At 36.2% G+C, this 69,089-nt stretch overlaps 1 protein-coding gene across 6 annotated transcripts; it reads left to right on the top strand.

Annotated features, from left to right (window-relative positions):
* The first annotated feature begins 31,101 nt into the window (after window positions 1–31,101).
* On the top strand, window positions 31,102–68,289 carry LOC131163923 (histone-lysine N-methyltransferase, H3 lysine-9 specific SUVH6-like). 6 transcript variants are annotated; one of them, XR_009139178.1, is made up of 5 exons: window positions 34,483–34,615; window positions 35,193–38,504; window positions 54,103–54,163; window positions 66,007–66,112; window positions 68,007–68,289. XR_009139178.1 is itself a non-coding variant. In XM_058120753.1 (3 exons), the coding sequence occupies exon 3, from the start codon at window positions 35,230–35,232 to the stop codon at window positions 38,440–38,442; it is 3,213 nt and encodes a 1,070-aa protein (XP_057976736.1). In that variant the 5' UTR covers window positions 31,102–31,216; window positions 34,574–34,615; window positions 35,193–35,229; the 3' UTR covers window positions 38,443–38,669. The 6 variants fall into 6 exon arrangements, 2 of the variants coding, with proteins under 2 accessions (XP_057976736.1, XP_057976735.1); XR_009139176.1 differs by lacking the exon at window positions 54,103–54,163; XR_009139179.1 differs by lacking the exon at window positions 54,103–54,163 and having other exon boundaries at window positions 34,485–34,615; window positions 35,209–38,504.
* The last annotated feature ends 800 nt before the right edge of the window (window positions 68,290–69,089 follow it).

Genomic DNA, 69,089 nt, shown 5'->3' with positions numbered 1-69,089 from the left:
GCTACGTAGGTTCATACAAGTCTTTCGATCTCTATATTTACCTATGCTGAATTATCCAAGACCTATCCTATAATCCCCCCTTTCGGTAGCAAATCACAAGACTAAAATCATTTAATTAATGGCCAGTTAATTAAAAGCATTAGGTACAGAATAACTCAAACAAACATTAATGAAAACTATTTCAGATTAGCATCAAAGAGCAAGCATAGTTCGAAACTGGCTACATCGTTTTCCTAGAATTCAAAAATTTAGTTCATTCCGAAAATAAAATCCAACATAACAGATTTCACCATATTTTCTTCAATTTGGAGCGTACGGGAAAGATCAACACTCGCCGCACCGCCGTCATGCATCACGAACACCCCGAACGCCGCCGTTGTTCGCCGCCTTCCGATTCTGAAAAGATAGTATTTTTGCGCGCTTCCAACTCTCCTTTGCTGGCTGTGTGTGTATCTCCGCAGCACCACCCAAAAGAAAATGACAAGAAAGCTCCCCAAAAAATAATTTTTCCTAGAAACTTTATGTGGTTTGGCCTCTCTTCTGTTTTCGCCAAGAAAAATCTTTTCTTTTCTTTTCTATGGTCTGGCCTCTCCCTTCTCTCAAGCCCCAGCGCACGCTGCTCTCTCCCCTCTCTTCTTGCACACGGCACTCTCCCAAGGAAACCCTCCCTTGTTGACTTTTCCATCCTTTCCTTTTGTCCTTTCTTTCTTTGCTTTTCTTTCCTTTCTTTTTTTCTTTCCATTCTTTTGTATTTCCTTTGTATGTACCCAGTGCACACTGCCCTTATGAGATGACCTGGCTGCATGGCTGGGTCACATCTCATTTTTTGATTTTTTGATTTTTTTTTTTTTTCAAAGGTACATGAACTGTCCTCCTCTTTCAAGCCCACTTTCGACCCTCTTAAAGCTCGTAACTCTCACAGCTTAAAACATAAAAGATGTAGAGCTATTTTTCAGCTTTTCCCAGAATTTTGAATCATCTCGATCGAAACTTGTATGAGAAAGTTATGCCAAGATTACGAAGAATTGTTGAAAAAATCCATAAAACGGCATATGCTAACTTCACGTCTGATTTCGGCCTTGATGCTGCTAGTATTTTGCAAAACACAAAACATGAAAATTGTAGATTGTTTTCTTATCTTTCTATGGCATCTTGAATCATCTGAATCAGAGGTTGGATGAGAGAGTTACGCACAGATTGCAAAGTACCGTCGGTTTTTTTTTTTAGCTTCCAACAGTTGCTCTGCAATAAAAAAAAACACCAAAATTTCATACATTACTCAATAAAATCCAAATTTTATAAATAGAACACAATGTTAGAATATTGAGAGTAGTTAGCCATTTAAATACAAAATATCATTTGCAATGCATGAATTAAAGCACCTAATTACGCATTTTAAGCGCGTAATCAGCATGACACCATACGAGGCATTATATGGTAGGAGATGTCGTTCTCCTCTTTTTTGAGATGAAGTAGGCGAAAGGCGAGTTTTAGGTCCAGAGATAATACAACAGGCGTTCGACAAGGTCCGAATGATTAGAGAAAGAATCAGTACAGCACGGAGTTGGCAGAAAAGCTACGCAGACACTCGCCACCGGAGGTTAGAGTTTGATGTGGGAGATCGAGTATTTTTTAAGATAGCTCCTCTAAAAGGAGTTATGAGATTTGGGAAGAAGGGCAAGTTGAGCCCTAGGTAAATTGGCCCTTTTAAGATACTGGAGAGAATAGGGCTAGTTACCTATAGGCTAGCTTTGCTGCCAGCTTTGGCTCGAATTCATGACGTGTTTCATGTTGCTATCTTAAGGAAAAACGTCCTAGACCCATCCCACATCATTAGCTATGTAGAGATAAAGTTTAAGGATTCATTGGCATATGAAGAAGTACCAGTACAGATTTTGGACAGAAAGATCCAGACTCTACACACTAAAGAAATACAGTTAGTTAAAGTTTTGTGGAAGAATCACGCTATAGAGGAAGCTTCTTGGGAACTAGAGGAGTAGATCAGACAGAGATATCCGAAGTTGTTCCAAAAGGTATAGAGGTAATCAGGTAAAGTATAATGGTTAGATAAGTTTCTTTTGTAGGTACATGTATGGATTTAGTGAGTAGATAGTTTCAGTTTTATATGTGTAATCTCCCAGAACCTAGTATGTAACCATGGTGTTCCTCCACCACAAGTGAGGGCAAGTAATAAAATAAGTAGACCATTTTCCTTTAAGGGATGATAAATGTAGTTACAGATAGTAAATTTCGAGGACGAAATTTTATAAGAAGGGGAGAATGTAATAACCTGAAGAATTTTCAGCATCTCGTCGACAAACACAGGGGATTTGTTGACGAGGATAAAAGAGAAGCTCGTCGACGAGGACAGGTTTCGTCAACGAGAAAATACCAAGAGAGGTTTTTGGGACAGTCTGAAATTCGTCGACGAGGGAGGAAGTTCATCGACGAAATTATTAAAGCACTTGTCGACGAGGTGACGTGTCTCGTCGACGAATTCGGCCCTATAAATAGTGAAAACCTGGATTTTTAAGTAGAACTTTGGCGCAAAGGATTCTTTCTCTCTCTAAAAACGTCCCTCCCTCCTTGTCTCTTCGATTCCGGCCCTGTTTCACGCCCGTTCGACTATCTGAAGCTACCACGACGCTCCTGACGAAGTTCTCTGCAAGTCTACTAGAGCTGATCGTTGGTGGAGTCGGTTTGGATTTCGTCCCAATCTCAGGGTAAGACATTTTATTCAGTATTTTTCTTTCCCTCAGTTATAAGAAATACTATACACGAAGAAATACTGATGTTTTGTTCTGGGGGATGTAATTTTCAGGGTGTTGAGTGGAGAACCCTGCGGGTATAGGGCTAGAATTTAGTAGAGGCTTTTTAGAGTTAAGGTAAGGGAAATATGCTATGCTAGGAATTTTTATAATGTTATTAGAGATTTTACACATATGTATATACCAGTTTATTACCCAGTTTACAGAGTATGAGTTTTAAATGTTTGTGTGGCTTGAGTAGATATTTATGTGATGAAGAACTTCTATAGTTTTTACAGTATGTCATACTATACTGATTACATAGATATAGATAGTATATTACAGATATTTATCCAGAGCAGTATATTACAGTTTTACTTATATTAGTATGTTATAGTTTTATACATATCAGTATATCACAGATATTTATTCAGAATAGTGTATTACAGTTTTACTCAGATCAGTATATATTACAGCTTTATACAGAACAGTATACACAGTGTTTAAAGTATGCCATGTTTCCTATTACCATAACATACAGAGTATACAGACAGAGTATATAGACAAAGTCTACAGACAGATATACAGAGATAGCATCAAGATGCTACAGATACAGTATACAGAAATTACAGTATTTACAGTACAGAAAGATAGCGTTATGGTAATTTTGGAAACATGATGAAAACAGTAAAAGAGTATATATGTATACATATAGTATCAGATCCCTGAGGAAAGATTACAGACAGATACAGTTAAAGAATACAGAGCACGGACCGTTGCTAAATACAGATAGAGTGCAACCACATATCTCAGATAGTGTGTGGGTACCGTTGACCGTGCTCGGAGAGTATGCAACTCCCCAATTCACTGGGTTGAGGGGGCCGGTTTGACGAGGTAGCAGCCTTCCGCGCCTAGGAGAGTATGCAGTTTGGCCGGGCTGAGGTAGTGTAGAGTATATTGACTTATTTGGAGGGCCGACCAAATTAAGTCCCGCCTACGGACCGCACAACCCTGTCATGAGGGGTCAAATCATGACATACAGAGTCCCAAGGAAAGAGCACAATTATTTATATGTATATAGTTTTACAAATTTTGTTGTATATAGTATGATATAGCAGTATGAATGGTAGAAAGTTCATATGATATAAATGTTTTAAATTACTATACATGTGTTTTACAGATTTTCCAGATCATGCAGTTTTATATATATTATTGTTATAGTTTTATAACTCGGTCGCCACACACTAGTAATAACATATTTCCTTTTACTGAGCGTCGAATCACCCTATTACTTCAATATTTTTTAGATGAGCTAGTTAGGCGAGTAGATCAGGCTCGCAGATAGAGATCACTTGGTCACCCTAGTTATAGGGTAAGTTTTTGTGTAGGGTTTTGTATTTTTGAGGTCGTTGACACTGGAGAGAGTGAGATGTATTATGTAACTATGGTTGCAAATACTGAATTCTAGTATTGTATTATATATATATATATATATATATATATGTATATGTGGTTATATGATTTATGTTTTCCGCTGCATAGGGGTGCCCATTACATACAGATATCGGAGTAATTTGTTATTATTAAAAAAAATGGTGAGAATTTTGAGGTCATTACTTTACTTGTATGGAGAGCGATGCGAAATCTTCTCCAACCATAAGAGTTTAAAGTACATTTCATTCAGAGGGAACTAAGCATGAGGTAGAGAAGGTAGTTGAAGCTTATTAAAGATTTTGACTGCACTATAAGTTACCACCCAGGAAAAGCAAATGTTGTAGCTGATGCGCTGAGTAGGAAGTTTGTAGGACCAACGCTGACAGCTATGGAGATTCAGTATCCGATCATGATGGATGTGGAAAGATTCGGCATAGAGTTGGTCAAGAGTGATTCTCAGGCATGTATTTCCAGTTTAGTGGTGTAGCCTACTCTGTAGGAAAGGATTAAAGCTGCTCAGGAAGAGGATCCAGAATTAGTTGAGGTAATGGTTAGAGTACAAGGTGGACAGGGAGAGGAATTTTGTATTACAGATGACGGAACTTGGCAATTCCGTTCTAGATTATGTGTTCCTGCTGATGCTAATATCAGAAGGACCATCCTAAAATAGGCTCACAGATCTTTATACACAGTTCATCCCGGTAGCATGAAAATGTATAGGGATCTTCAAGAGTTTTATTGGTGGAGTGGTATGAAGAGGGAGATTGTCAAGTATGTAGCACAGTGTTTGACGTGCCAGCAGGTAAAAGCTGAGCACCAGAGGTCAACAGGCCAGTTGCAGCCATTATCCCAGAGTGGAAATGGGATCACATATCTATGAATTTTTTTTCAGGGCTGCCGTTGGCATTGCATGACCAGAATGCAATCTAGGTGATTGTAGATCGTTTGACCAAGACTGCCCATTTCCTTCCCATCAAAATTTGCTACTCCATTAACAGATTGGTAGAGATTTATATTCAGGAGATAGTTTGTTCTCACGGTGTGCCAATGTTTATAGTGTTAGATCGAGACTCGCATTTTACGTCACAATTTTGGAGGAGCTTGCAAGAGACTCTATGGTCTTTCTTATCTTTCGTCATGACATTCCATCCTCAGTCAGACGGGAAAACTGAGAGGACGATTCAGATATTAGAAGATATGCTTCGAGCATGCGTGCTGGATTTTGGGGGTAGTTGGACCCAGTTTATGCCGCTGGTGGAGTTTACATACAATAACAGTTATCAAGTCAACATTGGCATGGCACCGTTTAAGGCACTTTACGGTAGAAGGTGTCGTTCTCCTCTATACTGGGATGAAATGGGAGAAAGATGAGTTATGAGACCAGAGTTAGTACAGCAAGTGTATGATAAGGTTCGGCTTATTAGAGATAGAATCGGTGTAGCTTAGAGTCAACAGAAGAGTTATGTTGATACCCACTGTAAGAAATTAGATTTTGATAACGGCACTCACATATTTTTGAAAATAGCTCCATTAAAAGGGGTTATGAGATTTGGAAAGAAGGGTAAACTTAGCCATAGGTTCATTGGCTCATTCGAGATTCTAAAGAAAGTGGGGCAGATTGCCTACAGGCTAGCTCTACCATTTGTGTTGTCTAGGATACACAACGTATTTCATGTTTCCACATTGAGGAAATACATCCTGGACCCTTCTCACATAATCAATTATGGTGAATTAGAGCTCAGTGATTCACTAGTTTATGAGGAGGTACCAGTACAGTTTATGAGGAGGTACCAGTACAGATTTTGGACAAAAAAGAACAGGAATTACGTAAAAAGAGGATTCCTCTAGCGAAAGTCTTGTGGAGAAATCACACAATAGAAGAAACTTCTTGGGAACTCGAGGAACAAATAAGGCAAAAATATCCGCAATTGTTCAGTGGGGTTTAGTTATAATCAGAAAAGTGTAAGTGGTTATGAAATGTTTCTTTGGCAAGTTAGTCAGTATAGGTAATAGTTTAGTTAGTAAGTAGTATTTTGGTTTTGGGAGAATTTTATTTTGCTTATGTAATCTCTCATAACTCTGAATGTAATCACGGTATTCCTCTACCATAAGTAAGGGTAAGTAATAAAATAAGTAGACTGTTTTTCTTTAGGGGATGGTGAATTATATGGATAATAAATTTCGAGGACGAAATTTTTATAAGGAGGGGAGAGTGTAGAGACCCGGTGAATTATATTAATTAAATAATAGGAGGAGGAGAGAAAAGAAACTATAATTGGAATTCAATATGGGTCTTGTCGACAAACGCAGCGCATTCATCGACGAACATGCTTGATGGGATCGTCGACGTGGACACGCATCTCATCGATGAGAAGTTACCGAGGGACTATTTTTCATCTCTGAATTTCATCGACAAGGAATAAGCGTTTGTCGACAAACTCCCTTTATGTCCTCGTCGACGAAGTGACATGTCTCGTTGACGAGGGCAGGTGTATAAATAGCCCTAAACTTGGATTTCAACGCAGATTTTTCAAGCAAATTAGATTTTCTCTCTCCTATTCATTCCCTCTGCCTTCTCTCTAGGTTTTTGGCTCGATTATTTGTCGGATCGACGATCTGAAGACTCCACGCTACTCCTGGGAAAGTTCTCTTCAAGTCTGCTAGAGTAGATCATTGGTGGGGCTAAGTTGGACTCCATCCCAAGTTCAAGGTAAGGCTTTTTGTTGAGTATTTGGTATTCCTACAATTGTAGAAAAGGTAGCACTCAAAGAAATACTGAAGTTTTGTTCAGGGCAATGTTGTTTTTAGGGTGTTAAACGGGGAACCCTACAGATGCAAGACTAGTCATTTTAGGGGCTTTCCAGTAGTCAGGTAAGGGAGTAAACTAAAGTAGTAATTTTCCTTGAAATTTATTATTAATTAATAGCATATTAATTTTCAGAAAACATGTATTATGTATGAGTATATTTGGGCAAATATGTATATTTGGGAAAATACTACTGTTATATAGGAATATATTTTTAGTGTAAAATATTAGAAAATGTAATTTAAGAATAGATTTCATGTTTTATTCAATTTGTGTGGCATGAATATTATTTCACATATATTGTATTATGTTAAGTCAGTTTTACAGAAAAAAACATGTTTACAGTTATTTTCAAGAATAACATGATAAAACAGGAAATTATGGTTTCAGAATATATGATAAACAATACATATGCTCAATTCGGTATTTATGATATATTCGACGCAAGGCTGTGATTGATAACCGGTGCAAGGCCGCAGTTATATATGTTATCCGGCTCAAGGCCGTGATTATTTATGTTATGACAGAATTCAGAAAATGCTATCAATTTATTTATGTTAAAACAATATACGATTATGTACTATATGATATCAGAACCCGGATGATAGTTTAGATCAGTTTTCAGGAGCACGATACCGTAGCTATACAGTTCAGTTCAGACTTATGCTAACTACCCCTGCCAGTAGAGGGGGTGGGAGATGGATAGTCGATATGGCTTTTAGTGTAAAGTTGTAGACGTCCACCTGGCAGCCCGGACTAGGTTGTGGCGGGCCCATCATACTTACAGATATTTTTGACTCGGCAATGGTCGGCCAGCCATTGTCGGGTCTCATCTTTGGGCTGCACAACTCGTCCTGGGGGGTAATACATGACATCAACTAGCTATTCATCTCGGGTATATTTCAGTATTACTTTTTATAGCTGATGATTTTATAAACATTGAGATGCAGTATGACTCAGTATAACTACGAAATGTATGATTATTCAATTATGGTACTATCATTGTTTTTAGGCATGTAATATGTACTGCATATTTATTATAGCACGCAAATATTCATGTTGCCACACAACTGTATTTAGTTTATTTGCATCACTGAGAGGTGTCTCACCTCATCTTAAACCATTTCAGGGAACCTAGAAAGATAGGCAGACTGAGCTCCACACCGTTGAGGCAGTTGTTCTACCCTGCTAAAGGGGTGAGTTTTGAACTAAGGTTAGTAGGTTTTTGATGTAAGATCCTAGTTTTATCTTTTGGTGTTTTTGAGGGTTGTATATATACATATACAGTAATATGGTGGAATGTAAGTAGCTCTGGTATTGTATTATATGGTTGGGTGAATGAAATTTATATTTACTACTGCGTAGGTCTCTGTTGTGTATGACAGGTGTGTCCTCGTTACCCACGGGTTCGGGTTGACTTTATTATGTTATAAGTTAATGGTATCAGGGTATTTAATGTAGTAAATTAAGCAGGTCATTATAGATAATTACCGGAGTATAGGTTAAGATAAGATAGGGATAGGATGAGTTTTAGTCTGGAAGCTTGGAGGCAGAAATCTATTGACGAACTTCTATGATTTTATGAATCAGTCACGAGTTTCAAAAAACCATGATAAATCCATCGATAATTTCGTTTCTGGGTTGAGGGACTGGAATTCAGAAAATTTAGGTTGGAATGTTAGGATAAGTGGGTATGTGTGTAAAGTTAATGTTAGGATGAAGATTTTTACCTCAATGGTTTTTTGATAGAATTGGAATATGAATTATTAAATTAGAACTTGTATATTATATCAATTCCATTATTCCATATTTGCATTAATTATGTTAAAGGTGAAATGTCTAAGTTGAGTTATATCCTATTTACATACTGTCAGATAGTGCCATTGTATTATTTGATTTAGGTGCACCCACTCGTTTGTGTCTCGGGGATTTTTTAAACTATGTGGGTTAGAAGCTTAACTGTTAGAGACTGAGTTAATAGTGGGCACACAGACAGGTTCAGTGTTAATATGTAGCAGGGTAATCCTGGATTATTCGGTAGAGATTCAGGGGGGAGTGTTGCCTGCTAGTTTGATAGTCCTTAATATGTATGGTTTTGATATTATTCTGAGCATGGACTGGCTAGCATCCAGTTACGCGAGCATTAACTGTTGCAGGAAGGAGGTGGTATTCAGACCTCCTAGGGAGCTAGAGTTTGTATTTATTTGGTCGTGTGTGCGTTCGATACCATGGATTCTTTCTACTATCCACGCAAAGAGGCTACTTTTGGGGGGATGTTAAGGTTACCTTGCAGTGGTGAAGGAAGTGTCGAAGAAGGAACTCAATGTAATAACTCAGGAAAATAATTTAAAAAATTATATTAATTAATTAAAATTATTAATCAATTAATTAGTTAAACATTATTAAATTAATGTATTAAATAAACAAATAAAAGGAATAGTAAAAAAATTAAATTAAAATTATTTACTAGTAATTAATTACATATATATATATATATATAAAATATGATATTATGTTAATGAATAAAGTTAAAGTAAAAGGAAAAAAAATAAAGGGAATTAAGGAAGCTTACCTCAAGCTTCCTTAATCAAATCTCTCTAAATTACAGAGAGAGTTCCAACGCCTCTTCTCTCAGTCTCTCTACTTCTCTCGTCGCTCCTTCGTTCCTCCTCATCTCTCCTTAATTTCTCGACGAATTTGCGACTGATCGAAAGACAAAAGGTGTCGTTGGATTTCTAACTCTATCACCAACATTTCTATTGGAGCGGATTTGTGGTGGGAGCAGCGTAGGCACCATTCATAGGATAAGGCAATCTTTCCCTAATTTCTCAATTTCTCTTTAAATCTGCCGCTAAATCGACGATCAAGCACCACCATGTGGTCCTAATCGTAATTGTCGTCATTTTGGCATGAGTAAATTTTCAATTTGGGTTTTCTAGACCTCGCTCCAAAGCAAGAGTGAGATTTGGGGAGTTAGGTAAATTGGTTATATTTGAAAGTATAACTATTTATTTGGAATATATGGCCCTAGGAAATATTAAAATAGTATTTGATTTAGGGTTAATTTAATGGAACTAAGATTTTTGATTCAGGGTTCGGGTGAGCGTCACAAGCATTTTTCAGGATCCTGCCAGCGTAATTCAGGAAATCAGGTAAGCGGAAAAAATATATATTTAATCAGAATTTTTATGAATTTAATGGAAAATGAATTGTATTTTATATATATATATATATATATGTATATGTTTCGGTATGAGTTTAAAATGTCAACCATTTAAATTATTTTTTCTGAACTTAGGGCTATTCATTAGATACGTATATGCAAAAATGGACTGATGAAAGTGAAAGTTATTTTCTGGAAAATTATGTAAGAAATGGAAATTATATTTTCAATATTCAAATGCTAAATGCGAGTTGGCTTATTTTACAAGGAATGTGCATAAATTTTATTGCTAAATTGTGTGGCATGAGTAAATGTAAGTTCTGTACAAATATATGTTAAATGTATGACATATAGGCTAAGTAAGTAATGCATTGAGAATAAAATATGATATGAATTATGCTGCTTGTGTATATTAATGCAACCATGTAAATGTAAGACAGCTGAAAAGAGTCGTGTAAGCATATTTTAGTGCATTTCTATGTGGACTAACTGATGACAGTTAAAAGGAACTGTGTTAGCAGATTCTAGCGCATTTTTATGTGGACTAACTGATGACGACTAAAAAGAAGTTATAGTATAAGTGAATGAAATGAAAATAGAATGAAATGACAATGAAATAACAATGGAATGAAATGTGAAATGTGAACGATGTAAAATGGGGAAGAGTCACTTAAAGTGAAATGAAATAAAATGTTAAAGTTATGAACATGAATAGATGTGAATGGTTGAATAATAATAGAAAGAATAATGTATTATGATATTAGAAGTATTTATGCTAATAGAATATGTTACAATTGGGGCAAGGCACACTCTTCACCTGAGGGCTTGCTGAGAAAGGCGAGTGCGCTCTAGTAGTATTAGATGTAGCAGTAGACTGCATAACGCACTAGGGTAGTGGGAACCTACTTGTATGGGCATGTAGATTTCTCTATCCTTGGGGCCTTCACTGGTAAACCTTTTTTTTGAACTGTGTGAGTACGACATCAATTTAACACTAGAGGGCTTACTGAGTAAGGTGAGTGCCCTGATATGTTTTAATAGTGATCTTCGAGTTGCCAAATGTATCAGAGCAGAGAGGTGCTACTTGTATGTAGGGTTGTACATGGTTCGGTGCGGTTCGATTTTGGCCAAAATCGAAAACCCTGAATTTTTTGGTTTTGGGATTTTCAAACCGAAAATATGCTCCAATTGAAAATCGAAAATGTGGCGGTTCGGTTACGGTTTTTTGGTTTTAAACCGATTTTTTTTACAAAAAAAAAAAAACCTTTATTTTTTACTAGGGACGGCCAGACAGGACTACGGGAGCCAAGAGGGAGGTAGAGTCAGATGAGTGAGTCTTGGCCAGAGTGACGACGGACGCACGAAGAAACTGAGTCACAGAGAGCTGAGAAGAGAAGAAGAAAAATGAGGAAGGAGGAGGAGGAAGTGGAGGCGGGAGGCACGCAGCCACGCACGACTGATGGCACACAACAGGCAACATACTGAACAGAGTCACAGATTCACAGGCTCACAGCGAGAGCCAAGAAGAGAAGAAGAAAAATGAGGAAGGAGGAGGAGGAGGCGGAGGCGGGAGGCACGCTAGCCGCTGCGCACGCACGGTGCTCAGTCGCTCACAGTCACAAAGTTCCCTGTAAAGTCAAGAGTGTAGAGTGTAGAGTGTAGAGAGATGACTCATGAGGAACAACCGAATAGAGTAGAGGAACTGAGGCTTGTGGAAGAAGGAAGAGGAGGAGGCGGGAGGGGAAACTTGGGAACTAGGATTTGGGAAGTGGGAACTGGGAAGGGTCAAAGCCCGAAGGCGGCGTGAAATTGATTGAAAAGTTAAAAGGTGAAAAGTGAAAATAAATAATAAAAAGGTTAAAACTTAAAAGTTAAAACCCTATATATATATATATATCTCTTATATAATTTGACTTTTCAATTTTTCGATTTTTTCAGTTTGGTTCTACACAAAAACTGAAACCGACGCCGAAACCGAATATTTTTATTTTTTTAACTGAAATCGAAACCGAAAACTGAAAAACTGAACCGTTTATGATTTCGGTATGATTTTTGATTTTTCAGTAATTTTTGTGCACCCCTACTTGTATAGGCAGGTAATCACCTCAATCTTTAGGTAATCTCGTGGGTTAAATCTTTTGCATGTGATTGATTAGGTTTAAAGAATGATTTCAGAAATTATGTTAATGATTTTCAAATGATAAACATTATATTGTTATATAAACTCATGTTAGCCACCCGCTGTTTTAATATATTGTTTCTTCCCTTACTGAGATGTGTCTCACCCGAATATAAATGTATCTTTTTCAGGACCTCCTCGAGATCAAGCTTAGAGAGCTCGAGGTTTTATAGCATTTTTGGGAAATATAAGAAAAAGGGTATAAATATTTTAATGATGTTTTTGGGAATGTAAATATTTTATGTTTTATGTCTAGTGTTTTAAGGTTGATAAGAAAGGAATGGTTGTGAATACTAGATGTTTTTTGGGACATGTATATGTGTTGAATACAGGTGGACGATTAATATATTATGATTGGTAGACAGGTATAGGAAAATTCTGGTATTATATGATTGAGGATTATATTTATGTTTTCCGCTGTTTATTTATTTATGGATTATCAGGATTTAATCAGGTATAACACACCAGACCAGGTTTTAGGGTTCAGGGCGTTACACTCAAGTTGGAAGATATCCCAGTGATAAGGGAATTCTCTGATGTTTTTTCAGAGGATGTACCGGGGTTGCCTCCTAATCAGGAGGTGGAATTTGTAACTGATCCGACCCCAGGGACAACACCAATCTCCAAAGCCCCATACAGAATGGCTCCAGCTGAATTAAAGGAGTTTAAGGAGCAATTATAGGAGCTTCTAGACAGTGGGTTTATCAGACCGAGTGTATCGCCCTGGGGTGCACCGGTGTTGTTTGTGAAGAAGAAGGATGGGTCGATGAGGATGTGCATCGACTACTAGGAGATTAATAAGGTAACGGTAAAGAACAAGTATCCGTTACCCTGAATTGACAACCTGTTTTATCAGCTTCAAGGTACGCAGATTTTCTCTAAAATTGATCTGCGATCTGGATATCATCAGGTGAAGGTTAGATCAGATGATGCGTTGAAGACTGTTTTTCAGACTCAATACGGCCATTACGAGTTCTTGGTTATGTCGTTCGAGTTGACAAATGCTCCAACAGTATTTATGGATCTTATGAATAAGGTATTCCACAAGTACTTAGATCAGTTTGTTATTGTGTTCATAGATAATATTTTGGTCTATTCGAGGAGCCCTGAGGAGCATGAAGCTCATCTGAGACTAGTACTTCAAGTGTTCAGGGAAAAAAAGTTATTTTCTAAACTTAAGAAATGTGAATTCTGGCTGGAGCAGGTTGCATTTCTAGGTTATGTGGTATCCAAGGAAGGGATTTCAATGGATCCCAGCAAAGTAGAAGCTGTAGTTGATTGGGCAAGGCCGAAGAACGTGTAGGAAGTCAGAAGTTTCCTAGGTCTTGCCGCATACTACCGCCGGTTTTTTGAGGGGTTCTCCAAATTATCAGGGTATTTGGCCCAACTCACGAGAAAGAATGTGAAGTTTGACTGGACCAATGAGTGCGAGCAAAGCTTCCAGGGGTTGAAACAGCATCTAGTCACTGCCCTAGTGTTGACCCTTCCATCAAGTGAGGGTGGATTTGTAATCTACAGCAACACATCAAAGAAGGGACTTGGTTGTGTTCTAATGCAGCAGGGAAAGTCATTGCATATGCGTCTCACCAGTTGAAAGAGTATGAAAAGAACTATCCTATGCACGACTTGGAGCTGGCAGCAGTTATGTTTGCGTTAAAGATCTGGCAACACTACCTTTATGGTGTAAGGTGCGAGATCTTTACTAACCATAAGAGTCTCAAATACTTCCTCACCTAGAAGGAGTTGAATATGAGACAGCACAGATGGCTCGAGTTGGAAAGGATTATGACTGCACCATTAGCTATCACCCAGGAAAGCCAAATGTGGTAATCGATGCATCGAGTCAGAAATCTAGGGGTACGTTAGCCTCAGCAATTATGGCTTCGCACCAAATCAGGATGGACCTAGAGAGGTGGAGTGTAGAATTGGTAGAAGGGGATCATCAAGCGTTCATTTCTAGTCTGGTGGTTCAACTGACTTTACGGGAGATAATTAGAATAACTCAGTTGAAAGACAGAGTTGATGGAGATTGTAGAGAAGATACAGGATAAGCAGCACACATACTTTAATGTTACTGAGGATGGAGTTCTCATATTTCAGACTCGATTATGTGTGTTAGATGACGCAGAGATAAAGAGGACGATTCTGGGGGAAGCTCACCGCTCCCTCTATATTGTTTACCCGGGTAGCACGAAGATGTATAGAGACTTATGAGAATCGTTCTGGTGGAGTAACATGAAGAGGGAAATTTCTAAATTTGTGGGTCAGTGCTTGACATGTCAGCAGTTAAAGACAAAACACCAGAGGCCAGCGGTGTGCTTCGAGGCTTTTTGTTGAGCTGCCAGCTGAGGCAGATTTTGCCGAGCTGCTCTTTGGGGTAATTTTTTTTCGAGCTACTTTATGGAGTAATTTTTTCTGAGTAGATTATGTCAAGCTACCCTCTGAAGAGATTTTTCCTAAGCTGCTGCACCGAGGATGTTTGCCGAGCAGGTTTTTGCCAAGCTGCTCTCTTTGACAACTTTTGTCGAGCTGTTCTCTAGAACAACTTTTTTCTAGCTGCCCTCTAGAGTAACTTTTTTCGAGCCGCTCTCTAGAGCAATTTTTTCGAGCTATTGCTCTATGGGGCAATTTTTTCGAGCTGCTTTCTGGAGCAATTTTGTCGAGCTGCTCTCTTGAGCAATTTTGCCGAGCAGTTGCTCTCTGGAGCAATTTTGTCGAGCTGCTCTCTAAAGCAATTTTTCTGAGCTACTCCCTGGGCACTTTTACCAAGCTGCCTAATGAGTTATGCTCATTGATTGGCTGTTAGGTGCCCCACGCGTCGTGCTCGTCATCCGGGCCTTTCAAGCCTAATGAGTCGTGCTAATTTGTTGGGCTATCAGTGGCCTCACAAGTCGTCCTCGTCAGTTGGGCCTATTTTTCCTAATGAGTCGTGCTCATTTTTTGGGCTGTTGGTGGCCTCACGAGTCGTGCTCTTCAATTGAGCCTATTTTTCCTAATAAGTCGTGCTCATTAATGGGGTGTCAGTCTGATGCTTTTCAAAAGTGATGTTGTGGTATTTTCGTCTTCCTTCCTGCAAGAGTGTAATGAATGCATGTTAAATCGACCATACCTCGGGAAGTTACGAATTCTTGGTATTATCACCACGTCAGTGTATGTACGAGGATTTTTCATATCTTTCCCTCAAGACACGCAACCCTTTCCTGCACCCAAACCTTCTCGAGATTCCAACTCCCTTGGGGATCTGTGTAGGTTTTTCTCTATAAAGGTGTGGGCTCCTTTATTCGCTTCACATCTCACCCAAAGGGTTCCTTTTTTTTGCTAGGTACGCTCTCCATTGGCTTCTTTCCTTGGTTGTTTTTCTCCGCTTGTGTTGTTGAATTATATGTTTATTTTGTTCTTCATTGTTCTTGTTAGAACTTTGCTCGTTTGATCTGTTTTTGCATAGTGTCCTTCTTGTTTTCATGCAAAGTCCATATGTTTGATCTTTTTTGGCACCTCGTCTTCTTTATTTTTGTGGGAGGCTCACCTGTTTGATCTTTTTGCATAAGTTTTTCGTGTCGTTTATTCTGCATTCCGATTTTGTAATGGATTCTTCCTCGCACCCAACTAGGGCTCCGGCCATAGTAAGAAGCATCCAATGTGACCTGTCTTCCTCTGACTTACAAAATGTTCGGTATTTTTTTGCTATTCCCCCGAGCATTACTATTAGGCTACCCAACAGCTCGGAGTCAGCCCTTGATTCGAGCCCCACCGAGCTCTGCTTATACACAGACTACCTGGACCTAGGTCTTAGACTTCCCTTTCCCCCTTTTGTTTCTGACGTACTACGTTTTTACCGCATAGCCCCCTCACAGCTTGTCTCAAATTCCTATCTCTCTTTTGTGTGTTTTGCCATTCTCCTGCTCAAGCAATGTTATGAGCCTACGGTGCCTCTCTTCCGGAGTTTCTTCCAGATGAGGACGCGCTCTGTAGAGAAGGAATTGCACTATTTCAACTCTCTGTTCGATTATAAACTCTTCACTCCGGGTAGTTCTTCCATACACAATTGGAAGTCCCAGTACTTTTTTGTATCTGGGGAGTTGAATTATACGAGCTCTCGCGTTTGGTCTGCTCCTCTTGGTGGTGACGCTCTCTTCCCTTTTATTTATTTATTGCGTATGCAGGGACTATGTGTAGGGTGCCCCATTGCTTACTTATTTCTTTTCTCTCCCTTTTTTTTTATAGCTCGGGTGCGTCATATTCTTCCGAGCCTCTCTCCCAGTGAGCAGGTCATCTTGAAAGAGCTGCAAGCCTTGTGTTAGCAGGGGATAGTCCCTCACAAGGAGCTGCTTAAGGAGCGAGTGCTTGTGCAGTGGGGGATTAGCCCCGTTTCTCCAAGTCTTATCTTGCTTTTGATTTTTGTATATAGATATATCCATATATCACCACTGCTCTTGGGTATTCTTATCCCTTCTCCTTCCTTTGCAGATATGGATTTTAACAAATATGAATCTCTCATGGGAGAAACCAAAAAGCAAAGGGTGAGCAGGAGTAAGTAGAAGAGAAGGGAGCTCGAAGGGGAATCATCTTAGAGGGAAGCGTCCGCTGTAGGCGGCAGTGAGGCTCCTGTTGCGGAGAACATTGCGGTAGGGCAGCCCTAGATCCCTATGGTTTACAATGAGGCAATTTTCCATGAGCTGACCCGTTCTACTTCTGCGCTGCGTAGGGCGATCCATGTGGAATATTTTGTGCAAGCCCAGTGTTCTCTACTCGACGTCCTTTTGGAGAAGATTCGGCATACCTCCTACTAGGTATTTGTTTAATTCATACTTTTTCACTACGCTCTTTTTTTATCCTTGGAGTTTAGTTAATCTGTTCTCCCCTTTGTTTCTTTTCAGCTGGCGACGATGGCCTTGGCCCAAGAAGAAAAGGTTGCTGAGATGTACTGGCAAACCTTGGATGTACCTGCCGCTGCGGCTACTACTCTTGGATGTTGAGATCTATGAGCATGCCCTTCAGGTAGAAATTGAATGGATCCATAGAGAGGAGGTACCTGCCGTTGTGGCTGCTGCTGCTGCTAATGTCGCTCGAGCTGCCGTAAGGGAGTATAAGGACTCTACGCGGTTTGTCATGGATACCGCCAAAACATACCGAGTAGGGTTCAGGAGGTTCTGAGAACAGGTCAGGACTATACACCCTAACCTTCCCCTGGACGGTGTGAGTTCACACGGCTATGGCAATAAGAGTCCCAAATCCGCGGAAGAGATGGACGAGGAGGAAGATGGGGAGGAAGAGGAGGTTGGAGAGGGGAGCAAAGCCAGCTGATATGCTGAATATGTGTTATCTGTAGTTTTATTTCAAATGATGCAATGCTTTTTGGTGTTTATTGGTAGTACAGATGTTGTTTTGGGACCTTATTGATGCTTTGTTAAAACGACAAAATCAAGAGTAATATTTTTTTAACATATCAGAGTTCCACGTATTTTTTATCTCCTTTCCCTCTACGTTTTCTATTTTATATGTCCCCGATTTTTTCTCTGTTGTAACTCGGTATGGGCCCTCCTAGTTCAGCTTTAGCTTGTGTGACCCTGACTCCTGTGGGCCGCTTTGCATCTTCGTGAGGACCAAGTCTCCAGACTGGAAGTTCTGCACTCTTACGCGAGTGTTGTAGTACTTCGCCACCCTTTGTTGGTATGCTGCGATTTTTAGACTGACCTGATCTTGTCTCTTCTCCAGCAAGCCTATTTTCGCCCTGAGCTTTTCATTGTTGTCTTGCTCATTAAAGTATTGCCTTTGCCAATAGGGGATCCCTACTTCTGCGGGGATGACCACTTCTACACCAAAAGCGAGCATAAATGGGGTTTCCCCTATCGCTGCTCATTGGGTAGTGTGGTATGCCTAGATGATGGAGGGGAGTTCCTCTGTCCACTTGCCTAGCATAGCTTCGAGCCGCGTCCTCAAGCTGTACAATATCGTTTGGTTCATGTTTTTTACTTGGACGTTATTCTGGGGATGTGCCACTGATGCAAAAAGTAGTTTAATGGATAGGTCTGAATAGAATTTTTTGAAGCGCTCATTGTCGACATGTCTCCTATGGTCGGTGATTATGGCCCACGGAATTCCGAATCGACAAACCATTGATGTCCAGATGAATCGTGTAATGTTTCGCTCGATTATGTGGGCTGGGGCTTCGACCTCTACCCACTTAGTGAAGTAGTCAATTGCCACCAACGGGAATTTCCTTTGACCGGTCGCCAGAGGTAGAGGTCCCAAGATATCTATTCCCCACTGGGCGAAGGGATAAGGACTGGTCAAAGGGGAGAGGAGGTTAGATGGTACATGTGGTATTGTTGTGCACCGCTGGCACCTATCACATCGTTTGACGAGCTCGACCATGTCCTTCCTCATTGTGGGCCAATAAAATCCTTGTTGCAAGGCTTTGTGAGCTAGGGCCCTGTTGGCTAGGTGATTTCCACATACTCCTTCATAGATTTCCCTTAATATGTACTCCCGTTCCTTATTGCTCAAACAACGAAGGTATGGTAACGTTAAAGATCGTCTATATAGCTCCTGGTTTATCAGTGTATATCTTGCTACCTTCCTTCTCACCTTTAGAGACTCCTTGTTGTCCTCTAATAAGGATTCGTCACGGAGGTATTGCAATAGAGGCACCCTCTAGTCCCCCTCGTTGATTTCAGAATCCACCAAGTTAACACTACCCTCCTCATATAAGGGTTTTTCAATCTGCTTTAGGTAAATAGCATCCATCCATTCCGAGCTGGTGGTTAAGGCCAATTTTGTGAGTGCGTCAGCCTTGGTATTCTCGACTCTTGGCACGTGTTCTATATCGAATTGAATGAATGCCTTTGCGTATTCTTGAGCCTTGGCCAGATACTTCTTCATTTTCTGACCCCCAGCCTTAAATTCTCCTTTCACCTGCTCTACCACCAACTGGGAATCACTTGATACCTTGATCTGCACTATCCCTAGTGCTTCTGCCAAGCGTAGACCTGCTAATAAAGTTTCATACTCAGCGTCATTGTTCATTGCCGAGAACTCCAAATTTAGTGTGTAAAGAGTCTCGGTACCATCTGGGGTCGTGAGGATAAATCCTACTCCTTCTCTGGCTGCGTTAGATGACCCGTCAACGTGTAGCACCCATACGTCTGACTTTCTTGCTACTTTGGGGGGTCTTTCAACTGCGAAGTCGGCAAGCACCTGGGCCTTGACAGCAGGCATTGGCAGGTACTGTATGTTGAACTCACCTAATTCAATGGACCACTTCGTCATCCTTCCCGAACTCTCTGGCCGTTAAAGAATCTGCCTCATTGGTAGGTTGGTCAGCACAATTATCTTGTGGGCTTGAAAGTAGGGCTTTAATTTTCGTGTGACACAGATGGTGGAGAAAACTGCCTTTTTAGCCGTACTGTAATTCTTTTCAACTCCATTCAGCACCTTGCTAGTGTAGTATATTGGTTGATGCTTCCTGCCTTCTTCCCGGACTAAGATCGAGATGACCACATTTGTCGTCGAAACTATATATAAGTAAAGGTCTTCTCCCATCTTCGCCTTCGTTAACAGAGGTGGGGAGTTGAGATACTGCTTAAGCTGCTCAAAGGCTTTGTTATGCTCCTTCCCCCATTCAAACCCTCCTTTCTTTTTTAGAACCTTGAAGAAGGGTAGGCCTTTGTCTCCTAAGTAGGAGACAAACCTGCTGAGGGAGGCTATCCTTCGTGTCAAGACTTGGATCTCCTTCTTCATCCGCAAGGCCTCCATTTTTAGTAGTGCCCTTATTTTGTCCGAGTTGGCTTCTATACCTCTGTGTCACCATAAACCCAAGAAACTTTCCTGCTAAAACACCAAACACACACTTTGATGGGTTTAGTTTCATTTGGTACCTGCGCAACATTTCAAATGTATCCCTTAGATCTTTGTAGTGTCTTCCTGCTTTTAAACTTTTTACCAACATGTCGTCTACGTATGCCTCCATCATTTTTCCGAGCTGATCTTTAAATATCTTGTTCACCAATCTCTGATACGTGGCCCCTACATTTTTTAATCCGAAGGGCATTACTCGGTAACTGTATAGCCCCTCTCGGTGATAAAGGATGTTTTATCTTCATCAGCTTGATGTATCGGGATTTGATTGTATCCCGAGTAGGCATCCATAAAACTAAGAAGTTCGTGCCCGGAGGTCAAATCCACCAACTGATCGATTCAAGGGAGAGGGAAGCTATCCTTCAGACATGCCTTATTTAGGTCTGTGATGTAACAACCTGCTTATCTTATCATATAATAAAACATAAATAATAATAAAGTCAACCCGAACCCGTAGGTAACGGGGACACATCTGACATTCACAGCGGAAACCTAAGCAGCAGTAAATATAAATCAACATTCATACAACCATAAAATATATAATACCAGAGTCAACTACATCCCTAAGTACTGTGTTTATATACAATCTCCAAAAAAACAAAAAAGTATCTTTAGGATCCCATATCCAAAAACTCTTGATCCTAGTCCAATCTTACTCTCCTAGCGAGGTAACTCAACAGACTCAACGGCGGCCTCGATTCGCCGCTCTTTCTAGGTTTCTTGAAAATCATTTAAGTTCGGGGGTGAGACACTTCTCAGTAAGGGAAAATAAACTAAATACAGTTATGTGGCAACATGAATATTTGATGCAATTATACATATACAATACATGTCATATACCTTAAAACATTCATTATAACACACTAAATAATCTTATACTTTCATATTTTCTAATAAATCATACAATTTATAAAATGTCTGTTATAGCTGATAATACTGAAAATTCACCCAGGATGTATAGTTAGCTGATGTCATGTATTACCTCTCATGACGGATTGTGCAGCCTAAAGGCGGGACTCGACAATGACTGGCCGACCACTGCCAAGTCAAAAATATTTGTAAATACAATGGGCCCGCCACACCCTAGTCTGGACTACCAGGTGGACGTCTATAACTCTACACTAAAAACCACATCGACCATCTATCTCCCACCCCCCTTGTGGGGCGATTAGCACAAATTTGAACATAGATATCTAATTTATATAACTACAGTACCGTGCTCCTAAAACTGAACTAAACTAACATCCGAGTTTTGATAACATATAATACATGATAATATAGCATTTAACATAAATAGATTGATAGCATTTTCTATAATTTCATAAATACGGCTTTGCATCGAACATTTCATAAATACGGCCTTGCACCGAACATTTCATAAATACGACCTTGCGCCAAACATTTCATAAATACGGCCTTGTGCCGAAATCATACGTAAAACACGGCCTTACTCTGACTATCAATCACGGTCTTGTGCCGAATATCTCATACATATGATTCTGAGTAAATAAATCAATTATTATGTATTTCAAAATCATAATGTACTGTATTATTTCATAATTCTTGAAAACATGCTTTACTCGTAAAATTTTCCATAACATAATACTTATCATGTAAAACCATATTCATGTCACACAATGCTGAGTAAAATCATATATTTTATTCTAAAATCATATTTCCTATATAACAGTAGTATTGTCCCAAATATGCATTTTCTCAATAATATTCAAATATAATACATGCTTTCTTGAAAATTAATTTGCTGATAAATAATAATAATTTACATGGAAAATAACTGCTTTAGTTTATTCCCTTACTTGACACTGAGAAGAAACCCCCTAAAAATCCACTCGTCCTGTACCCGCAGGGTTCCCCGTTCAACACCCTGAATTCAACAACTCTCAGAACTAAACTTCAGTATTTTTCTGTGAATAACATTTCCTATAACTATGGGAAGATAAAATTTTACAATAAAAATCTTACCTTAAATCAGGGATGAATTTTAACTCAGTCCCACCAACGATATGCTTCGATAGACTTTGAGAGAACTTCCCCAAGAGCGTCGTGGTGGCCTCAGATCGTCGATCCGGTGAACGATGGAGCCGAAATCGAAGAGAGAGGAGAGAGAAACCGTAGGGAGGAGAGAGAGAGAGAGAGAGAGAGAGAGAGAGAGAGAGAGAGAGAGAGAGAGAGAGAGAGAGAGAGAGGGATTTCTGCCAATTTTTCTACGTAAAAACTGAGTTTTAGGCTATTTATACTAGGGGCTTTGTCGACGAGCCACGTCACCTCATCGACGAGGTCAAGAGGCAATTCGTTGACGAACTCTTCCCTTCGTTGATGAAATTCAGAGTTGCCTAAAACCCCTTCTCGGTATCTTCTCGTCGACGAAGCCTGCTGTCACCCTTTTTTCTAATTTCATTTTCCTCTCTCTTAATTATTATTTAGATACCATTATTCTTCGAGTCATTACATGTGAAGTCTATGCAGGTGTGCCATTTTCTGTTCGGCTTCCTTACTGGAACCACGTTGCTTAGCCACTCCGAGAAGTTCACCTCCTTAACGAAGTTGACTTGCACCAGCTTCTTCACCTCCTCATCAATTACCATGATTCGCTCCATTGCAAAACTCCTTTTCTTCTATTTCACAGGTCGGTGGTTGGGGTCAACTGCAACCTGTGTTCTATGATTACAGGGTCAATGGCCAGCATGTCTTCAGCCGACCAAGCGAACACATCCGCGGATTCACTCAGTAGTTCGCTTAGATATGCTTTCAAGGTGTTAGGTAGGCGACTCCCGATTTGCACGCATCTCTCCTGGTGGCCATTTAAAGGTACGTGCGTGATGTCTTCATCCACTGTGCTGATTTGAGGGTATTCCCCCTTACCTCTAGGTCTTGCATAGTTAAGGTCTCTCTTGCTTCCATCTTCCCTTTTAGGGCCATTACGTAGCAGTTTCGAGCTGCTGCTTGATCCCCTTTGACTAACCTTGTCCCGTGCAGAGTAAGAAATTTTATCTTGATGTGGTACATTGATGTTACAGCCTGAACTGTATTAAGCAAAGGGAAGCCCAATATGATATTGTATACTGAAGGTTGATCGACCACCAAGAACTCTGTCAGCGAAGTAATTTGCTACGGGGTCGTCCCCATTGTCACTGGTAGTGCGATTGCCATGGGATGAACTACGTTTCCACCAAACCTGACCAAGGGGGTTGAGATTGGTTTGAGTCATTCCTTACCAATCTTCATTCCTTTAAGTACTGACCAGAACATAACATTTGTCGAGCTCTCGTTATCTATCAATACGTGTCTAACTTTGTAATTTGCCACCAGTAGGGAGAGTACTAATGCATCATCATGTGGTTGTTGTACTTCTTCTTCGTTTCCGATGTCAAAGATGATATCATCTTTTTTGTTCCTTTTGCTGCTTGGTTCCCCTTTTTCCATTGTGAGTACCTGTTTAGCATATCTTTTGCGAGCACCTCCATTGTCTCCTCCACTAGAGGATCCTCTAAAGATCACGTGATTTCCCTTATGACCTGTTCTTCCTTCTCGTTCCCATCGGGTATCCTCTGCTCATGAGGTTCCCCTTGTCGATCTTCTTTATTTATGAATCTTAACAGGTATCCCCTTTTGATCAAGGCCTTAATCTCATTCTTCAGCTGAATACATTCCTCTGTGTCATGCCCATGATCCCTATGGAATTGACAAAACTTGAACATGTTTCATTTGTGTGAAGGGGTTCGCATAGGTTCGGGCCATGAGACATAGTCCTTCTTCCTTATCTGCATTAGTACTTCAGAACGTAGTGTGTTTAGGGGTGTATAGGTGGAGAACTTACTGAACTGCCCCCTCATCTTAGGGCTGCTAAGCAGCGCACTGGTCTCTTGTCTCTTTGTGGATTTAGAGGGTTCTCCTGTATCTTGACTATTATCTTTCCTTTTCAGCTCGATGCGATAACCCCTGGTGTCCATCATTTCTTCCAGGTTGATATACTTCTATGCGCGGACCATCAATTCTCTCATGTCCACCGGTGGCTTCTTCCCCAGAGAATACAGGAAGCTTTCGGGCTGAAGGGTCATGGTTAAAGCTGCCAAAGCCACTCCTATGTCTAGGTTGCGAATCTCTAGGGTTGCCATGTTAAAACGATGCATGAACTTCTTTAACATCTCCCTCTCTTCTTGAACCATGCTCATGAGATGGGCCATTGTTTTGACGATTCTCCGACTATTAAGGAAGTGGCCGATCAACAACTGTTCCATCTCCGAGAAGGAACCAATCGATCCAGCTTGCAGGGTTCGGTATGAATCCCTAGCACCTCCCTTAAGGGTTGCTGCAAAAGTTCGGCACATGATGGTGTTAGGAGCACTTGCAACTGCATCAACACCCTAAAGGTGTCCAGATGATCAATTGGATTGAACAGACCCTCGTACCTTTCAAAAGTGGGCATCTTAAATCTACTCAGCAATGGAACCTCCATCACTTCTTTGTTGAATGGCGGCTCCGAGGATCTTAGAGATGCTTCCCCGTAGAAGGGGTTGGTCTTGCCTTCTTTCATCATTTTCTCTATTTGATCTATTTTCTTAATCCTTTCTTCTAGTTCCATGGATCTTTGTTGGTTGACATCTACACTATTCGCATCTTCTACCATCTTGTTGAGGTAGACTTTACCCTCACTCTCCTTTGGCTTGTCAGCTTTCTTGGTTGCGTCGGAGCTCTCCTGTTGTTAATGGGGGACATGCCCTTCCTGACTCTTCTGTTGTAAGAGTAGGTTGAACATATCCTCTATTTTCTTTTGAAAAGTAAGGAACTCTTCCATGCTGACCCTCGATTGTCGTGCGGGTGTGGAGTGAATGGACTAGGGTGACTCTTTTCCTGTGGCAAGACTGGAACTAGAACTGCGTGACTCAGCATTACTTGAATGTCGGAGGTCGAGAGCAAGATGATCCCTCTTAAAAGCAAGTTTCCACAAACGGCGCCAACTATTGCGGGATAAAATTAGTGGGGCTGCTCTTTTGACTTTCGTTGACCTGAAAAGGGGAAAAAGAAAGGCTTTAAGGACCCAGGGTGTACTCCAGGAGATCGCTCTGATGCCTAAGTAAGGGAAATGCTCTAGAGAGGGTAAATGAAACAGTAAGAATGGGTGTCGAATGACTTACCTTGGCCTCTTCCTCGCGTCCCTTCTTATAGGAACTAGAGTTGACCTTTAGCTTGGATTGCCTTTATGACGCAGAGGCATGAATCGCTCCCGAGTCATAAAGTTCCTGCGAGTATGTAACGCCCTCAAAATTCATATCATTTTTTTAATATATATCCATACCTAAGCAGCGGAAGCACAAATCATACAGCCATTCACACATATACTAAACAACACCAAAATCTAGTATATACAGACTATAGCCAAACAAAAAAACCCCTCCAGCATCATTTACTCAAAATACACCACTCTGACAAAAACTCACCCAATAACCAGGGTGATCAAACTACTTTCTATTTGCAAGCCTGATCTGGTCGCCTAAAAAAATCTGTAAAGCATAGTTATAAATAGTACTGAACTGTAAGGCAATAAAACATCTGTAAAGCATATTTTCCTTTCACAATTTAAGATATACTGTATTGTCTGTATTTTCTACTTTTCATACTGATAATATCATACTATACTCAGCATGTATTGTAAAACTGTATACATTTACATATCTATACTTTATCCCTGGGACTCTGTATGTCATGATTTGACCCCTCATGATAGGGTTGTGCGGCCCATAGGTGGGACTTCATCTGGTCGGTCCTCCAAATAAGTCAATATACTCTACACTACCTCAGCCCAGCCAAACTGCATCCTCTCCTAGGCACGGGACTGGCTGCTACCTCGTCTAGCTGCCCCCCCTCTACCCAGGGTACTGGGGAGCTGCATCTTCTCCGAGCACGGGTAGACGGTACCCACACACTATCTGAGATATGTGGTTGCACTCTATCTGTATATAGCAACGGTACCGTGCTCTGTAAACTGTATCTGTACTGTATCTGTCTGTAATCTTTCCACAGGAATCTAATACTATATACACATATACATATATACTCTTTTACTGTTTTCGCCATGTTTCCAAAGTTACCATAATGCTATCTTTCTGTACTGTAAATACTATAATCTCTGTATACTATATCGGTAGCAATCGGTAACATCTTGATGCTACCCTTGTATATCTGTCTATACACTCTATCTATATACTCTATATGTTATGGTAATAGGAAACATGACATATTATAACTTTGTATATACTATTCTGTATAAAGTTGTGATATAAATATTGATCTGAACAAAACTGTACACATGTATACGTGTCTATATATATATATATATATCTGTTTCATAAAACTATTCATATAAAAGCTGTATATGAAGGTACATTTATATATATATATATATATATATATATATATATATATATATATATATATCAGCATATCCAGTATAGTATGATTCATTATGAAAGTTGTATACATTTCTTCATTACATAAAAAAACTACTCAGGCCACACAAGTATTTAAACTCATATTCTATAAATACTATATAATAAACTGGTATAAATACGTATCTATGAAGTCTCTGATAGCATTATGAAAATTCTTAGCATAGCATATTTCCCTTACCTTAGCTTTGAAAAGCCCCTATAAAATTCTAGCTCTATACCCGCAGGGTTCCTAACTCAACATCCTGAAAACACAATCCCCCAGAACAAAACATCAGTATTTTCTTACCTACAACATTTCTCATAACTGAGGGAAAGACAAATATTGAATAAAATGTCTTACCCTGAGATTGGGACGAAATCGAACCCAACTTTTCTAGCAACCAACTCCGACAGACTTGCAGAGAATCTCGCCAGGAGCGTTGTGGTAGCCTTAGATCTTCGATCCAGCGAGAAACAGGCCCGAAGATGAAGAGAGAAGCGAGAGAGAGTCGTAGAGAGAGAGAGAGAGAGAGGCACGGATAAATGATAAAAATATGAGTTTTCCACTTTTATACTGCGGCCTTCATCGAAGAGACACGTCATCTCGTCTACGAATCTTTCAATAAATTCGTCGACAAGTCCCTGTATTCGTCGATGAAATTCAGGTTGCCTCATAACCCCTCTCGGTATTTTCTCGTCGATGAGGCCCTGTATTCGTCGACGAGTTTCCTTATGTACTTGTCAATGAAGCCTTGTATTCGTCGACGAGTTCTAGAAATTCCTTGAAATTATTATTATTATCCTCAATTATTATTATCTCCAAAATGCGATGTCGTCAAGGAATGCTCCATGTTCGTCGACGAAGTCTACTGCCTCCTTTTGTTCCTGTTTCCATTTTTCCTCTCTTTAATATTTAAATATCAGTATTTTTTGGGTCGTCACAGAGTATCACTCTGCCCGTTTATGGCACTGGCGTGGATCTCTCATCCTCTTTATTGGGTTGGAGTTGATTGCTCTCGACTTGGGGAGTGATGACTAGACGTTGACTTCCTTTAACTTATATATTTTGGCCACATTAGATTTGAACAAAGCACGATATAAAATTATTTGACTTTCTTTAAATTGCACATAAATTCAAATTCAAGCATGGAAACCAATGTTCTCAAACACTCCTTGCGTGTAGGGGTGTACAAAAATTACTGAAAGATAAAAAATCATACCGAAATCACAAGTGGTTTGGTTTTTTAGTATTCAATATTCAGTTTCGGTTTCGAAAATGTAAATTTTTGGTTTCAATTTCTGTTAGAGAACTCATCCTCAAAACTTAGGTATCAAGGAGAGAGAGCTAAGTGGATCTTTGGATGCAAACTAATACTCCCTTTCGAGCCCATAAGAGAAATGAGGCGAGGAGAGCCCATGGGAGAAAATGAAGTAAGGAGAAGTCCAACCCACAGAGAAGCTAAGCAGCCCAAAACATGGCTCTGATACCATGTTAAAATTGAATAAGGGGATTTTTCTATATTCATAATTCAACAATACAAGGGTATATTTATACATTATTCAAGGATCCCAAATTATTCCTAAATATCTACTCTATAATAAATACACAATAAATGAAAAATGGAAAGTGTATATGTATCTCTAATAGTTTCCAAAATATAACCAAACCGAAAAATCGAAAAAACTGATTCAAATTTAAATTATATTTATAAAAAATAATATAATTACTTAATTAGTATGTTAGTACATGATTGGTCCATTTAATATTTAGAAATCAAGCAGCCCAATAGATTTTCAACAACTCTTGTGAAAAACAATTGTTGAATATTTAGAAAATCAGTTAAAAATCAAAAAAATCGCAACCGAACCGCCGGATGTTCGGTTCTTCAAGGGATAACAAATTCGGTTTGGTTTCGATTTTAGTTTGGAAAGACTAAAAACTGCAAGGTTCAGTTCGATTTCGTAATAAACCGATTACACCCCTACTTGTATGTATTTGATTTCTAATTCATGAATTTGCAACTTACATTGTAGGAATTTTTTAGGGTTTCTTAAACTAAGGGATTAGGGATGACTACAAAATTATTTTATATTGCCTTTTTGCAAGACTAACACTCTTTTGCTTGTTATTTTACCCATTGAATCTCCTTCATGATTTTTCTACGCCATGTGGGCTAAGCCCATTTTTTGATGAACTAATGATGCCTTTGAAGCAAACAATTGGTAAGGAGGTTTGTGATTTTTATAAGAGTTTATAAAGTTAGTTGATTTAAAATTAGTTTTAAAATTCCTTTTGTAAACTTAATTTAATTTTAAATGTCTTAATATCTTCTTATTTAAATAAACTTAATTGGTTAAATGTATCACAATTCTATAATTACTCAACATATACGATATTAACTTATAAACCTAAAATTATATTTATTAACTAACAAAATTTAGTTGCATTTCCTAAAAATTATTGTCTCTATGATATGGCCGCACCTTCTAAAAGTACTTATATAACTTTACGGTCCATTATTGGGATTTTCCTACCAAAAAAAAAAATGACTAGACAAATAACCCATTTGGTACATGAGCTAGCAATTAGCAAAAAACAAATCTATTCAAAAGAAAATGATTTGGAAGGATGCTACATGACACCAAATAAGGTATGGGACAAGCGCACGACTAAGGAGTAGACACATTTTTTCAACTTTATTTTCAATAAGATCTTTAAATAAGAACTTGAGTTAGGATGAATATTGTTAATAGTCATTTTTGACTAGACTATCAAAATCGAGCGACTAGATCCCTCATCAGAGATTGGCCCTAATGGCCCAGATCGTTTCGGGCACTTCTACTCCTCGTTGACTAATTTTGACCGTCTCAGGTGATCCAGAGTAGTTTGAAAGGGCTAGAGTGATCTGTACAAATTTTGAGTTTTTGACACAAAAAAACAAGAAAATGGCCCGACCTATTTCAGATGCTCCTGCCCCTCATTGACCAATTTTGATTGTTTCGGGTAATTTAGAGCAGTCTAAAATGGTTAGGAGAAAGGACATATTTTAAATTTTCAGTATGAAAACATGATATGGAGCAGTATAAGGGGGTGGAGTGACTCAAGCGAATTTTGGATTTTTTATACAAAAATCAAGAAAATGACCCAACCTATTTCTGGTGCTTTTACTCCTCATTGACCAATTTTGACCATTATGGATGATCTAAAGCAGTCTGAAAGGATTAGGAGCAATTAGGGCGAATTTGGGTGTGACAAAAATTGAGAAAATGGCTCAGCCTATTTCGGGCTCTTCCGCTCCTTGTTGACTAATTTTGACCATTTCGAGTAATCCAAAACAATCTGAAAGGCTTATAAGTGAACCGAAATTTTTTTGAATTTTTGACATAAAAATTTAGAAAATGGTTAGACCCATTTCGGGCGCTTCCGCTCCTTGTTGACCAATTTTGACCATCCTGGTAATCGAAAGCAATTGAAAGGGCTAAGAGTGTCCCAGACAATTTTTGAGTTTTTGGCATGAAAATCGAGGGAAAAATCATTTTTCTTATTTTATTTATTTAATTATTTATTTTGGGGCTTTGTTTGTAATTTTGAATTTTTGTTTTATTCCATTTTATCAAAATAGGAGAAAAAATAGAAAAATAATAATTTATATTGAAAAAAGGAAGGGTTTGGCGTGTGCACGCATGTGGACACTTGTCAGGCGTAAGGCACTACTAATGTTTTTTTTTTTAAAAAAAAATAGAAGGTGTGTGCGTCCACGCTCCCCCCCCCCCTACGCCATTTTATTTGAACGACGTCATTTTTAAACCCAAAATATTTTTTAAAAAAAGAAAAAAAAATTCAAAACGACATCATTTTGCCTGAGGGGTTGTTTTCCTCCCAAGCTTGTTTTGGTTGGATTTTGGCAAGATTTTCTCCATTTTTTTCGACAAAAAAATCCTTAAAAAAATCATTTTAAATCTCTCAACCCCCTACTTCCTATTTGGATCCCCAACTAACCTCCATTATACTAAATCCCTAAAAATCCTCTAAAAAAATAAAAAATAATAAAATTTCTTAACCCCCCACTCCTCCATTTTCTCCCCTCTTTTCTCTCCCATTCTCCCTTATCTTCCATTCCCTTTAAAGGCCCCTTAGGGGCTAGGGATTGGGGGGAATACTCCAGATTTTGGAAGTCTCTCTCTTCTTGTAGAAGATCAAGTGATTTCAACTGAAATTACTGTCGAAGATCAAGAGATATGATTATGAAGATTTCAAATTTGAATTTGAATTTGAATTTGAATATTAAAAAATCAATTATTAATGTGTCTATATATACTGCATGTAAGCTATAAACAAATCAAGGAGAAATACAAATTTTTTTCAAACACTCTCTCTCTCTCTCTCTCTCTCTCTCTCTCTCTCTCTCTCTCTTCTTATCTCCCTAACTCTCTCCTTATTCTTATTTCCCGTTTATCAAATCCTTCTCTCACTATCACCTCTCCCTCTTCCTCATTAACTCTTTCACTGCATCCCTCTTCGCACTCTCGCTTCAGGTTTCTTCTCCCCTCCATAGGTTATCTCGACGAACTGGCATCTTGGTAAGTATATTTTTTATCTACTCGTGTATATTTGAGTTTTTTTTTTCATAAAAAAGTGTCTCCTTTTTTTGTTATGTATATCATGTATATAAAGTAGTTCCTTTTTTTAAATTTTTTTTTAATATTTTAAAGAAGTTATGTATCTCTTGCATAAATTTTACATCATATTGTAAGATCATTATGCGTGACTTAACATAAAATCATGTTTCCTTTTTTTGCTATTATGCATATAAGATGGTTCATTTTCTTCTATAAAAATCTTGTCATTGGGTGTGTTTTGAAAAGTGATGTATCTTTTGCATGAATTTTGTATCGTAAAAAATTTATGTTTCCTTTTTTTGCTATTATGCATATAAGATGGTTCATTTTCTTCTATAAAAATATTGTCTTTGGGTGTGTTTTGAAAAGTGATGTATCTTTTGCATGAATTTTCTTTCAAAATGGAGATACTGCGAGAATTTATTGCAAAGGAAATGAGGAGATTTGTCTTGCCCCTCTCTCTTGAAGGCTATGTTTGGAACTTGGAAAATATTAAGAAAAGGAAAGAAAATTATGAAGGAATTTGTATTTTCATGTTTGATTATTAAGGAAAGTAAAAAAGAAAATATAAAAATAGAAAAAATCTTTGAATAAAATTTTGATTCATTAATATATTTTTTGTTCATATTTTCAAATATATTAAAATAAATTTTTATTTTTAATAATATTTAATATAAAAAGAAAATAAAGTAGAAAATGAATTTCCTCTTAGTTTTCATTTTCCCAAATAAATCATTCATCTAAACCGATCGTAAAAGAGAAGACAACAAGGACTCAAGTCATCCCACACATCAATATTATACATAATCATTTTCCCTTTTTTGACTGTTTTTTTTTTAAGAACAGTTTCTATTGTTTTGGGGAAGTAATTGGACCCCGTGGGATTAATTTCCCCACGTGGGTCAAAATTGAAAATTTTGATACCTTTTTAAAAGAATTTCCTATTATTTCAAGGAAGTAATGAGACCCTCGTAAGATAATTTCCTCACATGAGTCCTACGAAATTTCCCAATTTCATTTCACTTGATTTAAAAATTGAAAATTTTGGTATTTTTATTTTGGGAACATAATGGGACCCCGTGGCACTAATTTCCTCGCATCAGTCCCATGAAATCCTCCAAATTCACTCCCAAGCCCTTTTTGAAATAAAAAAATGAGTATTTTTTCTAAATTTTTGTCCTTGAGAAAGTATTGGGCCCCCCGTGAAATCCTATTTTAAAATTATTGTCATTTTTTGCCTCATTCATGTAAACAAATCCCTATTTTGTTCTCCAAGATTAGGTTTCATCCATAAATGCAATTTTTCAACCCTCAAAGCCTTTTGGATTCTCCTAATTAGGTTTTATCGAATTGTTTCAAAAAATGAAATTATCCCTTTTCTTTTAAAAAATACCAAATGCCATTTTCATAGACCTGTTTTAGGGAAGACCACCCTAATATCAAAATTTCGAATTTCCCTCATCTTTTAAAATTTATTCTTTCTCTTCTCAAAATATTAACCCTTTTGAGGAGAATCCAAACTCAACTTTTTTTGAACTACGTCGGCTTGATCCTCGACCTCAAGTATGTAGGCAACTTATCCCGAAAGAGGTAGGTTCAATCCAAAATTTTCCTTTCCTTTTTTTTTTTTAACTATTTTTTAAGACGAATCGTTGAGCCTCTATAGGATTTGGTCCTCCATATAGGTTTTACGAAATGTTAACTTTTTTAGAGACACACACATACATAAATGCGGTAAATTTTATTCGAATGGGTGCCAATCCTGAAAGGCCAATCATCATTGAAATTGTTAGTCAATTACTTTTCCTACGCACAAATGTACTTCTGAACTCAAAAAAAATTAGTTCTTGTGGACTTTGTTTTTAGAGTTTTTCTCTATTTTTTCTACATAAAAAATATAAAGTGGTGACTTGGTATCTTATGACTCGTTTTTTTTTTTGAATTTTTTTCTCATTTGAGGACCCCTTTTCCCTCTTGTCTCCATCCCAGATGGAATTCGGCATCGACAAATATAAAAATTGGCTATATTTAGTACATGGAATTCGTGCATTAAATTTTGATTTATATGAATTTGTTTGAAATTCAGTATAATGCTACATACATTTTTTTTAAATCCACAAAAATTTAAATGAAGCACAAAACTCGAAGATCTCTATGTGGGATAAGAATCAATCTAGTCATAATTTTAACTTTAAGTTACATTTGGTTTGCAAAATAGATATTTTTTGTAATAAGATTAAATACAATGAAAATTTTGAAAATAAAAGTAATAGTAATTCCTTATAGCTTGTTTGGTTCGACAAACTAGTTATTTTTTGAAGGGCTAGTTTGGATTAAAGATTTTAGTTAAGAAAAGAAAAGAAAATGAAAATAAGAAGAAAATTAATTTTTTACTATATTTTCTCTTTATATCAAATGTTACTAAAAATAAAAAAATCAATATAATTAAAAATTAACAAAAACCAAATATAAAGGACGTGTAAAATAAAAAAAAATTTCATTAATTTAATATATATTTTATTTTCTTTCTCACTTTTCTTAATAGGCAAATATGAAAAAGTGGAATCTTTCATATATTTTTCTCCTTTCTTCAATATTTTTCTAATCCGAAATGGACCAAAAATAATATAGAATATAATTTAAATTTAAAAATTAAAAAAATAATTATTTCTTATATATTTCTAGTTATTTCATTCAACATGTAATACGAAAGGAATAGACATCCTCATATTAAAATTTGAGAATAGTTATTATTTGTCGAGTCCTTATTGTAAACTCATAAAATATTTCACATTATTATTTACTTTATAATAACAACATAATCTACTAAAACTAATGTATTCTTATGGAATAGTCATTCCGCAAATCAAATATAACTTTATATATTTTTTATTATTTGATCTAATATATTATAAAAAAGAAATATATATTCTCATTATGAAATTTAAAAATAACTATTTCTTATATATTATTTTTTATTTAATTATAAAATAAAATTGTTTATTACGTGTTTTATTGTGATACAATAATTTCTTATACAACTGATTTGTTTATTGGAATAAGCATTTTGCTAATCAAACATTAACTTCAGGGAACAAATGCAATTCACTAAACTTCAGAGACTTTCGGTGTAATTATTATAAAGATAATACAAAAGTACGAGGGCTATGTTGCAAAAAACGAACACAATTCTAGCACTATATATACACGGTATAAACAATTTCTTCGCACTCCACTAACGGTTGAAGAGGGTGCCCACGCCTTCAGCCTGCAAATTCTGTTGATTTATCATCTAACATCGTCTTCGGTTGTATGCAGAGCTCTTGAACCCTAAAATCTCAGCAATCATTGGCATCTTTGGTATTTTTTTTTTTTTTTTTTTCATTTTTTTTTTTCCTTCCGTATTAACGATGTAAGTCTCTCTCGAGCTCATTTTTTATTTAGGGTTTCTTAACAAATTTGCGTACTGAATTTTTTTCTTCTTGGAGCTTGTGGATCCTTTTAGTAGCTTCTCATTTAATTTTTTTGACGGTTTGTTTTCTTAAATATTGGTTTGTAGTTCATTTTTTGGGAATCGTAGTTTGTAACTTGCATTTAAACAAGTGTTTGGATTTACGAACGATCTTATTCATAGTTTTATTGGTCAATGCTGAACGTACGTTTTCTCTCTGCTCATTTTCATCCGTTTCGTTGTTAAGAAAATATTGGAAAGGAAAAGCTGCCTAGTTCTTGAAAATATTATTTTCCTTTATTTTCTATGTTGGGTTTCTCAGCAACTAAACAGAGTGTTGGGTTCTTTCTTGTTCTGTTCTTGGACGATGTAGTTAAGTAAATTTCGCTATCTTCATTTTTTTGCCATTTTATCAGCAGTAAGATGAAGTTTTCAGGTATCATTTTTTATTTAACTATATCATATGATCAATTTTATTTTTGGTAGTTTTGACGAGTATCAGGTGCTTTACTTTTCTACTTGAATGGTGGACGTGCAAGATATGGGGTATTCAGAAAAACTTCCATTGGAAAATGGTGACATTTCTTGTCAAGTTGTTCTTCCAAAGTTTAAGAGGCGGAAGGTTTCTGCAGTTCGCGATTTTCCCCCAGGATGTGGCCCAAATGCCCCAAAAATCAATATAAAGCCGACAGAAGCTACAGTACCTTCTGTTGTCGAGGAGAATTCGGTGGGTGTGGAAAAGAAATGTGATGCTTTGGAGGTTGGGACTGCAAAAATATCGGAAAATGAGGTTGATTTTCAATCTACTGAATCCTCAAAAGGCTTAGCTCCAATGGATACGCCTGTATTGTTGAATGATTTGGAGTCTAAGGAAGGAAAGGCTGTGGTCCAGTCTGAAATTACTGGAGGTGGGGAATTGGTGAATGTGGAGTGCCTGGGAATAGAGTTTCCGGTGGCTTCAAATAATGTGGTGATTGAACCCTCAAAGGAATTGGAGTATAATACCGTTGAATTGTCAAATAGTCGACAGCCAGCAGAATGTTTTGGCTTAGTAAAAAATGCAGATGCATTGGAAAGGAAAAATGTGTTGAAAGGTGAGGGTCTAGATGAAAACATGCTCTCAGGAAGTCTGAAACAAGTATCATCACCTACATGGCCTGCTGCTGGTGCCATTGTTGAGAATAATGTAACAAAAAAATATCCTCCTCGAAGGAGAATTTCAGCCACCCGAGACTTCCCTCCATTGTGTGGAAGGCATGTTGCTGAACTTGCCAAGGACAAATGCTTGAAAGCTACTGCTTATTCTGAGAACAAGATTTTGGGTGAGGATAAATCTAGTATGGAACATAAGTTGATGGAAGAAATGGTAAAGACTGATGTTAAACGAAATGGAGAAAATGTTGAGGATGGAGTTTCTGTCAGGAACAAAATGGGAGGAATTGTCTCTAAAGAGACTGAGAACAAGGATCTTGCTGAACCTGGAACGGGTACTGCTAGAGAAATGGACATGCAAGTTCAACCCAAAACATCTCCCAAGATTAGGGCAGTACAGGATGATACAAAAATGAAGAGTGTCAAACGTCCTCAAGAGAGTAATTTGCGCCAACAAGACCATGAGTACCTGGCAGTTGATAAGATTAGAAACACAAATGTTGGAAGTTTTGAGGAGAAAGCTAAGAGGGAACCTGTGACTGTATCAAAAGAAAAAAGTTCTAAAAGAAGGTTTTCTGCAACAACTGGTGGTGTGAATCAACCGCAATTAGAAGATCCTAGTGGTTTGGAAACTGCATCAGGCATGGTGATTGTGCTAGGGTTAATGGCTGCCCCATATTGTCCCTGGAGACAGGGGAAGGGAGCAAATAAACCTAATTTAGCAGGTGGTACAAGTGGAAGCAAAGGAAAGAAGAATGATTTTGCCAGCAAAGCAAAAGGCTCATCTAGTTCTGCAACGAAGAAGAATGGATCAGAGAAGTTAGGAGGAAAATCTTTGAAGAAAGCAACTCCAACAGGAAAGGGTTTTCACAAAGTTATGAATCAGTCAGTAGTCAGGGATGCAGAAGATTCTAGTGAGGATGATGAAGGACATGGAGATTATCGTATAGTTCAAAGATCACAGCATATGAATGTGAGCATGCTACCATTTTTTGGTTTGATTACAAGTGGTGATCATGATGCTACAGTAACCCGAAGCAAGGTGAGAGAGACTTTACGTTTGTTTCAAGCTATCTGCCGAAAACTCTTGCAGGAAGAAGAAGCAAGGTCCAAGGAAGAAAGAAATATGAAGAGGATTGACCTACTAGCAGCTAGGATTCTTAAGGATAAAGGGAAATATGTTAACACAGGCAAACAAATAATTGGTATTGTTGCTGGAGTAGAAGTTGGCGATGAGTTCCAGTACAGGGTGGAACTTACTATTATTGGTCTTCATCGCCAAATGCAAAGTGGTATTGATTACTTGAAGAAAGATGGCAAAATAATTGCCTCAAGTATCGTAGCTTCTGGTGGTTATGCTGATGATTTAGATAATCCTGATCTTTTAATATACTCAGGTTCAGGGGGGAATGTGACTAGTGGGGATAAACAACCTGAAGATCAAAAGCTTGAGCGGGGAAACTTAGCATTGAAGAATAGCATAGATGCAAAAAATCCTGTAAGGGTTATACGTGGATTTAAAGAGTCAAAGGCTTCTGACTCCTCAGATGCAAGAGCAAAGATAGTGTCGACATACACTTATGATGGTTTGTATCTGGTGGAAAAGTTTTGGCAAGAAATGGGGCAGCACGGGAAGTTGGTCTTCAAGTTTCAGTTGAGAAGAATTTCAGATCAGCCAGAGCTTGCTTGGAGAGAAGTGAAGAAGTCTAAAAAATTTAAAGTAAGGGAGGGCATTTGTGCGAATGATATTTCAGAAGGGAAGGAGTTAATGACCATTTGTGCCGTGAACACATTAGATGATGAGAAACCCCCACCATTTACATACATAACAAGTATGAAATATCCATCTTGGTACTGTCCTCCTCTTCTTGGGGGCTGTGATTGTATTGATGGATGTTCTGATTCTGAGAGATGTTCTTGTGCAGTCAAGAATGGAGGAGAGATCCCATACAACCACAATGGGGCTATTGTTGAAGCAAAGCCCCTTGTCTATGAATGTGGTTCTTCATGCAAGTGCCCTCCTTCTTGCCATAACAGAGTCAGTCAGAATGGTATTAAATTTCAACTTGAAATCTTTAAAACTGAATCAAGAGGGTGGGGTGTCAGATCGCTGAATTCCATTCCTTCTGGCAGTTTTATATGCGAGTATGCTGGAGAGCTCCTTGAAGAAAAGGAAGCCGAGCAAAGAACTGGTAATGATGAGTATCTTTTTGATATTGGTCATAACTACAATGATCATACCTTATGGGGTGGACTTGCAAGTCTCATGCCTGATGCACAATCAAGTTCCTGTGAAGGTGTGGAGGATGGTGGTTTCACCATTGATGCAGCAGAGTTTGGAAGCGTTGCGAGATTCATCAACCATAGTTGTTCCCCTAATCTTTATGCTCAAAATGTCCTTTATGATCGTGGGGACAAGAGAATGCCTCACATAATGCTGTTTGCTGCTGAGAACATTCCTCCTTTACAAGAGCTTACATACCATTACAATTATGCTATAGATCAAGTTCGCGATTCTGATGGCAACATCAAGAAGAAAACATGCTATTGTGGTTCCCTAGAGTGCACTGGTAGGATGTATTAAGGCAGATTGTTGCAGAAAAATATTGGCTTTCTTATGAATTGGAGATTCCTTGTTTCTCTGCTGTAAGTTTCTCGTTAATCCTTGTCGTTTTCTGGTTGGTCCTACCGCTTAATTTCTTTATTAAAATGTTGAATTTCCTTTGTCTAAGACTCCCTAATTGTCATGATTCTCTATGGGGTCCCCCTCTCTAATATACAAGGAACTTTGAACTCAGTTGTTCATTCAAATATTTTTCTGTGGATGGAATGAGCATTGCCTACGCAACAAGTTGGCTACCTTGGGTAGGGCTTTCATGTCTGTCTGAACAACATTTTGTTGATGCTATAGATTATTTTTTGCTTTCATCTTCTTTGAGAATTTTTGGTGCTTGTTAGAATTTGTCTGCTTCAAGAATTTATGGTGATTATCAATCATAATCTTATGGAAGTCCAAAATGATATAGTTGAGAGTGGGGGTTCTGAATAAGCTCTCGAATAGTGGGCCAACCTTTGCCTGGAAGGGGGCATCGTAGCAAGCTTTATTAGTGAAGGTATAGGACTATAAATGCACTTGAATTGTTATTCCCTTGTCTCTTATATTTTTGGTTCTTTGGAGTCTGGAAAAAAAATAGAAAAAAAAAGTGACCCTTGAGCATAGTTATGGGGAAGTGCTAACATCTTAGCAAACCTTGAATTGGTATGAATATTTTGAAACATGGTACATAATTGTTGTGGGACACTATATTCAGCGATCTAAGGGACTGTTCGGTATCGTTATTATTATTATTTTCTAATTCCTTTTTTACATAGTGAAAAAATAGATTATAAAAGCATGTTTATTTAGGGGTAGTTTGGTATCACTATAAAAAAATTAGAGAAATGAAACCAAAAACTAGAAATAGAAATTAAAGACTAGAAACTAGCAATCTATTTGGTTAATATTTATAAAATTAATATAAATTTAAAACTTAATAAAAAAATGCTCATTTTCATCTTTAAATCAAATAATATTATAAAAATATAATTAAAATAATAAAAATATAAATAATACACATTAAAAAATTACAATAATAAAAATAAAAATTATTATAATTATTTTACTTTCAAAATATACTTTGCAATAAAAATTTTATTCGATTGTCAATTGAAAAATAGTAAAATTTTTTGAAATTGACTATATTATTATTTTTTGAAATTTATGTATATTTTTATTTTAATTATATTTTAAATGCACACGATCATTTAATTTTGATTTTAATTTAAAAGTGTATAAAATAAATAATTTAATGAAAAAACTATTTCTGGATATTAAAATTTCTGACAACAAATTGCCAAAACAATTGAAAATCATAAAATTTGGTTTTTAATTTCTTGGCAAACAGCTAAAAACCGGCAATAGAAATAGAAAACTGACAATATAAACAAACACATTTTTTTGATTTATTTCTTCTCCGTGGAGATATAGAAACAGAAAACAGAAAATAGCAACAACACCAAACAGACCTTTATGTGTTGCCACTTTTTTGTTTCTGTTATCAGTTTTCAAATGTTTGTGAAAAAACTCAAAATCAAATTTTATTGTTTTTTAGCTGTTTTACCAACCTATTGCCAAAAAAATTTATTATCTAGAAATATATATATTTATATTTTAAAATCATTCATTTTATATACACTTTTTTACTTAAAATTAAAATATGAATTTAAATAAAATTATAATAAAAATATCCATAAATTTAAAAAATATATAAAAATAATATCTAATTACAAAATATTTCTTCTATTTTTCAATTGTTGTGTACAATAAGATTGTTATTGTAAAAGTGAATTTTGAAAATATAATAATTAAGAAAAATAATGATAATGGTTTTATTTTTATTATAGTATTTTTAATTTGTATTATTTTGCACTTACTATTTAAGTTTCATTTTTTAAAAACAAATTATTTGATTTGAAGACGAAAATGAGTATTTTTATAAAGTAAAGTTTTAATTTTATTTTGCTTTACAAATATTAATCAAACATTTTGCTTGTATTTTGTTTTTAGTTTTTGTTTCTAGTTTTAAATTTTCATTATCGATTTTATTTTTCATAATTTTTTATAGTGATGCCAAACAGCCCCTAAAGTTTTACTTCAATATTTTTCCAAGTGATATTTTTTTTATTTGCAAAAGTGAAGCATTTTCCTTTTATAATTTTGTTTTCTTTCACTATTAATCTACTTTTTTTTATTTTTTTTGGATAGGAAAAAAATTTATTGAGAAATGAGAGAACAATTTACAATGATAAGGGGATAAAAATCCTCCTAACAAAACTAAATGGGATTACAATAGAGCCATCCTCCAATCCCTCTAAAAATATGACAACATTCCCTTAAAAAACTGAAAGAGTGAGTCCAAAAAGAAGCTTGGAAAAAAACTTTATCCCAAAGTAGGCTAAGCGGGGTTTTTTTGTCATAAAAAATCCTAGCATTCCTTTTTGGTTCATAGAGTTCGGTAGAGGGCAAAGATAGCGCAACTCCATATGGAAACTCCTTTCTTCATCCTCCCGAAACCTCTAAGGCTCACCATCACGAAAGTATCAACAATTTGAGGAAGCGCCATCAGCTCATTGAAAGCTAAAAATAAAAAGCTGCTTATGTGCCCAAGAATGGCAAAACAAGTGGCCAATGGTTTAGTTCGACTTGAACACATGAAACAAGTATTTGGACTATTTAGCCTATAAAGGGTTACAATCCTCAAAAATGCTTGGAGTTTGAAAGGAACCTAAACTTTCCAAATGAACTTATTCAAGGGGAAAGAGTAAACACTTTGGGATTTCATGAGCTGAAAGAGAAAGATTTTGTAGAAAAAGAGCTAGAGACATCCCCATCCAAATCCTCGAGACCTCTCTTGTTATGGAGAAAAAGAACCCAACACTCTCAACAAAGAAGTCTCATTGAGATTTCTAAAGAAATGGAATTTCCAAGAGAGAGTGTCCCCTTTGAAAGACTAAAAAGCACTAGTTAGAGAATGTAGATTGGAAAGTCTAAAGAGATGAGGAACCAAAGACTCCAACAAAACCTCTCCCAATGTCTTTCCCAAATCGAATGATGTTACCATTACCAACTTGGAAACAAGTGAGAGGTTAGAATTTGGGTTACTTGAAAAATGAATTTTGGAGGCTAGCATGAGAATCATTGTCACTAACTTTGGTATCTCATACATTCTAATGCAAACCATATTTGCTTCTAATTGCCATGTGCCAAAGTCAATCGACCTTCAAGGGGAATCTACAAAGTCATTTTCCAACTAAAGAAATGTTTTTAGACCTCATATTCCTAAGGCCCAAGCCCCTTTCACCTCTAGGTCTTCTAACTCTATCCTAGCTGAAAAGATGGTCTCTCTTATCCTCCGCAACTCTAGACCAAATATCTCATAATCCTTTCCAAAGCCTCTGCCACCCTTGTTGGAATTTTAAAGAGAGTCAAATAATAAATTGGAATGTTGGGTCATGTGCCCTCCTCAAGATGAGGAAGCCCTATTCCAACCCTCAACATATTGTCCACTCTCTCCACCTTTGGGTCTCCAAAAGAGAATGAATTTGAGTTGCCAACAAGAGAAAGACCATGTATGTCATAGGCCACTCCAGAATGGACCCACAGTTGTGTCAACTAAACCCTCAATCTTGTACTTATCAGGGTTATTAAGGGTTGATATACATTGTTGGCCCACAACCTAACAACTTGAGCTTTTAAAGTGGTATTCTAAATTTCTAACATGGTATCAGAGCTAGTTACCAAAAGGTCCTAGGTTCTAATCTTGTTGCCTGCGTTTAATGTAAATTTGTTAAAAAATTATCTTGTTCCCAATGTGGATGTTGTTCATTGGGTGTTATTATCTCTCTAGGTTCACTCTTTTTGGGTTTTTGGGGTCTTCTACTGTCCAACATTCAAAGGGATTGGAAAGCAACTTTGATGTAATTTGTTATTTTTTTCCTTTTTCGCTTTTGTTGGGGGATTTCTTATTTTTATTTCATTGTAATTATGTTTTCTTTTTAATAGTTTTGTTTTATTATCTAAAAATTGTGTGTTATCTCCCCCACGTGCAATTGGGCTTGACGCGTGGGGGAGTATTAAGGCTTGATATACATCATTGGCCTACAATCTAACAACTTAAGCTTTTAGTTAAAGTGGTATTCTAATGAAGGTTAATGCCCACTACCCTACTCTTAGTCACGTAAATCTACTTTACCCAAGAAAACCTCTTCTAGATATTATTAATCTACTTCGCCCAAGAAAATATCTTCTTGATATAGAACCCCCTCCACATCCTATCCTAAATATACAAGTGCCACCTCACATTTTTCACCGTATAGGTATACTCCTAAATCACATTTTAGAGCACATGGTGTACTATGAGCCAATTCTTTTCCCAAGTTCTGCTTCTGCATTGCTCTTGTATTGTTTTTTTTTTTTTTTTTACATTTTTCTTTGTTTGATCTTCCATAATCTTCTTCAACATCTTTTTGTTGGTTCGAGAGAGGGGATCCAAGATTCTCTTGGTTTTGTACATCTGATCCAAAATCTCCTTGGCTTGTGGGTTCTTTCCACAACTTAGAACATTCCATGTTCTTGGTATTGTTGCCTTGGGGCAAATTTGTCACTGTTTTGGGCCAAACTAGTGCTTACACGCTTATTATCTCTCCTTGGTCTCAAATTGCTCCTTGTTTTAATTGTGGCACATTGCAGCACTGTAGTTGTGACCCAAGTTTCAATTTGTTTGCTAATGTTTCGGTAGTGGCATTGCACCCTTATAGTTTTAAAGTGGTTTTGATTCCCTGCAATCACGTAATGGCTTTAACAGAAACATTGTTGAAATTGGCCACCTGGCATCATTGCATGATGCATTACATAATTGAAAAAAGATTTAGAAGCTGCTCACATGCCATCACGTGGTTTCAATATTCAGTTTAAGGGCCATTTATTTGATTTGAAGAGCCTCTGCATAGAGGTTATGTCTTGAGTTCATTAAATAAGTGAATCGGTCACATATCATAGCATTTGGTGTTTGCTCATAATTTTCTAAAACTGGGCCAAATATGTCTGATTCAGCCAAAATCAAAGGTCTCTTTCCATTTTTATCCTCTATAAAAAATTAGAATAACAAAGATTGCAACACCCAACCTAATAAGTTCTTTTTTATTAGTAAAAAAAATACTCCCCACAACCTTCAAAGGAATAAAATATTAAAATAACTATGCATGCTTATCTATTTGCCGCAACAATTATTATGGCGCATGTGGAGTATTGATAAATAATTTCTGTCCCACGATGGTTCTCTCATGCACAAAAACCTTTTCATATCTCTCATTTCAATATCGTGCTCTGTCATGGTGCTGGTAGATTTTGATGGTGGAGGCTTTTCAGTCCAGATCAGAGGGAAATCCTTCAATCTGAGATTGGATACAGTGGGGAAGGTGGTAGCTCTATTCGTTCTTGAGAAGAATTGGCAGTGCAACCGATGAGTAAGACTTTCATCAGCTTCTTCAACATGGTCTCGCATGGATTTTTTTCTACTTGTTGTGGAAGGTCAAGCAAGAGCTTTTGAAGATCTTGGGTGGGTTTTGCTGACTACTGGATGGTGATTCATGCAATGAGGGCAAGTAATTTCTTGGAATTAAGGCATGGGTGGAGGGTCAAAAGGTACCCTATCTTTGTTCCTGAAGGGTCCAAAGGCAATTGGTGGCTTTGATTTCGGGAAGAATTTAGTGCTCTGGTAAGCTTTCTTCATCCTAAGACTACCGGTTTAGGTAGCATTAAGATCTTTGAGAAGCGTTTATGGAATCAGGTAGTTTCAGGAAAGAGAGTTGATGCTGGTGCTCGAGCGACTTCTGAAAATATACCAGAGGTGGTGTGTGTTCATTGTTTTTTGGGGGGGTGGGGGGGGAGCTGTGAGAGGAAGTCCTTTGGCCTGCTTTGTTCGATTAGTCAAAGTTATTAAGGGCAAGGATTCCGACTTGGGGGGGATGGAGGAGTGATTTCAGAGGCAGCAAGAGTTCCCTGCTTGGATGAAGGATTGAAGAAGATTAGATGCATTAGGCCTGGATCTTTGACAATAAATTTAGACCTGGGTCGTCTGCCTGACAGCAATATAGGCCTCGTAAAATAGCTGATGGGCCTTTAGGTTAAGGAGGTCCAATATCAGAGTTATGATCCTACTTTAGGCGCTTAATTGGAAAGAAAACAATCCAGTTAACTGTTAAGCTTCAGCTGGACCAATTGAATGGCCAAGCCCAAAAGTATATTCCTGCTGGATTTAATGGTGAAGTCTGGTTCCCAATCTGAATGACGCCCATAGTATTTCTTCTAAATCCTGATATGTGGCAGGAGTTCATCAACCTATGGACCTGAAGCAAGCTGTGACTGCATTAGCATTTCACATGACCTCAAACCAGACCCATAGTGGTCAAGAGGAGAGGGGCAGCTGTTCTGATAACAGAAAAGAGGAGGAGGTGGTAATAGAAAGGTTGGTTTCTAAAGATTCAAAATGTTCTAAAAGGAGCCTCAAGGCAAGGCACGCCTAAAATGCCTTGTGGCTTAATCTAAAATACCAAATCCTAAAAAGGCAACACATTACGCCCTAAGGCTTATGCATTTGCGCAAAAGGGTACACCTTGCCTTAAGCCAAGGCATACCTAAAGCGCCTTGAGGCTCAATCTAAAAAACTATCCCAAAGAGTCTAACACATTATATGCTAAGGCTTATGCATATGCTAAGGCTTATATGAGGTATATTTAGCTGGTTTCTTTTGATATATGTTTATTTTTTTTTCTTTTGTTTGGTTTGATGCAGGGGATGTTTTATTCGTTAGTAGGTCCTTGTTTTGATTTGTTTGGATTTGTAGTCCTGTTTTGGTTGTATGTTGGTGTTGTTTTTGGAAGGTTTTAAAGTTTTTTCTATATATTATCTCCCATTGATCGTCTTGTAATCACGGTATTCCTCCGCCAAAAGTGAGGGTATATTAATAAATAAATAGAGGTGCCGCCCTTCTTTAAAAATAAAAAAAATGCTTATGCATATGCTCAAAAGGCACGCCTTTTGCACCTTTTCAGTTGAAGAGCCTATGCATTTTGGGTGTGATTCTCAAGCTAGATTTGACTATAAAATTTTAGTTCCATGTTTATATAAAAGGAATGTCATAATATGAATTGATTTCCAAAACTCTTGAACCTCAACCTTTCCAAAATAATTGAGAGTTGTATCTTAGATTGTGAATAAAATTTTAGCACTGTAATGTTATAGCTATATCTATTTATGAGTTACGTAATGAATTCAAGCTAGCAATTTTTTAGTGGCCAACAAGTAGTTTTCAAATTATATTTGATTTTTTACAATATATTTGTGATTTTATTAATTTTTTCTTTATTTTTAAAATATATGTAATTTATTTACATATTTTTATCTAGAAAAAAATTTCTCAAAAGGCTTATGACTAAGTGGCTTGCCTCTTAAGGGTCAAAGCGTCTCGCCTTATGCCTTCACCTTTTAAAACAACAATTCAAATAATAGTCTTGAGGATGATAGTTTTCCTGTTCAGAAGTATGCTAGTGGGCAGGGTTCAAGAAAGAAAGTGGGAAAGATTCATTGAAGAATTTTAATTCTTTTGAGAATGAAATTCAGGATTTTGTTGCGGGTTCAAAGGAATTTCAGATGGGAAGAGAGCTAATTCAGATAATCTGAGAGATCTAAAGTTTTATGTTCCCTTTAAGTGCAAAAGGGTTTTGATATATAGGGAACATCTTGAAGAGATTTGAGATTCATATTGTGAAATAACAAAGAGGTTCAAAAGGTGGGTAAGTGTAGTGGAGGATCCAATTGTTGAGATGACTAGTATGCAAGGATATTAAAAGATGGGGGAATATTTTGGATGATGATAGTGCAGACAGTAGTGACTTTGGTTGTAAGAGGGGCTTGCTTTTGGAACAAATTCCGGATCAACTTGGTTATTCTTCCGACTCTTCTTTTGACTGTCTTGGGGATTTATCATATGTGCCGCCTCCTCCTCTAGAAGAAGTAGATGTTGTTAATATTTTTTACAATTATCTTTCTAACAAAGAGAGAAAGGAAAAGGATGGAATTCTGCCTATCAAGCTCAAGATATTTTTGGTAAAGACCTTCAAATTCAGAGTTTCTTGGATAACTTTGGCCTTAATTTTTCTAATCATGGAGGAAATGATGTTAGGCTTGATGGTGGTGGTAAATCTAAGGTGAAGAGGTCGGAGGGAATGAGCTAATTTGAAGTTCTTGATGAACTATGATGGGAAGGGTTTAAAGAGGGGATTCCTTTGCTGATTTTAGTTCTAGCTTTTTTAGTTGTGTTTTTTTGTTAAAAAAAATTTAAAATTTTTTTCTTTTTGTTTCTTTTTTTTATTTTTATTTTTAAAATTTGGGGATTTAGTGTTCTCGTTGATTGTTTATTCTCTCTTAATATATCTTCTATTTTTTTAACCCAAAAAAAAAAAAAAAAAACCTACACCCAAATTAAACTCCATCTCCCTACACTGCCATTGAGTCATTGACGTTGCCAATGTAACATGTTCTGTGAATAGCCTCTCCTCAAAGCCCTTGCAGCCCACACTGCTATTGACGCCACTTGCACCATTGGCTGCCTTGCCACTCCTACTGCCCTCGTAGTAGTCAAAGGTGTGCCAGAGGTGCTCCTAGGCGCGGGGTGCACTGAGGCGATGAAGCTTGTACCTCTCAGGGGTCGAGGTGAGGTGAGAGGTGACCTTTACCTTTAAGAGGTGCAGTGAGGTGCGAGGCATGCCTCACTCATGTTCACATTATATTTCTTTCTTTTTCTTTTCTTTATTTTTGTTGTTTTTATGGAATTTCTGCCACTTTTGCCTGAATATATTTACTCAGCTGCTCTCAGACTTCTTTCTTCTTTTGACCTGCTGTCCTGCTCTCAGTCAAAGCTGCGAACGCTCTTTTCTTATTTTTATTTTTTCTTTTGCTGCTTTTTTTTTTTTAAAAAAATATCTTTTTCCTTTCCTGGAATTTCTTCTCTGCTGCTCCACAGTCTTCTTCTTCTTCTGAACTGCTCTGCTGCTCTGTGTCACCTTTTTTGTGTTTTTTTCCCCCCATTTTTGTTTGCAGTTTTATCTGGAAACTGAGCTATTTTTTGCCTGGAAACATCTATTTTTTCTGGACATTTCTTCTTCTGTGGCCTGGAATTTCTGGTATTTCAGTCAGAGCTGCACTGCTGCTGCTTTTGCTTTTGCTCTTTTTAAAAAAAAAAAAAATTTCTTATTTATGCTTTCTATTTTATGGGACTTACGGCATGAACATCACATATTATCGGAATTTTGTGCTATAGTATTCATTTTTGTGTTTGCAATAAAGAATCCATTATGTAGTGCATTTTACAGGTAGTTTTAATAAATGTGCACCTCACCTTCGTGAGAAACGTGCCTTCACCTCACGCCTTGCGCCTAGGCTCGAGGTACCCTTTGTGCCTTGGCGCACCTTGCACCTTTGAGTACTATGATTGCCTTTGTTTATCTTTATATTGTGTTCTATATATTTTTGCTTCATCATTAATTAATTCATCACACATGCTTCATTCTATCCCTTGCATACACACACTCCACTTCGTTTTCTTCTTTGGAAATCATGTCCATTTCTAGAATCTTCGTAGGAACTTGATTTGGTTTAATGGTTAAAATTAAAACAATAATTTCTATGTTCATATAACGATAAATTATATTATTTTATTTTTAATTATTAAATTAAAAGGGCGTTCCTTGGTTACAAGACTCCCTGATTTGCCAGGGTAAGGGGGGAAAATTGTCAGTGTATGCAACCTTGCCCCTACTTTTATGTAGGAGATTGTTTTCTTGTAAATATAACACATTTAAATTTTTAAAATTTTTTTTTTTAATAACAAAAGCAAATGATTTCATTATAGAAGCAAGAATGTACAAAAAAGGGATTAAGAAATTCTCCTAAACAATTTTCTTTTTTTTTTAAAAGCAAACAATAGAGAAAAAGGGAAGAAACTTTAATTAAACCAACTAAGATGGCCAATCTCATAGGATGTTAGAGAATCTCACTCCTTTAAGGCAACAAAACCAACAGACGAGAGCAAAGCTTGCTAATGAATTTTATCCCATTGCGAAGGAATATTCAACTTCTTTCATTAAATGTATGCGCATTATGTTCCAACCATAAATCCCTAATTGGCCGGCACATGGGGACTCTTCTAGGAATGGTATTTCACATACATGTAGATTGGAGGGTTTTGTGACTTCCTATATTTTGGTTTTTGTGAAATATGGAAGATTTCTGATGGTTTTGAGAAGGGCAATGAGAGCTAGGTTTTTTCCCAATGATTGCCAAGTTTTCTGGCGGTCCCTACATTTGTCTCTATGCTATAGAGGTGGAGTTAATCCTCCTATGATAGCAGACTTGCATAGGACAATTAGGTTTAGGGTTTGCTTTTGGTATAGCTCTTGCTCAAATACCATGTTAAGATATTAGGTAAAACGAAAGACCTAATCACAACAATAGGTCTCTCCATCTATTTATAATATACATCCAAGTACATATTAGTGACCTTACTACACTCGCTAACTTATTAATATTATACTTGCACAGACTACTATTGACCAAAATACCCATTGGTAATAACTCACTCTTGTATAGTGCATTAGACAATCAAAAGAAGTTGGGTTTGGGTTTGACATAGGTGGAATGGGTCATATTAACATCTGTTTAGGCTTATGCTATTATGAGCTGGGCTTTGTTTCTCTTTACAGGAAAGAAATAAGGTTAAAAGAAGATAAAATAAAGAGGATGAGGGCTTACACAGGCTTGGAAATTGGAAGTTGTTACATTCTATTACAAATGCTAGCAAAAGATGGCAAAGCAAAGAATTTCAGAGGTGGAGATGCATAGCAGGTAGCTTAAAGTGCTGCGACCATTGTTCTTGAAGCTTCGATTTTGAAGACCTTGGTGCTTTGGTTGCAGTCTGATTGAACAAAAAGTAGTTTGGTGGATGATTCGAATTCAACATGAAAGATCTACTAGTTGTGCTTCTCAATTGAGGATGAAGATAGTCGTGATGCATCAACAAGAGGTTTTTTTTTTTTTTTAATTGCTTTGTTTCTTTTGTTTTTTCCCACAATGCTGCAAATCAAATGGGTTCTATGTATGCAATGGATTGCTTAGTGATTAGTGTTTTAGTGTACTCATAAGAAGGTATCAAGCTTTGGTTGCGTCAATTGGTGAAGCTTCGAGAGTCAGCTAGCTTTTTGGGCGAGGTATTGGTCTATGAATGATGGGTGGGAAGAATTTTTTGTTGCTGGTGCTGCATAGTGACTGAGAATATATGTTTTAATCGCCTAGGCAAGTAATGGTAGTAGAGCTGGGATGCTGGAAGGCTAAGGGTTAATGGTGACTCTAAATAATGGTTGTGTTGAAGTTGCAATGGGTGATCAAGATGAGGCTTTGACCAAATTGATGTAGGAGCAATTGGCACAAGAGAAGGTTGCAGAAAAATTAGAGAATACAATAGGAAAATAAACAATAAATTAAAGAGTAGGAACAAAGACGAAATTCAATTGGGGCTTAATGTTCAATATTCCAATTTGCACTTGAAGGTTACACATTAAGCCTTTTATAGGCTCTCTCTAATACTAATTAATATTAAATTCTAATTAGTAAAACATAGTATCAAGTCACTGAAATTAGAGATAAACCTTGAATAATCGGGAAGACATTATATTATGTTTATGCCTATGGTGGATATGAAGTTCTCCTTGAGTGTGATCTCCATTAGAAGTAGTGGAGGGTGTTTGTAAAAGAAAATAGAAGGGTGTAATTTTTAAACTAGATTTTGAAAAATCTTATGATATGGTTAATTGTTACTTTGTGGATAAGATCTTTGCTAGGAAGGGGATTGGTTGAAGGTGGCGGTATTGGATGTTTGGCTTCTCTCATGCTTTTTTTTTTTTTTCCTTACAAATATTACTGAAGAACTCCTCATGTGATGCACTTAATGTCCTAATTTTTTCACGTATAGTCGGTCCCAAGTTTGGATAAAGGAGGAGGGTTATGTTAGGTAGCTGACAGCCAGCGTAAAATTTGTTAGATCACTATAATATGAATTCTTACCAAATATTTGTTGGGGTTTCCCCTACGAGCGATGCGTTGCACTTGTACCGCTCGGGTGTAGCGAAAAGTGGGCAAGAGTGAGCTAGGTTGTCGCCCTGAAGCGACACGCCATGTTGGCGCATTGCGTTGGTGTCAAATATGCGAGGATTCCTTCATCATTTTGGACGTGGGCAGATAAAGACCACGTTCAGGAAATTATGATTAGATTAGTTACTTGGAATATAGGGACACTTACGGGTAAAAACAAGGAAATTGTGGACATGATGATCAGAAAAAGAATTAATATAATTTGCCTTCAAGAAACTAAGTGGGTGAGGGAGAAAGAGAAATTGATAAATTAGGATTTAAGCTTTGGTACAACTGGAAAAGAAAAACGTAAGAATGGAGTGAGAATTATTATTGACAAAGACTTAAAAAAAATAGTGTTGTTGATGTAAATAGAGTAGGAGATAGAAATATAAAAATTAAGATAGTATTAGGACAAGAAATGATAAATATTAATAGTGCTTATGTTTTTCAAGTCGGCTTAGTAGAAAATCTTAGGAGACAATTTTGGGAAGATGTAGATAGTATTATACAAGGCATACCTGAGATTGAGAAAACATTTATAGGAGGAGATCTGAATGGACACGTTGGAAGGGGTAATAAAAATTATGAGAGGATGCATAAAAGATATGGATATGGAGACAAAAATGAGCTTAGAGAAATGATCTTAGACTTCGCTATATCATATGATTTTAGTATAATGAATACTTGCTTTAAGAAAAGAGAAGAACACTTAATAGCCTTTGAAAGTGGACAAAATAGAAGTCAAATAGATTTTATTTTATTTTTAACTAGGAGAGTAGATCGTTATCATGTAAGGATTGTAAAGTTATTCTAGGTGAAAGCCTAACCGCACAATATAGAGTGTTAGAGTTAGATTTATGTATTAAAAAATGGAAGAAAAATGATAAAATAAACCAGTGTAAGGGAACTAAGTGGTGAAACCTAGAAGGAGAAAATATAATAAAATTTAAAGATAAAATGATTAAATATAAGGATTAGACTATATAGGATGAGATAAATACAAGTACTCTTTGGAGTAGGTTAGTTAGGTCTAATAAAAAGATAGTAAAATATGTACAAAAAGTTGTAAAGATAAAAAGAATTTGGTATAAAACATGGCAAAAATGTGAAAACATTGATAACTTTGGAAAGTGTAAGAAGGCAAGAAAAGATGCAAAAAATGTCGTTAGTGAAGTTAAATATAGATCATTTAATAGTTTGTATGATAGATTAGATGCAAAAGAAGGGGAAAAAGATATATTTAAACTTGTTAAAGCTAGAAAATGGAAGAGTAAGGATTTAGAAAATGTAAAATGTATAATAAGTGAAGATAATATTGTATTGATTAAGGACGAAGTTATAAAAGAAAGATGGCAAAGTTACTTTAGTAAGTTGTTTAGTGAAAACCAAATAGAAGGCTTAATCTTAGAATTGTCAAATGAGGAAAAGACTAAAAATATGAGATTTATTCGTAAAATTAGAGTTAACGGAGTTAAGTTTGCACTAAAAAAGATTAAAAATGGGAAAGCTATTGGACCAGATAACATTCCAATTGAAGTTTGGAAATGCTTAGGTGATAACAAAATTATATGGTTAACTAATTTATTTAATACAATTATAAAAACTAAGAAAATATCAGATGAATAAAGGAAAAACACTTTAATACCTATATACAAAATTAAAGGAGATATTCAAAATTGTAATAAATATCGTGAAATTAAACTTATGAGTCATACGATGAAATTATGCGAAAGGGTAGTTGAACAAAGATTAAGGTTAGAAACGAAGGTCTCGGATAATCAATTTGATTTTATGTCTGAGAGATTTACCACAGAAGCTCTATATATTTTAAGAAGAATAATGAAATAGTATAGGAAAAAGAAGAGAGACTTATATATGATATTTATTGACCTAGAGAAAGCACATAATCAGATACTTAGGGAAGTTCTATGGTGAGTTTTAGAAGAAGAAAAAAAGGTATATGTAGTAGGTATATTCAAGTCATTAAGGATATATACAATTGAGTAATGACTAGTGTAAGGATTATAGATGGAGAAACTATAGAATTTTCAATCATCATAGGTGTACATCAATGATCAGGTTTGAGCCCTTATCTTTTTGTTTTAATAATGGATCAACTGACTAAGAGTATTTAAAAGGAGGTTCCATGGTGTATGTTGTTTGTAGATGATATTGTATTAATTGATGAAACTAGGGATGAAGTAGGGGCTGAGTTAGAATTATGGAGATAAACTTTGAAATTTAGAGGTTTTAGGATAAGTAGAAATAAGATAAATTATATGAAATGTAATTTTAGTAATGGTAGAAAGAACATTGGAGACGAAATTAAAATTGATGATGAAGAAATAAATAGCACTTATAGATTTCGATACCTTGGATATATTATGCAAACTGAAGAAGAAATTGAAGATGATTTAATGCATAGAGTTAAAGCAGGTGGGTAAAATAGAGAAGTGCTTCAAGTGTGCTCTATGATCGTAGAATGCCCTTAAAATTAAAAGGGAAGTTATATAGGACAGCTATAAGACTAGCTATGCTATATGGATCAGAATGTTGAGCAACGAAGAAATGGAATATTCAAAAAGTAAAAGTTGTCGAAATGAGAATGCTTAGATGGATGAATAGTATAACATTGAAAGATAAATTAAGAAATGAACATATTTGCGGTAAGGTAGGTGTAACTCCTATATCCGAAGATAAGATAAGGAAGGGACTATATTAGCCTAGAAAAAAAAATATTATTAAAAAAAATAATTAATTAATTAAACATTATTAAATTAATGTATTAAATAAACAAGTAAAAAGAAATGGTATGAAAAAAAAACATGGAAATGTAAATAATAATAATAATAATAATAATAATCAAATAAAAAATAAAATTAATTAATTAATTTTAAAAATAAAAATTTAATTAATTAATTATTATTATTAATTTAATAATATATATATGATAAAAGTAACTTCCTGAAGCTTTCATGCCTCGGGAAGAAGGAAAGTTGCAAGCGCCCAGCTCACCCACCACCTCGCCTCTCCGTCTTTGTCTCCACCTATCTCTCTTCTCAATTTCATCGGCCTAACGAGCGCTGATCGAGAAACAAAAGGTGCTGTTGAATTCTTAACTCCGCCACTGACATTTCCACTAGAGTGGATTTGTCGTGGAAGCGGTGTAGGCACCATTCCTGGGTAAGGCAATTTTTTCCTAATTTCTCAATTTTTCGTTAAATCGATGATCAGACACTACCACGGGGTCTTAGTCGTGATCGTCGTCATTTTGACATCATTAAATTTCTAAGTAGGGTTTTCTAGGCTTTACTCCAAAGTAAAAGTGAGATTTAAAAATTTTGGCAAATTAGTTATACTTGAGGGTATAACTGTTTATTTGATATTTAAGGGTTTAGGAAATATTAAAATAGTATTTTATTTAGGGTTAATTTAATGGAATTAAGATTTTTGATTCAGGGTTCAGGTGAGCACCACAGGTATTTTTCGGGGTCTCTGTTGGCGTAGTTCAAGAAATCAGGTAAAGAAAAATTATATATTAAATCAAATTTTATGAAATTAAAGGTAATAATTTATGTTATATTAAATGTATGTTTTGGTGTGAATTATTAGAATGTCAATCATGTAAAATTATGATTTCTGAGCCTAAGACCACTTATTTAGTTATGTATTTGTGGAAATGAACTGAAAAAAATGGAAGGAATTTTTCTAGATAATTATGTAAGAAATGGAAATTGTATTTTCAGTAATTAAATGCTAAATGTGGGTTAACTTATTTTATAGGAATATGTATGAATTTTACTGTGAAATTGTGTGGCATGAGATTCTGTGTAAATATATGTTAAATGTATAAAATACATGTTAAGTAAGTAAAGTATTGAGAATAAAATATGTTATGGACTATGTTGCTTGTGTATGTTAAATGCAACCGTGTAAATGTAAGACAGTTGAAAGACAGCCATGTTAACAGATTCTAGTACACTTCTGTGTAGATTAACTGATGATGGTTAAAGACCAGCTGTAATACGAAGGAAATGAAATGAAAATGTTATACAATGACAATGGAATGAAAATGATAAATATGAACGATGTAATGTAGAAGATCACGTAAAGTGAAATGCAATGCAATGTTTAAGTTATGAAAATGAACAGAAAAGTATGATTAATTAATGACAAAGAGAATAATGCATTATGATATCATAAGTACCTATGTACGTAGAACACGTTATGATTGGGCGAGGCGTACTATTCGCCTAAGGGCTTGCTGAGAAAGGCGAGTGCATTAATAGTTTTAGATATGGCAATAGCTGCATAATGTATTAAGGCAGATGAAACCTACTTGTATGAGCGGATAGATTTCCCTATCTTTAGGGCTTTTGCCAGTAAGTTATTGTTGAATTGTGTGAGTACGAGATTTATCTAATACTCGAGGATTTACTGAGTAAGGTGAGTGTCTTGGTATGTTTCAATTGTGACCTTCGGATTGCTTAAGTATCTTAGTAGAGGGTGCTACTTGTATGGGCGGATAATCACTCATATTTTCGGGTAATCTCGTGGGTTAAATCTTTTGCATGTGTTTGGTTAGGATCAGAGAATGATTTCAGAAATTGTGTTAACGATTTTCAAATGTTAAATATTATGTTGTTATATAAACTCATATTAGTCACACACTGTTTTTAATATATTATTTTTTTCCCTTACTTAGATGTGTCTCACTCGAATATAAGCGTATCTTTTTCAGGATTTCCTCGAGATCAAGTTTAGGGAGCTCGAGGTATTATGTTTTATGTCTTTATGTTTTAAGTCTGCTAAGAAAGGAATGATTGTGATTACTAAAATATTTTGGAAATATGTGTATATATGGAAATGCAGGTGATGGATGATTATTATGGATTATAGTTAGAATTAGTAAACTCTGGTATTATGTTATATGGAAATTATGTTTATGTTTTCCGTTGTGTACATGATATTAGAATGTAGATTATCAGATAAATGAATAAATTAGTAGCACTCCGGGCCTACGTAGAGGGTCGGGGCATTACAGAGGGTATCAGAGCAAAGGGGTAGTTATCCTCGATCCTCGAAAACTCTCGCTTATGAATGATTGTGGCGAAGTAAGACTCTCCGCCCGGGGTCTTGCTGAATTGAGGGACGGCGATGTATAACGCTTCAATTTCAATGAGTGTTCTGATAGGTACCCATTGTTGCCACGGGCGTTAAGGAAAGTGACAATGCTCGAAAAGGGGGTCGTTACAGATGGTATCAGAGCAAAGGGGTAGTTACCCCCGATTCTCGAGAACTCTCGCCTATGAATGATTGTGGTGAAGTAAGACTCCGCCCGGGGGCTTGCTGAATTGAGAGACGGCAATACGTAACGCCTCAATCTCAGTGAGTGCTCTGATAGGTACTCGTTGTTGCCACGAGCGCAAAGCCCATAAGGAAAGTGACAACGCTCGAAAGGGGGGTCGTTACAGATGGTATCAGAGTAATGTCCAGGCGGAAGTGTGATTAATTTCACATCGCTTGGATATGAAAATGTTTATTAGGTTAGGGATGATTTATACTAGAGTATAGGATTGAGTTGCGATAAGGATAGAGATGGGTAGATTAAGATACCGTTAGGAATTTTGAATTGTGTTTTGTAAGCTTGAGGGCAAAAAATCTCTTGATGATCTTCTGTATTTTTCTGAAGAAGTAGTTAGTTTCAGAAAATCATGGTAAATCCATCGATGGTAATGTTTCCAAGTAAAAAATTAGAACTTGGGATTTGAACTCAAAAGTTAGGTTGATTGATTTAGGGAGAAAAATCTTTGAAGGAGAATAATTTAAGTGATGTGATTAAATGATTTATGGTCAAGTTGAGTGTTTAATATTTAAATTGGAGTATATGAAAATGTGTGGGACGAGGTTGGTTCGTTGATTTCAGAAGTTATGGTATCGAGGGAAACAGCAAGTACCTCTAGGTAGAGGTGGATCAGCACGAGTACTCGTTGATCCCGACTGAGCCATATAATGTCAGGGGCACAGGTATATGTTTATAATTAAGATAATAATGATTTAATTTGGTTATGGATGGTGGATTAGTAAAAATTTCGAGAACAAAATTTCTTGAGGGAGGGAAGAATGTAATAACTCGAAAAAAAAATTATTATTAAAAAAATAAATAATTAATTAAAATTATCAATCAATTAATTAATTAAACATTATTAAATTAATGTATTAGATAAACAAGTAAAAAGAAATGGTATGAAAAAAAAAACATGGAAATGTAAAAATAATAATAATAATAATAAAATTAATTAATTTAAAAAATAAAAATTAAATTAATTAATTAAATAATTATTATTAATATAATAATATAATATAATATATATAAAATAAAAGTAACTTCCTCCAGCTTGAAAGCTTCAAGAAGAAGGAAAGTTGCAAACACCCAGATCACCCGCCACATCGCCTCTCCATCTCTCTCTTTCTCCTCAATTTCGTAGGACTAACGAGTGCCGATCGAGAAACGGAAGGTCCCGTTGGATTCCTAGCTCCGTCACCGATATTTCTACTAGAACGGATTTGTCGTGGGAGTGGCGTAAGCACCATTCCTGGGATAAGGTAACTTTTCCCTAATTTTTTAATTTCTCGTTAAATCTTCTGTTAAATCGACGATCAAGTACTACCACGGGGTCCTAGTCATGATTGTCGTCATTTTAACTTGAGTAAATTTCTAATTGGGGTTTTCTATGCCCCACTCCAAAGCGAGAGTGGGATTTGGAAAATTTGGTGAATTGATTATACTTGAGGGTATAACTGTTTATTTGGTATTTAAGAACCTAGAAAATATTAAAATAGTATTTTATTTATGATTAATTTAATGAAATTAAGATTTTTGATTCAGGACCCAAGTGAGTGCCGCAGGTATTTTTCGGGGTCCCTGTTGGCGTAATTCAAGAAGCTAGGTAATGGAAAATTATATATTAAATCAGATTTTATGAAATTAAAGATAATAATTTATGTTATATTATATGTATGTTTTGGTGTGAATTATTAGAATGTCAATCATGTAAAACTATGATTTCTGAGTCTAGAACCACTTATTTAGTTATGTATTTGTGGAAATGAACTGAAGAAAGTGGAATGAATTTTCTAGATAATTATGTAAGAAATGAAAATTGTATTTTTAGTAATTAAATGCTAAATGTGGGTTGGTCTATTTTATAGGAATATGTATGAATTTTAGTGTTAAATTGTGTGGTATGAGATTCTGTGCAAATATATGTTAAATGTATGAGATGCAGGTTAAGTAAGTAAAGTATTGAGAATAAAATATGTTATGGATTATGTTGTTTGTGTATACTAAATGCAACCATGTAAATGTAAGACAGTTGAAAAACAATCATGTTAGCATATTCTAGCATACTTCTGTGTTGACTAATTAATGACAGCTGAAATGAGTTATAGACTAACTAATGATAACTAAAAACCAGTTGTAGTACAAAGAAAATAAAATGAAAATGTTATGCAATGACAATGGAATGAAAATTACAAATATGAACAATGTAATGTAGAAAATCACGTAAAGCGAAATGCAATGCAATGTTTAAGTTATGAACATGAATAGAAAAATATAATTGATTAATGACAAAGAGAATAATATATTATGATATCAGAAGTACCTATGTACGTAGAACACGTTATAATTGGGCGAGGCGTACTCTTTGCCTGAGGGTTTGTTGAGAAAGGCGAGTGTACTAGTAGTTTCAGATGTGGTAGTAGCTGCATAACGTACTAGAGCAGAGGGAACCTACTTGTATGGGCGGATAGATTTTCCTATCCTTAGGGCCTTTGCCGGTAAACTATTATTGAATTGTGTGAGTACGATATCAATATAATATTTGAGAGTTTACTGAGTAAGGCGAGTGCCCTGGTATGCTTCAATTGTGACCTTCGGGTTTCCTAAATATCAGAGCATAGGGGTGCTACTTGTATAGGCGGGTAATCACCCATATTCTCGGGTAATCTCGTGGGTTAAATCTTTTGCATATGTTTGGTTAGGATCAGAGAATGATTTCAAAAATTGCGTTAACGATTTTCAAATGTTAAATATTATGTTGTTATATGAACTCATGTTAGTCACACACTATTTTTAATATATTATTTTTTTCCCTTACTGAGATGTGTCTCACTTGAATATAAACGTATCCTTTTCAGAATTTCCTCGAGATCGAGCTTAGGGAGCTCGAGGTTTTATGTATTATGTCTTTATGTTTTAAGTATGCCGAGAAAGGAATGATTGTGAATACCGAAATGTTTTGGAAATATGTGTATATATGAAAATGCAGGTAATGAATGATTTATTATGAATTATAGCTAGAATTAGTAAACTCTGATATTATGTTATATGGAGGTTATGTTTATGTTTTCCGTTGTGTACATAATATTAGAATGTAGATTATTAGATAAATGAATGAATTAGTAGTACTCTGGGCCCACGTAGAGGGTCGGGAAGTTATAGGGATGACTCAGATGGTATGAAAACTTGCAACGTAGGCCACATAGTGCGCCTGTGAGAAAAAGTGAGTTAGTTATTGTGGGGGGCAGTAGATGGGGTAGGGATAGATCTAAAATAACTTAGGAGGAGATAGTGAGTAAGAATTTAATATCCTTAAATCTGTAAAAAAAAAAAAAAATTGTCTATGATTGCATAAATTGGCGAAAAAAGATTCATATAGCCCTAGTGGGACTTGAGGATTGGTTTGTTTTTTTTTTTTTTTTTGTTAATTATTACTGAAAAACCCAACTCTTGACTTAGGGCTTTGAGGAGTGTTAGTCAAGGATGTCCACTCTTGTTTGTTCTGATTGTTGGTGATATGAATAAATAGTCATGGGGTTATGGATGGTTTATGAGAGGGATTGAGCCTTTAAAGTGTGTAATGAGGGTGTAGAGTGTAGTTGTGTTTCACCTTTAATTTGCAGATGGTACTATTATTTTCTTAATTGACCATAAAGAGTCATTTTTAAATGCTCTTATAATCCTTCAAAACTTTTAAGAGATTTCTAGTTTAAAAAATTTATATGGGGAACAGTGGGACCTTGCTATTACTCTTACTTCAATTAAATCTTTGGAATTGGAGTCTTTAGGTGGTTGTGGATTTTAGTGCGACATTGACTTATTAGGGATTCTTTTGCTGGCATTCTTAGGCCTATAGGTTTTTGGGATCTGGTGATGAGGGTGTCAATCATTTGGATGGTAGGAAAGATGCTTTATATCCATGATCGCTTTTTATTATTTGTCTATCTGTACAAGTCTCATTGGTAAGCTAGTAAAATTCAAAAAGTTCTCGGTAGTAAAGGTATTATTTGGTTGGTTGGGACTTGGGAGATTATATGTAGGTTTATGATGGAAGGAGGTCTAGGTCTTGGTATTTTTGGATTGCAAAAGAAGATGAATTTATTTGAAAAAAAAAAAATGTACAAGGAGAACAAGAAATAATCTACAACAGAAGAAAGAAAAAAGGGAAAATAAAATATTAAAAGTCCAAACAATTAGACTAACAATGCCAACCAATCCTATTAGAACTTTCTTTTGCATAAGGTAATTATAAGTAAAACTTGACATGCAAGTAAATGGGTGGGATACAAATTTGGTAACTTGATGTTCTTTTGAGAGTCTTTGGAGGTGTATTTTGCAGATTTGCAACCCTTCATTCCTTGTATTGAATTCATTTGGGGTAATAGTTCTTAGATTTGCTTTTGGGAAGATATTTGGTTGGATAGTATGCTTTTCTTAATCTTTTTCCCTTGTCTTTATTATATGACCTCAATCCATAATTATGTCATTTCTTCCATTTTGATCTTTGGTGGTTATAGTCCTTTTGGGATTTCCTTCTTTGTTCATCGTTTAGTGATAAGTAGGTGAGGACCCATCTTCTTTGTTTGTGTTGTTGGTGAGTCTTCTCTATTTCTCTCTCTCCTTTTCTTTTCTTCTTCTTTTATTTATTTTTATTTTTAAAATTTTTTAATGCATTGTTCTCTCATTGGGAGAGTTTGGAATAAGTTGTCTAGTTTACTAGAAGAGAACTAGGACTCTAGAGTCCATGGAATATATGTTGGTTATTTCCTTTACACATTTTGATAGGAGTGTAACCGCCTTTGCATTGTGGAGACGTGTAGTTTTGATGTGTAGTTTTTTTGGTGTTGTGGGATATTTGGTTAGGATGGAGTGCATGCATATTTATATTTATAAGGGAAAAGACTACATGTTCTTTGCCAGGGGATTGGATTTATTATTTGGCCTCACATTGGTCTTTTGCATTTATTATTTGGCCTCACGTTGGTCTTTCGCAGTTGGTTCCTTTAAAGGAGTGCTTCTATTCATATATATAGTAGGATTGGCAGGCATTGTTGTTTTGATTGTGTTATTCTTTTTGTTTAATCTTTGCTTCGTAGGGTGACCTCTTGTTCTCCGTTTTGTACATTCTTTTTCCTTCAATGGATTACCTCCTTTGTTATCTAAAAAATAAATTGGTAGTTGTGTGCCAGATTCAAGATTTTAGCAATTTGAAAATATTTAATATCTCAATTCTCTTGCTCTTGTGTAAGTACAACCCTTTTCCCACTCTCCTTCTCTAGCAGCAGTAGCAGCGAGATAAAATTGAAAAGTGTTTTAGGTGTGTTGTGTGATAATAAAATATCCTTAAAATTAAAAGAAAATTTTTATAGGGCAGTTATACGATCAACTATGTTGTATGAATCAAAATGTTGGATAACTAAGAAATAACATATCTAAAAAGTAAAAGTTTCTTAAGTGAGAATGGGTGGGTGAGTGGTATAATGTTAGATAAATTAATGAATGAACATATTTATAATAAGTTAGACATAGCTCCTGTAAAATAAAGATGGGGGAGGGATGTCTCAAATGGTTTAAACATCTGCAACATGGGTTAAATACTATACCACTAAGGAGAAATGGTCTAGTTATTCTGTAGCCTATCCTCATCATATAAGAATCAAATCTTTTGTTCCATTACCTTGGAGACTGTTACAACCCATAAAGAGACTTCTTCAACTTGAGAACTAAGTGTTCATGCCCTAGTTCACTGAATCCCTCCAGCTATACTATTTAAATATGTTCCTCCAAGTCATTATGGAGAAATGCCTTCTTCACATCCATTTGTTCCAAATGCATATCATAATAAGTTACAAACCCCAATACTACCCTGATGGAAATGTCTCGGACCACAAATGAATAGATTTCATCATGATCTATTTCGTTTTTCTGTAAGTACCCCTTTGCCACTATCCGTGTTTTGAATTTCTTTCTTTCCTTTTCTGAAATTGCTTCCTTCTTCCTATATACTCATTTGCAACCTATCGCCCTCTTCCCATTTGGAAGCTCCACCAACTCCAAAGTTTGATTCTTTGGCAACAATTCCATTTCCTCAATCATAGCACCCATCCACTTATTTTTTTTCCTGTCCGTGCATTGCCTAATGAAAAGTAGTTAGATCATTGCAATTGGTAATGAAAACATAAGATACTAACTCTTCAAACCTATACCTTGGCGGTGGTTTGGTAGTGTGTCTGGATCTCCGTATAAGAATATTGTCAACTTGCTGGTTTCCCGAGCTAAAACTCCCTGCAATTGGAGGACCAAGATCATTATCATTGCCTTGAGTTTCTAACTCCACCTACACAACATATTCGTTTCTACTCCAATTTTATGGCTCTTGCCTCTCTTCATCAAATTCTTGAACACGCTTTACCATAGTTTTCTCATCAAAAACTACATCCCTACTGATCACCACCTTGTTTTTCATTGGTACCCACCGTTTGAACCCCTTCACACCCTTTCGATATCCCAAAAAGATGCAGCGTCTAGACTTTGCTTCAAACTTTGATCTCTCCTCCCTAGACACATGAATATAGGATGGACAACCGAATACTTTCAATCTAGAATAGTCTACTGCATTTTCCGCCCATACCTCTTCTGCCACTTTCCCTTCTAGTGATGTCCTTAGTGATCGGTTTACCAAGAAACAAGTCATACCAACTGTCTCTGCTTAAAAGTTCTTTGGTAGCCTTGCATTAAGTCTGAGACATCGAGCTCTTTCAACAAGAGTTTGATTCATCCTTTCAGTCACACCATTTTGCTGAGGTATTCAACGAATAGTGAAGTGTCTTTTAATGCGTTGCTGCTCACAAAACTCTATGAATCTAGAATCAGCGTACTCGGTCCCATTGTCTGACTTAAGGCATTTGATTCTCCTTCCCATTTGGTTTTCCACTTTAGCTTTCCAAAAATTAAACTTTGCAATTGATAGCTTCGCCAAAGCTTGAGTCCTTAACTATCAAAGATAAAATTTATGAATCCCTAACTACTCCGAAGTTCGGTAGAACAGTGAGTAAGTCGGGTGTCAATTCTCAGGGACTCAATGCAGTGGTGTACCAAAATTGATCTAATTTACTACACTCGAAACAATAAGAAAAGGTTGAATGTTAGATTTTCTATTTAGAACTATGAAAGCAAATTAATTAATTCAACTATACTAAGACGGACACAGTTTTTATGTGAAGTCCTTATGGGAGAGTAATTCCCCGGTTATGAATCCACCCTAAGCTGTTAATTTGCAATAATTAAGGTTCGATCAATTAACCACAATGGGGTTTCAACAGTTCATCCTAATACGAACGCATAGGATGAACCTTAAATAAAGACAAGTAATCTGCTCAAGTAGTATAGTGTATTCAGGTTTGCACCAATAGTCCAAAGCATGATTAGGAGAACTGGGTATACCCTCTCTAGCGAACACAAATTCCTTTCTATTAATCTAGTTGCATGAACATAGATTAGACTTGGCCCACACTAATCTAAGTACTTTGATTATGAAAATTAATTTAGAAAAGTCTAAAAAGCATCATGCAACTATACCCTATTATTAACAATCAACTAAACCCTAGCTTTGCGAATCTAACTTAGGGTTTCATCATAGCCGGAGAATCTGGGAGATTAGCTAGTCATTATGCACACAATCAAACACAAAGACAAGATGATAAACGATAATGTAAACATTGCTTTGATTGAAATTCAAAATCTCCACACAGCAAAAGCAAAAACTTCGTTAAAACTTTGCAATCCGAAAAACAAAATCAATATAGTGGCTGCTTGACCCTCCCTATTATCTCCTAGAAATTTTAGTTTATACCCCTTAGGGTTTATGCGCGTTCAAATTCAAATCATGAAACAACCGGCAACAAAATTGCGAAACAAATTTCTAAAGTCAACAAGCGTCGACTTGGTCACACTTCCAAGGTGTGATTCGGTCGACATGCTAAACCTATTATGCCTTCAGCGCCTTGGTCGAACTCTTCCTTAGAACCTTCATTGTCAAGCATCTTATGCCAAGGACAGCTTGTCGCACCATCGTCGCAACCACGACGTGCCATGGTTGACATAGTCTGGAAGATCTTTAATTATTTCTTCGTGTTCATTCGGTGTCATCGTCGACCAGGTCTCACTTCCAAGGTCTCCTAGTCACGCCTTGGTTGAGGGTATCTATGAAACAGCTGTTAATTGGCACTCTGGAATCTTCTAACTCGACTTGGTTGCCCCTTGTGACTTTTCGGTCGCACCACATGGTCATTCAGGGAACTTCTGCTGCAATTGAATCAAGGTTATGGAGACCTAGTCGAGCTATGATTTGTGCTTGGTACAGCCTTGTGCTTCCAAATTACCGCATTAACTCCTTGCACTATGTAACTCTTTGATTTAAACTTTGATATTCTGAAACATAAAATATACCACGTGTAACTTTGAACAATAATAAAAAATGATAATTACAGAGTTAATAGAAACATCGCACGAGTAAGGGGGGACTAAATAAGCATATTTAGGAACACATCACAATCCCCAACTTACACTTTCTAGTCCTCGAGCAAAAAAAATTATGAAAAACCTACAAAAGATAAAAAAATTCCTAACTACCTCCTTTTTTGCAAGAAACATGATTACATTTACCTTATGCAATAAGGCTTTAAATCCCTACGTGACCCTAGTGGACGAGTTGTAGTCTCGTGAGGATTTCTAGGGCGATTCTCACAAACACCTATCCTAGTGAACAACAGTCAAGCTCAAGCAACTAATACAGACATACCCCTCCACATACAGACATATAGCACCATCACAAACATGCCCCTCTACCAATACCTCCATTATAATGACAACTCAAATAAAATCACCTATACATGCCTCAGTACGATATAACCATTCACATATCGTACACCTCAGAGAATCAATCAGCAATTCATATCTAGAGTTAATATCATCATATAAATATTAGCATAAACAAGCATAATCACAAGGCAAGTGTAAAGTGAAAGACTCATTTTACTCGGATAATCCTCATTCACCTACAAAACGGTTGTCTTGACTCAGTTTCGCTGATATACTCTCAAAAACACTTATGAAAATAGGGTTACTCTCGTATGTGAGGAAAAACATGCATGATCAAACATTTCACATATATCAAAGAAATGACGAAGAAAATGGAGCAAACTAGTCTCAAGAGAACAGAATCCAGCCTATTATCGAGGTGTCAGGTCCTTTATCCTAGCCTTCTCACCCTAGATTGATAATTCATAAACCACGCATAAATCCATTCATATGCATCAAAACACGCGAAGAAACTTGATACTTGCAAGAATGTTGTGTACATAACTTGGTCATTCTCTTTTCATCAACTTTCCATTATTCATTTTGTTTTTGGAGCATGCATATATTTCGTCATTTTCTTCTTTTCTTTCGTTTCTGCTCATCGATTTTTTTTTTCATGGCCAGCAGGGACATGTAATACAACTTTTTATTTTTTTTGTGATATCGATAAAGAAATAAACTCGGAAAGAAAGTTCATGAATTATTTTCATCTCTAAGGTTGGCTTAATATTCACATCTTGAGTAGACTACAAGACCTATGTTTATATCTCCCTTGTAAAGACCCAAAAATTTAAAAGAATTAAAATAATTTGGAAAAAAAATAATAACTAAAATAACAAATATATAAATAAATAAAAGGAATGACGTAGGAAAAAGAAGAAAATTTTTTTAAAAAAATTAATTAAAATTAAAGAAATTAAGATAAATTAAATAATTAATTATTAAATTAAACATTTTTACATTGGTTTAAAAAAAATAATTGAAATAAGAGAAATATATATATATATATATATATATAAAGTAAACTGAAAGAAGATAAGAAGAAGGAGAAGAAAGAAGAAGCAGAGTACAGACACGCCCCCCCCCCCCTGAATGTTTTTTTTCCTGCGCAGCCACTTTCATCTCCGTCTCTCTCCTCTTAATTTCTTGCGAATTTGCAGTGGATCGAGAAATGGAAGATGCCGTTAGAATCCTGGTTCTGCTACCAACATTTCTACTAGAGCAGATTTTTCATGGGAACGGTTTAGGCACTGCTCTTGGGGAAAGGTAATTTTTTCCCATTTTCTCTATTTTGCTGTTAATATGTAGTTAAATCGACGAACGGACACCACCACGGGGTCCTAGTCGTCGTCGTCATCATTTTGACGTAGGTACTTTTTCAATTGAGATTTTCTAAGCTCTACTCCAAAGCGAGAGTGAGATTTGGAAAATTTGGCAAATTAGTGAAATTTGTGGGTATAATTGTTAATTGAAAATTATGACCCTAGAAAATATTTAAATAGTATTTTATTTAAGAATAATTTAAATGAAATTATGATTTTTGATTCAGGACTCGGGTGAGCGTCGCGGGTGTAATTTTGGGTTCCGCAGGCATAATTTAGAAAATTAAATGGGAGTGTTAAATATTAGTTTAAATGTTAATTTGAGGTGTGTGGAGCCTAAGGAAGGCTAGATGGGTAGTATTTTGGGAAAATGAATTAATTAATTTGAAAATTTTGATAATTTGGCTATATTTAAGGATATATTTATTTATTTAGAATTTTTGGGTTTAGAAAATATTAAAATAATATTTTATTCAGGATTAATTACATGAAATTAGAATTTTTGATTCAAGATCTGGGTGAGCGCCGTAGGTATTTTTTTGGAGTCCCTGTTGATGTAGTTCGAGAATTTAGGTAAGAAGGAAATTTATATATTAAATCAAGTTTTTCATATATTAAAAATGACTGTGTTATTTATGTGTATATGTTTTTATGTGGGTTTAAAATGTCAGCCATGAAATTTATGTTTTCTGAACCTAGGATTGTCGATATAGTTATGTATGTGTGAAAGTAAACGAACGAAAGTGAAAGGAATTTTTTAAGAAATTATGTAAGAAATGAAGTGTATTTGAGCATGTAAATGTTAAATGTGGGTTGACTTATTTTATGAGAAATATGTATGAATTTTACTATTAAATTGTGTGATATGAGATTCTGTGCAAATATATGTTAAATGTATGAGATGCAGGCTAAGTAAGTAAAGTAATGAGAATAAAATATGATATGAACAATGTTACTTGTGTATGTTAAATGCAACCATGTAAAAGTACAATAGTTGAAAGTTGGGTTAGCGAATTCTAGCGCATTTCTATGTGGACTAACTGATGACAGCTAAGGAGCTATGTTAGCAGATTCTAACGCATTTCCATGTGAACTAACAAATGACGGCTAAAGAGCGGTTGTAGTACAAAGAAATAAAATGACAAGAAATGACAATGCGATGAAATGAAATGTGAAATGTGAATGATATAAATGGGAAAGAGTCACTTAAAGTGAAATACAAGAAAATGTTAAGTTATGAACATGAAAGAATGTGAATGATTGAATAATGATGGAAAGAATGATATATTATGATATTAGAAGTATTTATGTATGTAGAACATGTTACGTTTGGGCGGGGCGCACTCTTCGCCTGAGGGCTTGCTGAGTAAGGCGGGTGCACTAGTAGCTTCAGATGTGGCAGTAGTTGCATAACGCACTAAGGCAGATGGAACCTACTTGTATGGGCGGGTAGAATTCCCTATCCTTAGGGCCTTTACCGGTAAATTATTGTTGAATGCGTGAGTACGAGATCAATCTAATACTTGAGGGCTTATTGAGTAAGGTGAGTGCCCTGGTATACTTAAATTGTGACATTCAGGTTGCTAAATATACTAGAGCAGAGGCGTGCTACTTGTATGGGCAAGTAATCACCCCTATCCTCAGGAAATCTCGTGGGATAAATCTTTTGCATGTGTTTGATTAGGATCAGAGAATGGTTTCAAAAATTGTGTTAATGATTTTTAAATGTTAAATATTATGTTGTTATACACCTCATGTTAGCCACACCCTGTGTTTAATATATGATTTCTTCCCTTACTGAAATGTGTCTCACCGAATATGAATTTATCTTTTTTCAGGATTTCCTCGAGATCGAACTTTAAGAGTTTGAGGTTTTTATAGCATTATTGGAGAATAGAAAAAGAAAATGGTATATTTCTATTTTAATTTTGGGATGCAAATATTAAGTTTTACGTCCTTATATTTTAAGTCTGTGGAGAAAAGAAAGTTTGTGAACATACTAGAAATGTTTTGGAGATATATGTAATTATGGAAATACAGGTGTTGAAGAATATTATGATCTATGGATAAAAGTAGGAAACTCTGGTATTATTTGTATAATTGAGGTTCATAGTTGTGTTTTCCACTGCGTATGTATGGTTTAATTATGGAATATCAGGGATTTTATTAGGTATAACACGTCGGACCCGGGTTTAAGGGTTTGGGGCGTTACATCCCCACTGGACATCACCTTTAGGCTAGCAACTGCAAATACAAAGACTATTATTAAAAGAGTATCATGAGAAGAATGATTGAGTTTCGTGAACTCAGAGTTCATGTAAATAACTCTAAAAAAAAATGAAAGACTAAAAAAGATCCTCACAAAGGTGTCATAGTCGCCACAATTGTTCTCTCGGCATTCATAAGGAAATCTAAGTGAAACAAATTATGTGTAATTGTGACTAAGCCTTGTAATATACCATATAAATACCAAAACTTATATAATGAACTCACAATTATTTCTCATTGAGTTTCCAAAAAGGAATACTAACTACACCTCATGAAAGTATGCATGGACAATTCACTTCATCGTTAGTGATCATAATAAAGCCATTAACAGATACAACATGAAGTTGTAACAAGAATGATATATAAAACTATGTGTAACAAGAATGATATATAAAACTATGTAAAGGAATAGGCTGTGTTAACATAAGTTACCTTATATATTATTCATTGAAATTTCAAAAATTTGTCATGTATGTGTCATATGTTCAACGTGTAGTGTCTTCCTAACCTAACAACCCCCAACTTAAGACTTCAATGTTCCCATTAAAGTAAGGAAAGAAGACACCTAGAATGCAGGGGAGGGAAGCACGACACAGTGACGGGATAAAAAAAATTGTACCTGCACATGAACATACCCAACATAAAAAGAAAAT

Source organism: Malania oleifera, chromosome 9, assembly GCF_029873635.1.
Source record: "Malania oleifera isolate guangnan ecotype guangnan chromosome 9, ASM2987363v1, whole genome shotgun sequence".
Taxonomy (NCBI): domain Eukaryota; kingdom Viridiplantae; phylum Streptophyta; class Magnoliopsida; order Santalales; family Ximeniaceae; genus Malania; species Malania oleifera.
This window is presented reverse-complemented; position numbering and strand designations above follow the sequence as displayed.

Excerpts from the sequence above, each read along its gene's own strand:
- LOC131163923 (XM_058120753.1), top strand. The coding sequence starts at position 35,230 with ATGGTGGACGTGCAAGATATGGGGTATTCAGAAAAACTTCCATTGGAA.